General features: G+C 43.5%; 3 protein-coding genes and 1 pseudogene across 3 annotated transcripts; all 4 read left to right on the top strand.

The window, feature by feature from the left end:
• Nucleotides 1-12,783: 12,783 nt before the first annotated feature.
• Nucleotides 12,784-19,776, top strand: LOC144482822 (extracellular calcium-sensing receptor-like). The gene is made up of 5 exons (XM_078201689.1): nt 12,784-13,041; nt 14,251-15,084; nt 15,928-16,155; nt 18,640-18,763; nt 18,863-19,776. Exons 1-5 carry the CDS (start codon nt 12,784-12,786, stop codon nt 19,774-19,776), a joined length of 2,358 nt encoding a protein of 785 aa, XP_078057815.1.
• Nucleotides 19,777-21,106: 1,330 nt separating this feature from the next.
• LOC144485359 (ERO1-like protein beta pseudogene) lies at nt 21,107-21,869 on the top strand (annotated as a pseudogene).
• Nucleotides 21,870-34,116: 12,247 nt separating this feature from the next.
• LOC144482808 (extracellular calcium-sensing receptor-like) lies at nt 34,117-43,148 on the top strand. The gene is made up of 6 exons (XM_078201686.1): nt 34,117-34,253; nt 34,558-34,846; nt 36,890-37,723; nt 37,933-38,160; nt 42,014-42,137; nt 42,235-43,148. Exons 1-6 carry the CDS (start codon nt 34,177-34,179, stop codon nt 43,146-43,148), a joined length of 2,466 nt encoding a protein of 821 aa, XP_078057812.1. The 5' UTR covers nt 34,117-34,176.
• A 14,359-nt stretch (nt 43,149-57,507) lies between these two features.
• Nucleotides 57,508-68,791, top strand: LOC144482805 (extracellular calcium-sensing receptor-like). Its single transcript, XM_078201678.1, has 5 exons — nt 57,508-57,765; nt 61,146-61,976; nt 65,353-65,580; nt 67,670-67,793; nt 67,887-68,791. The coding sequence occupies exons 1-5, from the start codon at nt 57,508-57,510 to the stop codon at nt 68,789-68,791; spliced, it is 2,346 nt and encodes a 781-aa protein (XP_078057804.1).
• Nucleotides 68,792-71,883: the final 3,092 nt, after the last annotated feature.

Here is a 71,883-nt window from a genome sequence, read left to right as displayed (position 1 = left end):
TGTTGAACTTCTTGAATGTTGTTGGAGCTGCATGGTTCCAAAAAAGTAGAGAGCATTCCATCATATCTCTGACTTGGAGATGGTAGACAAGCTTTGGGGAGTCAGAAGGTGGGTTACTCACCACAAACCGTCCAGTCTATGATCTGCTCTTTTTGTCACAGTATTTATTTGCCAGGTCCAATTCAGTTTCTGGTCAATGGTAACTTTCAGAATATTGATAGCACGAGATTCAGCGATGGTAATACCATTGACTGTCAAGATTTTCTCTTGTTGTAGATTATAACCTGTCACTTGCCAGCCCAAGCCTGTATATTATCCAGGTTTTATTGCATATGGACATGGACTGCTTCAGCATTTGATGAGTCATGAATGGTGCTGAAAATTGTGCAATCCTTAATGAACAACCTCATTTCTGATCTGATAGTGGAAGGAGGATCAATGCTGAAGCAGCTGGAGATGGTTGGGCCTGGACACTACCCTGAGCAACCCCTGCAGCAATTTCCTTGGACTGTGATGATTAACTTTCAAGTACCACAACCATTTCCCTTTATGCTTGGTATGACTCCAAGCAGTGGATTGCCCACCTCCATTCCCATTAACTTCAATTGTGCTTAACTTTAAATGCTGCCTTGATGTAAAGGGCAATCACTCTCATCTCATCTCTTAAGTTCAGCTCTTTTGTCCATGTTTGAAACAAGATTGTAATGAGGGCAGGAGCTGGATGGTCCTGGAAGAATCCAAACGGGTATTGCAGAATACATAGACATTCTGCTTCCTTTTATTTAACGCATAGCAGTTCGCACTTATGTTTTAGCATGCGTGCTCGCTTTTCATTTGCACAGGAAATCACCGTGTAATGCTTTCGAAATTGTCTTTAGAGGTGAGATTCTTAATAGATCTTTGTTCTCAATAAAGCTTCATCAGGACATCAGCCCTTTCTTAAACAACGTTGGCTTGATCCTTTTCAGGTTATATTATTGAGATTCAAGTTCACCGGGAGTAGTTTCATCTTTTAGAATGGCCCTTAACTAAACACAAATACCCCTTTTATTCCTCCGCCTGAAATCTCCATTTCACAATTGTGGGGGCCCAAGAAAAAAACAAGTTACTCTTGGTGTCGGGTTGCATATTGTCAGTGTCCAGTTTGATAAGTATATATAAGATGTAACCATTTGCTATTCATCCTCATTTTCCAGCCGACAGAATCCCTTTAGCACTCATTTCACCAACGCTTAGTCTTCTGCGTTCAAGCTATCCAAAGAATATTTTGGATTTGCTACTTCACCCATTTCCCCTGCTCTTCCTGGAACCCGCAAAATGCTATTTCGCCATTCCTCCTATTTGTTCAACCTTAAAACACATTCATCTTGGAAACTCTGTAAATACTTTCGCTCCTAATATTTGTGATCCCTCAGTCTTGCTGAACTTACGAACTCGTCTTGCTCCTCTCACTCAATTCCTTTATTAATTATAGTTTTTCTGTAGTACTTTTTGGCTACGGGATTCATTGCCAAATGAGGTATGCAGTCATTACTCAGAAACTGACACACGGGGTGTGATGGGACATTGCGTAGTGGCAAAGGCATCTTTATACGTTTGAGACATTGCTTTGTTTCCCAGAGGCAAACATTCTTTTCCCAGCGAGGATAACTTTATCGTCGTTTGAAATCCATTGGTCCATTATCTCCCGTTTATAAAGAGGATAAATAGAATTCTCTTCGTGGCATAGCTTCACACAACAATGTTGCCGCTAACGACTGGATTGCTTCTGATGGTGCTTTTCACGTGGAGCACCAACGAGCTAACCTGTAGACTTCGCGGAAAATTCTATCGACCCGGCATTTCTAAGGATGGGGACATCGTGCTCGGCGGAATGTTTAACGTGCACTCGGACAGGTTTGAGCAGATCAATTTATTTACAAAACCACCAGAAGAAACCAAGTGCAGAAGGTTAGTTCAGTCCCGGCGTAACCGTTCTGGGTTTCGACTAAGTTTTAACTTTAAAGCCTTAGGTAACGAAAGACACGTGTGCATCCCGTTACTGGTGACATTGGGACACTGTTAAAACCCAACTTTGAAATTTTATTCAAGATGGCAGTTGGCAACGGCAGTAAATTGCTAATTAATGTAACATTGTTTATTATAGTAAAACGCGTCCTACAGCAAGTGTTTTGCGCCATTCGCTTTGCTACACATTAGTTTAGTTTTAGTTTAGTTTATTTTATTAGTGTCACCAGTAGGCTAACATTAACACTGCGAAAACCCCCAAGTCACCACACTCAGGCACCTGTTCAGGTACACTGAGGGAGAATTTAGCATGGCAATGCACCGAACCGGCACGTCTTTCAGACTGTGGGAGGAAACCGGAGCACGCAGGGGAAACCCACGCAGACACGGGGAGAATGTGCAGACCTCACACAGACAATGACCCAAGCCAGGAATCGAATCCAAGCCCCTGATACTATGAGGCAGCAGTGTCACTGTGCCACCCTAGCACACAGAAATTAGGAGCAGAGTGGGCCATTTGGCCCCACAGGTCTGCCTCACCTATGGATAAGATCGTGGCAGATCTGATTGCGGCCTTAACTTCATGTACCTGGACTCTGTACCAGAGAGCTCTGCAGTCTCTTTCCAGTTAAAAAAATGCTGCTTTGTTATTCTTCCTGTCAAATTGGACCAGTTCACATTTTCCTACATTGTATTACATCTGTCATATTTTACCCACTCATCTAACCTATCTACATGAATTTGTAGACTCTTTGGCTGGACTTTTGCTGCCCCGCCTGCCACTGGGAATTGGAGCGGGTGAAGGGGGGACCATGGAAAGGTCCATCGACCTCGGGCGCGATTTTACAGTATCCGGATGAGCGAGGCCATAAAATCTAGCCCTTTATGCTCTCTTGACAGCTTACTTTCCTACCGATCTTTGTGTCATCAGTAAATTTAGCTATGACACATCTGGCTCCTTCATCCAAGTCATTTTTATAGATTGTAAATCGTTGGAGCCCCAGTACTGATTCCTGTGACATTCCACTGGTTATAGCTTGTTAAGCTGAAACTGACCTATTTATCCCTGCTCTCTCCTCCCTATTAACTAATAAATCCTCTAGGATGCTAAATGTTACCCCTACATCATGAGTTCAGATTTTATGAAATAACCTTTGATGTGGTGCATTATCAAATGCTTTTGGACTACAGGCTGTCCTTTATGCACCTTGTTTGTTCCTTCTAAATCAAACTATAATAAAATAGTCAAACATGAATTCCTTTCACAAAACCCTGTTGATTGTCTGAATCAGTGGGCATTGTGTAAAGGACACCTTGCATACTGGTCATGAAATGTAATAGCAAAACGTTTGTATTTTTTTGTTGAAAGGCCTGGCCAGATTTTTTTTTATTCATTCGTGGGACATGGGCAGCATGTCCCATGTTTGGCTGGCCAGCATTTATTGCCCATCCCCAACTGCCCTTGAGAAGGTGGTAGTGAGCTGCCTTCTTGAATCAATCACTGCAGTCCATGTTCTGTGGGTTGACCCACAATGCCATTAAGAAGGGAATTCCAGGACTTTGACCCAGTGACTGCGAAGGAACAGCGATATATTTCCAAGTCAGAATGGTGAGTAGCTTGGAGGGAACTTGCAGGTGGTGGTGTTCTTATTTATCTGCTCTCCTTGTCCTTCTAGATGGAAGTGGTCATGGGTTTGGAAGGTGCTGTCTAAGGATCTTTGGTGAATTGCTGCAGTGCCTCTTGTAGATAGTACACACTGCTGCTACTGAGTGTCGGTGGTGGAGAGATTGAATGTTTGTAGATCTGGTGCCAATCAATGGGCTGTTTTGTCCTGGATGGTGTCAGGCTTCTTGAGTGTTGTTGGAGCTACACCCATCCAGGCAAGTGGGGAGTATTCCATCACACTCCTGACTTGTGCCTTGTAGATGGCGGATAGGCTCTGGGGAGTCAGGAGGTGAGTTACTCCCCACAGTATTCCAGATGCATAAATTCATCCTTAAGCAGTGAATAATCACGTTATATTTTGAAGGCTGACCATCCAATGCAGTAGTAAAGGAACAGGGCAATGTCGGAGGTGCAGTCTTTTGGATGAGAGATTAAACCCCTGCCGGGGTGGACTTGACAGATTCCATAACACTATTTTTTTCAAGTTTATTTATTAGTCACAAGTAAGGCTTACATTAACACTGCAATGAAGTTACTGTGAAATTCCCGTTATTATTATTTCGAAGAGTAGGGAGTTACCCTGGTGTCCTGGTCAACATTGATCCCTCAATCAACATCACAAATAAATCTAGTAATTAAAACTTCGATGCAAATCTCTCCAAGAGGTTCTGCGGGTGTGAACATTTCAATTCAAAAGTATCTTTCTTGTTCATTTACCATAACAATGCAATCACTTAATTCATATTAGTGTGAATTCATGGCCTGGAGTATATTGAGGGAGGCAGTTTGCATTTATTTTACTATCCTGATCTCAGAGATGGAGGCGAATCTCTGTGGGGATAACACTCGTCCGTCGTAACTTCGGCGCAAGTGCCAAACAAATGTTCAGAAATTGTCACAACTGATGCTGCTGTTTTCGCAGGGCCTTGGTTACTCCTACGGTGAAGTTACAGCAGAATGGCAGCAATGTAATCCTAGTACCAGACAGATCAGACAGAAGCAAGACAGAGGGCAAGGGAAGTCCAGATTAAACTGCATTTATTTCAATGCAAGAGGCCTGACGGGCAGGGCATTGATGGGAATGTGGGACTGAGATATTATAGCAATTACTGAAACATGGCTAAGGGAGGGACAGGACTGGCAGCTAAATATTCCAGGGTACAGATGCTATAGGAAAGATAGAACAGGAGGTAAGAGGAGGGGGAGTTGCAGTTTTGATTACGGAAAGCATCACAGCCGTACTGAGAGGGGATATATCCGAATGTTCAGCCACTGAGTCTATATGGGTAGAACTGAGAAATAAGAAGGGGAAAATCGCTTTGATAGGGTTGTACTATAGGCCCCCAAATAGTCAGTGGGAAATTGAGGAGCAAATATGAAAGGAGATTACAGATAGCTCCAAGAAAAATAGAGTGATAATAGTCAGAGATTTTAATTTTCCCAACATTGACTGGGACAGCCATAGTATTAGAGGGTTGGATGGAGAGAAATTTATTGAGTGTATTCAGGAGGAATTTCTCATTCAGCATGTGGATGGCCCGACTAAAGAGGTGGCAAAACTTGACCTCCTCTTGTGAAATAAGGAAGGGCAGGTGACAGAAGTGTTAGTGAGGGATCACTTTGGGACCAGTGATCATAATTCTATTAGTTTTAAGATAGCTATGGAGAATGATAGGTCTGTCCCAAAAGTTAATATTCTAAATTGGGGCAAGGCCAATTTTGATGGCATCAGGCAGGAACTTTCAAAAGTTAATTGGGGGAGTCTGTGGGAAGGAACAGGGACGTCTGGTAAGTGGCATGCTTTCAAAAGTGTGTTAACCAGGGTTCAGGGTAAACACATTCCTCTTCGAATGAAGGGCAAGGCTGGCAGAAGTAGGGAACCCTGGATGACTCAGGATATTGAGGCCCCCTGGTCAAGAAGAAGAAAGAGGCACATGGCATGCATAGGCAGCTGGGATCAAGTGAATCTCTTGACGAGTATAGGGGATGTAGGAGTACAGTTAAGAGAGAAATCAAGAGGGCAAAAAGGGGAAACGAGATTGTTTTGGCAGATAAGGCAAAGGAGAATCCAAAGAGCTTCTACAAATACATAAAGGGCAAAAGAGTAACAAGGGAGAGAGTAGGGCCTCTTAAGGATCAACAAGGTAATCTATGTGTGGATCCACAAGAGATGGGTGAGATCCTAAATGAATATTTCTCATCAGTATTTACTGTTGAGAAAAGCATGGATGTTAGGGAAGTTGGGGAAATAAATATTGATGTCTTGAGGAGTGTACATATTTCAGAGAAGGAGGTGCTGGAAGTCTTAAAGCGCATCAAGGTAGATAAATTGGAGAGACCTGATGAGGTATATCCCAGGATGTTGTGGGAGGCTAGGGAGGAAATTGTACGTCCCCTAGCCGAGATGTTTGAATCATCGATAGTCACGGGTGAGGTGCCTGAAGATTGGAGAGTGGCAAATGTTGTGCCTTTGTTTAAAAAGGGCTGCAGGGAAAAGCCTGGGAACTACAGGCCAGTGAGCCTCACATCTGTGGTGGGTAAATTGTTGGAAGGTATTTTGAGAGACAGGATCTACAGGCATTTAAAGATGCAAGTACTGATTAGGGACAGTCAGCATGGTTTTGTGAGCCGACAATCATGTCTCACAAATTTAATTGAGTTTTCTGAAGGGGTAACCAAGAAGGTAGATGAGGACAGTGCAGTTGATGTTGTCTACATAGACTTTAGCAAGGCCTTTACAAGGTACTGCATAGTAGGTTGTTGCATAAAGTTAAATCTCATGGGATCCAGGGTGAGGTATCTAAATGGATACAAAATTGGCTTCTTGACAGAAGCCAGAGGGTGGTTGTAGAGAGTTGTTTTACAAACTGGAGGCCTGTGACCACCGGTGTGCTTCAGGGATCAGTGCTGGGTCCACTGCTATTTGTCATTTATATTAATGATTTGGATGAGAATATAGAGGGTATGGTTAGTAAGTTTGCAGGTGACACCAAGCTTGGTGGCATGGTGGACAGTGAGGAAGGTTATCTCCAATTGCAGTGGGATCTTGATCAATTGGGCCAGTGGGCTGACGAATGGCGGATGGAGTTTAATTTAGTCAAATGCGAGGTGATGCATTTTGGTAGATTGAACCAGGCAGGACTTACTCAGTTAATGGTAGGGCATTGGGGAGAGTTACAGAACAAAGAGACCTAGGGGTACATGTTCATAGTTCCTTTAAAGTGGAGTCACATGTGAACAGAGTGGTGAAGAAGGCATTCGGCATGCTTGGTTTCATCGGTCACAACATTGAATACAGGAGTTGGGACGTCTTGTTAAAGTTGTACAAAACATTGTTAAGGCCACACTTGGAATACTGTGTGCAATTGGATGCTGTTGCGGGGGGGGGGGGGGTGGGGGGGACGACGACTTAGCAAGGGTAAGCCATGGTGTACAGGTCACTGGCTCATAGTCTGTCCTTGTTGCTCAGAAGGGAAGGCGGGAGAGGAGTAGAAGATTAGTCATTGGGGACTCCATAGTTAAAGGGACGGATAGGAGATTCTCCGGTTGGTGTGTTGCCTCCCAGGAGCCAGAGTCCATGATGTCTCGGATCGTATTTTCGAAATCCTTAAAGGGGAGGGAGACCAGCCCCAAGTTGTGGTTCACATAGGCACTCAAGACATAGGTAGGAAAAGGGATGGGGATGTAAGGCAGAAATTCAGGGAACAACACAACAACAAAGAACAATACAGCACAGGAACAGGCCCTTCGGCCCTCCAAGCCCGTGCCGCTCCCTGGTCCAAACTAGACCATTCTTTTGTATCCCTCCATTCCCACTCCGTTCATATGGCTGTCTAGATAAGTCTTAAACATTCCCAGTGTGTCCACCTCCACCACCTTGCCTGGCAGTGCATTCCAGGGCCCACCACCCTCTGTGTAAAATATGTCCTTCTGATGTCTGTGTTAAACCTCCCCCTCTTCACCTTGAAACTATGACCCCTCGTGAACGTCACCACCGACCTGGGGAAAAGCTTCCCACCGTTCACCCTATCTATGCCTTTCATAATTTTATACACCTCTATTAAGTCTCCCCTCATCCTCCGTCTTTCCAGGGAGAACAACCCCAGTTTACCCAATCTCTCCTCATAACTGAGCCCCTCCATACCAGGCAACATCATGGTAAACCTCCTCTGTACTCTCTCCAAAGCCTCCAAGTCCTTCTGGTAGTGTGGAGACCAGAATTGGACGCAGTATTCCAAATGCGGCGGAACCAACGTTCTGTACATCTGCAACATCAGACCCCAACTTTTATGCTTTATGCCCCGTCCTATAAAGGCAAGCATGCCATATGCCTTCTTCACCACCATCTCCACCTGTGACGTCACCTTCAAAGATCAGTGGACTTGCACACCCAGGTCCCTCTGCATACCTACACCCTTTATGGTTCTGCCATTTATCGTTTAGCTCCTCCCTACATTATTTCTACCAAAATGCATCACTTCGCATTTATCAGGATTGAACTCCATCTGCCATTTCTTTGCCCAAATTTCCAGCCTATCTATATCCTTCTGTAGCTTCTGACAATGCTCCTCATTATCTGCAAGTCCTGCCAATTTTGTGTCGTCCGCAAACTTACTGATCACCCCAGTTACACCTTCTTCCAGATTGTTTATATAAATCACAAACAGCAGAGGTCCCAATACAGAGCCCTCCGGAACACCACTAGTCACAGGCCTCCAGCCAGAAAAAGACCCTTCCACTACCACCCTCTGTCTTCTGTGACCAAGCCAGTTCTCCACCCATCCACCCACCTCCCCCTTTATCCCATGAGATCCAACCTTTTTCACCAGCCTACCATGAGGGACTTTGTCAAACGCTTTACTAAAGTCCATATAGACGACATCCACGGCCCTTCTCTCGTCAACCATTCTGGTCACTTCTTCAAAAATCTCCACCAGGTTAGTGAGGCATCAGGCCTCTCACAAAACCAAGGGAGTTAGGGTGGAAGCTTAGGGCTAGAACAAACAAAGTTGTTATCTCTAGTTTGTTACCCGTGCCACGTGATAGTGAGGAGAGGAATAGGGAGAGAGAGCAGTTGAACACGTGGTTACAGGGATGGTGCAGGAGGGAGGGTTTCAGATACCTGGACAATTGGCGCTCTTTCTGGGGTAGGTGGGACCTCTACAAACAGGATGGTCGGCACCTGAACCAGAGGGGTACTGATATCTTGGGGGGGAAATTTGCTAATGCTCTTCGGGAGGGTTTAAACTAATTCAGCAGGGGGGTGGGTACCTGAATTGTAGCTCCAATGTACAGGAGGTTGAGAGTAGTGAGGTCATGGATGAGGTTTCAGGGTCGCAGGAGTGTACTGGCAGGCAGGAAGGTGGTTTGAAGTGTGTATACTTCAACACCAGGAGCATCCGGAATAAGGTGGGTGAGCTTGCAGCATGGGTTGGTACCTGGGATTTCGATGTTGTGGCCATCTCAGAGACATGGATAGAGCAGGGACAGGAATGGTTGTTGCAGGTTCCAGGGTTTAGATGTTTCAGTAAGTGCAGGGAAGGTGGTAAAAGAGGGGGAGGTGTGGCATTGTTAGTCAAGGACAGTATTACAGTGGCAGAAAGGACATTTGATGAGGACTCGTCTACTGAGGTAGTTTTGGCTGAGGTTAGAAACAGGAAAGGAGGTCACCCTGTTGGGAGTTTTTTATAGACCTCCGAAAAGTTCCAGAGATGTAGAGGAAAGGATTGCAAAGATGATTCCGGATAGGAGCGAAAGTAACAGGGTAGTTGTTATGGGGGACTTTAACTTTACAAATATTGACTGGAAAAGCGATAGTTCGAGTACTTTAGAGGGGTCAGATTTTGTCCAATGTGTGCAGGAAGGCTTCCTGACACAGTATGTAGATATATCAACAAAAGGCGAGGCCAAATTGGATTTGGTACTGGGTAATGAACCAGGCCAGGTGTTAGATTTGGAGGTAGGTGAGCACTTTGGTGATAGTGACCACAATTCGATTACGTTTATCTTAGCAATGGAAAGGGATAGGTATATTCCGAAGGGGAAGAGATATAGCTGAGGGAAAGAAAATTCTGATGCGATCAGGCGAGATTGAGGTGGCATAGGTTGGGAAAGGAAACTGCAGGGGATGGGCACAATTGTAATGTGGAGCTTGTTCAAGGAACAGCTACTACACGTCCTCGATAAATATGTACCTGTCAGGCAGGGAGGAAGCAGTCGTGTGAGGGAACCGTGGTTTACTAAAGAGGTTGAATCTCTTGTGAAGAGGAAGAAGGAGACTTATGTTAAGATGAGATGTGAAGGCTCAGTTAGGGCTCTTGAGAGTTACAAGTTAGCCAGGAAGGACCTAAAGAAAGAGTTAAGAAGAGCCAGGAGGGGACATTGGTCTTTGGCAGGTAGGATCAAGGAAAACCCTAAAGCTTTCTATAGGTATGTCAGGAGTAAAAGAATGACTAGGGTAAGATTAGGGCCAGTCAAGGACAGTAGTGGGAAGTTGTGCGTGGAATCTGAAGAGATAGGGGAGGCACTAAATGAATATTTTTCATCGGTATTCACACAGGAGAGGGACAGTGTTGTCGAGGGGAATACTGAGATGCAGGCTATTGGACTGGACGGGATTGAGGTTCATAAGGAGGAGGTGTTAGCAATTCTGGAAAGGGTAAAAATAGATAAGTCCCCTGGGCCAGATGGGATTTGTCCTAGGATTCTCTGGGAGGCTAGAAAGGAGATTGCAGAGCCTTTGGCTTTGATCTTTGTGTCGTCATTGTCTACAGGAACTTTGCCAGAAGACTGGAGGATAGCAAATGTTGTCCCCTTGTTCAAGAAGGGGAGTAGGGACAACCCCGGTAATTATAGACCGGGGACCCTTACTTCTGTTGTGGGCAAAGTTTTGGAAAGGATTATAAGAGATAGGATTTATAATCATCTAGAAAGGAATAATTTGATTAGGGATAGTCAGCACGGTTTTGTGAAGGGTAGGTTGTGCCTCACAAAGCTTATTGAGTTCTTTGAGAAGGTGACCAAAGAGGTGGATGAGGGTAAAGCGGTTGATGTGGTGTATATGGATTTCAGCAAAGCGTTTGATAAGGTTCCCCATGGTAAGCTTTTGCATAAAATATGGACACATGGGAATGAGGGTGATTTAGTGGTTTGGACCAGGAATTGGCTAGCTGTAAGAAAACAGAGGGTGGTGGTTGATGGGAAATATTCATCCTGGAGTTCAGTTACTAGTGGTGTACCGCAAGGATCTGTTTTGGGGCCACTGCTGTTTGTCATTTTTATAAATGACCTGGATGAGGGTGTGGAAGGATGGATTAGTAAATTTGCGGATGACACTAAAGTCGGTGGAATTGTAGACAGTGCGGAGGGAAGTGGCAGGTTACAGAGGGACATAGATAAGCTGCAGAGCTGGGCTGAGAGGTGGCAAATGGAGTTTAATGTGGAAAAGTGTGAGGTGATTCACTTTGGAAGGAGTAACAGGAATACAGAATACTGGGCTAATGGTAAGATACTTGGTAGTGTGGATGAACAGAGGGATCTGGGTGTCCATGTGCATCGATCCCTGAAAGTTGGCACCCAGGTTGATAGGATTGTTAAGAAGGCATACGATGTGTTAGCTTTTATTGGTAGAGGGATTGAGTTTCAGAGCCATGAGGTCATGCTGCAACCTTTACAAAACTCTGGTGCGGCGGCACTTGGAGTATTGCGTACAGTTCTGGTCGCTGCGTTATAGGAAAGATGTGGAAGCGTTGGAAAGAGTGCAGAGGAGATTTACCAGGATGTTGCCTGGTATGGTGGGAAGGTCGTATGAGGAAAGGCTGAGGGACTTGAGGTTGTTTTCGTTAGAGAGAAGGTTAAGAGGTGACTTAATAGAGGCATACAAGATGATCAGAGGATTAGATAGGGTGGACAGTGAGAGCCTTTTTCCTCGGATGATGATGGCTAATACGAGGGGACAGAGCTTTAAATTGAGGGGTGAGAGATATAGGACAGATGTTAGAGATAGGTTCTTTACTCAGAGAGCAGTAAGGGCGTGGAATGCCTTGCCTGCAGCAGTAGTGGACTCGTCAACATTAAGGGCATTCAAATGGTTATTGGATAAAGATATGGATGATATTGGAATCGTGTAGATTAGAGGGGCTTTAGATTGGTTTCACTGGTTGGCGCAACATCGAGGGCCGAAGGGCCTGTACTGTACTGTAATGTTCTATGTTCTATGTTCTAATTCTGGTCACGCTATTATAGAAAGGATATTATTAAACTAGAAAGAGTGCAGAAAAGATTTACTAGGATGCTACTGGGACTTGATGGATTGAGTTATAAGGAGAAGCTGAATAGACTGGGACATTTTTCTCTGGAGCGTAGGAGGCTGAGGGGTGATCTTGTAGAGGTCTATAAAATAATGAGGGGCATTGACAAGGTAGATAGTCAATATCTTTTCCCAAATGTAGAGGAGTCTAAAACTAGTGGGCATAGGTTTAAGGTGAGAGGGGAGAGATACAAAAGTGTCCAGAGGGGCAGTTTTTTCACACAGAGGGTGGTGAGTGTCTGTAACAAGGTACCAGAGGTAGTAGTAGAGGCGGGTACAATTTTATCTTTTAAAAATTGTTACATAGGTACGATGGGTATAGAGGGATATGGGCCAAATGCGGGCAATTGGGATTAGTTTAGGATTTTAAAAAAGAAAGGGCGGCATGGACAAGTTGGGCCGAAGGGCCTGTTTCCATGCTGTAAACCTCTATGACTCGATAATGTATCCCGGCAGGAAGCAACATATTTCCCGCAATCGGTGATTCGTATGGGATAAAGTGAGCAACCAAAAACAACAACAGCAAACTTCTTTTGACTTTTGTTAATTATTTAAACATCCTAAATGGTATCTTTTGTGAGAATTGCTTTAATTGATTAGTAAAATAAAACGACACAGCAACTCAATGTTTTATGAGTCCGCGACCCTTACCGACGTAATGGCTGTAAAAATAAACACTGCATGTACTTCCTTTGCTGATATTGCAAGGAGCTTTGCACAGGATACCTGAACAATCTTCTCTCAATGCTAACTATGTTTGTTCTTCAGTTTTGATTCGAGGGCGTTTCGCCTTGTGCAGACAATGATTTTTTCAATAGAGGAAATAAACAAGAACCAGACACTCCTCCCGAACATCACATTGGGCTACAGGATTCACGATGACTGCGCATCCCCCAAGATTGCAACAGAAATCGCTCTGGCCCTGGTTAATGGGCAGGAAGAAACGTTTGCGGGTCATAACTGCAAGAGGGCACTTAACATCCCAGGCATTGTTGGTGGCGATGGTTCCTCAGAGTCTATAGCAGTGGCAAGAACAATCAGTCCTTTTAAAATACCAATGGTGAGATTCAGCTACATTACTCAGCCATTACCATATATCTGAACAAAACAATAAATTGCTGGATATATATTAAGTGGATATTTAGGTGACAGCCTAATGGAGTGGTGGCACTCTGCTCTGAGTGGGTAGTTTGAGGTTTCAAGTTCGCAGAATCTAGACTGGCAGTTCAGACGGGGCGAGGGAAATGATGCACATCTAGAAGTGTCATCTTTTAGATAATATGTTAAAAAAATCTATTCTCTTTGAAGTGGATCTAATGAAAGCCGGGGCACTATTGGTAGAAGGACACCACGGTTGCGTTTTGGCCAAATTTGTCATTCAATTGACATCAACAAATAAAGTAAATTATCTGGTCATTGCGAGTTTGGGAGACTTTGCTGGGCCAATTTTAAAGTTTATTTATTAGTGTCACAAGTAAGGTTTGCATTAACACTGCAATGAATTTACTGTGAAAATCCCCCAGTCGCCACACTCTGGCGCCTGTTTGCGTACACTGAGGGAGTACTTGGCATGGCCAATGCACCCTAACCAGCATGTCTTTTGGTCTGTGGCAGAAAGCCGGAGCACTCGGAGGAAACCCACGCAGACAAGGGGAGAACGTGCAGATTCAACACAGACAGTGACCCAAGCTGGGAATCGAACCCAAGTTCCCTGACACTGTGAGGTAGCAGTGCTAACCACTGTGTCACAAATTGGTTCCCAGTTCGTTTATTTTAAACAGTGACGATCATGGATATGGGAGGAGTGGAGAAAAATAGATTAGCGCGCGTTTAGTGGTAGTTATTGTCGTGCAGACTGGATGGGCCGAAGGGCCTTTTTACTCTGTATGACTCTATGCCTCTGTGACTATGAAACAATTAACTGGCTGTAAAGTGCATTGGATTTTCCCTTGAAGGGTGATAGAGAGGGATGCAAGTTCAGTCTTCTGTTATTCCCGTTTCTTTATGTCACTTCCTTCAGGTTAACGAAGGGAAACTTGTTCTGTCACTAAATCTCGCAATTGGGTCCTGATTGAGCAAGCGCCATTAATCACGGCACTAATCTTGAATATGAGCACATGTTTGCAATTTACATGAGGCATGTATTTATAATTGATCAATAACTATTATTCGTGATCCTAATAATTCGAATATTGGAAAGTGCGGAAGTTGCTTATTTAAAGCTCACACCAGTGATGTTTCATTTGTTTACATGTATGTTTGATTGCAGGTTAGTTACTTTTCCACGTGCGGTTGTCTCAGTAATAGAAAGGAATATCCGACATTTTATAGAACAATACCAAGTGATTATCATCAGTCCAGGGCTTTGGTGCAACTTGTGAAGAAGTTTGGGTGGACTTGGATTGGAACCATTAGCAGCAGCAATGACTATGGCAACTCGGGAATGAAAGCCTTTATAGAAGCTGCCGTGAATTTGGGCATTTGCATTGCCTTCTCCGAATCGTTTTACAGAACCGATCCCGCAGAAAAGATTTCGAAAATCGTGCAGGTGATAAAAGCTTCTTCCACAAAAGTCGTGGTGGCTTTTGCCGGATCGGGGGACATGCGCGTATTATTTCACGAGATTTTAAGGCAAGATCTCACTGGAATACAGTGGATTGGAAGCGAAGCTTGGATTACCACAGATATTATTGCCCCAGATAAAAGTCCAAGGTTTCTGACCGGGGCAATCGGGACTACTGTGCGTGTGGTAGAAGTTCCAGGACTGCAGGACTTCCTGCTCAGGCTCCACCTTTCTATGTTTCCTGGTGACAGTTTAGTAAGGGAGTTTTGGGAAGTGACCTTCAGATGCTCCCCAACTTTAGGTAACACTACACAGCATGCGGCTTCTTCTTCCGGACTCCCTCAATGCACCGGAAATGAATCTTTGTTTGAAGTACATGACGTCTATACTGACCAAACCCTGGACGGCAGTTCCTACAATGTATATAAAGCAGTTTATACTTTCGCACACGCACTTCATAGAATGTTTTCCTGTGAAACTGGCAAAGGGCCATTCAAAAATAATACATGTGCACATGTTTCAAACTTCCAATCGTGGCAGGTAGGGAATATATTTGAACATTGTTCTGAAGAAAGTGTGCAGAACCGAAACGTTAACCTTGTTTCTCTCTCCACAGATGCTACCCGGCCTGCTGAGTATTCCCAGCATTCCTCTTTTAATTTCAGGTGTCGAGCATCTGCAGTATTTTGTTTATGTAGGAGGCAATATTTCTTACTAAATTTCAGTAGTGAAATATTAGCCGTTCAAAGTAAACAATGAATCGATAAAGCCTTGTTATACACAGTATTGTTACAGCACAGAAGGCCATTCAGCCCATCGTGTCTGCACCAACTCTCCAAAAATGAGCATCATGACTTACTACCATTTTCCTGCCCTTTCCCCGTACCCTGCACATTGTTTCTATTCAAGTAATCATCTAATGCTGCATGCTTCCAGTGAACCTGCCTCCACCACACTTCCAGGCAGTGCACTCCAGACCCAAGGCACTCGCTGTTTATTCTCACATCATATTTGCTTATTTTGCAAATCACTAAATCTGTGCCCTCTCATTCTTCATCCTATTATTAGCAGGAACAGCTTCTCCCATCTACTCTGTTCTGCCCCCTCATAATTTTTAACTAACCTCCTCCTCGACTTCTCTCCAAGGACAACAGTCCCAACCTCGCCAAACTATCCTCAGAATTGAAGTCCCTCATCCCTGGAACAATTCTTGTAAACCTCTTTTGCACTCTCTCCAATGCGCTCACAGTGGTGCCCAGAACTCAAGTTCTGCATAACTTGGTCGTTTTGGAAACATTGCTCAAACGGTGTCATCTTAAATTTTAATGACCATCTTTACATCTGTTAAGTGCCTAACAAAATCTGTCCTGTTGTTTTCTAAAGCTTCTGCATTACATAAACTCCCTACATTTCACAACGACAATTGGCGAGAAGGTGTATTTTGATGATAACGGCAATCCGGCTGCCGCATATGACTTTGTAAACTGGCAAAAGAATGCAACTGGCGGCATTGAAGTTAAGATAGTTGGACATTATGATGGGTCTGCACCTCCGGGGGAGGAACTGGTTTTGAATCCGAAGCATATTATCTGGAGTGGTGATAGCCAGGAGGTACGTCTGCCAATTCGAAATGACTGTAGGATTACTGCATGTTATTGTTATTAATGCAGAATTATTGTACTCGTCAACATAATCCCAGCGGAGTAATTACTAAAATCAGGTAGCATCTACTGGAAATAAACTGGATTTAAACAACTGCGTAGATTTACGTCATTGGGTTATTGTCACTAGAGCCAGGGTAATGCTCTGGGGACCCGGGTTCGAAACCCATCATGGCAGATGGTGTAATTTGAATTCAGTCAAAATTTGGCCCATTGGGTCTCCAGCGACAACATTCCCACCTAGGCCCTATCCCCATATATTTACCCTGCTAATCCCTCTAACCTACGCATCCCGGGACACTAAGGGGCAATTTAGCATGGGAAATGCACCTAACCCGCACATCTTTGGACTGTGGGTGTAAACTCCACTCAGATAGTGACCCAAGCCGGGTCCATGGAGCTGTGCGGCAGCAGTGCTAACCAGTGTGCCACCGTGCTGCCTACAAAGCATTGTTTGACAAAATCCGACAGTGGATACTTGAAATATTACGAATCGTGATGTTAAAGATGAATTTGTAACATGGTGGAAAGCGGGGTTGAAGAATAAAAAAGAACAAAGAGCCAGAACAATCCAGAAGGAAAATGCTGCCAATGCTTGGAATCTGAAATTAAACCAGAAAGTGCTGGAAAAGCCCAGCAGAGCTGACAACATTTGTGGACGGCGAAACCGGGTTTCAGGTATCGACTTTTCCTCAAAAACTGTTTTGACCAACTGTAATGGGAGCAACAGTAGTCTTCCGTATTTATTTCCTTTATCCTATGTAGCATTTTATCACTGTGGTAAACCACTGTTAGCTTATTGCCTGTGTGTGTCACATGCCTGGACACGTCCCTGCGGGCCCTGCCCAGGACTCCTCCCGGTCCAGGTATAAAGGTGACTGCTCCCCATCCCCTGCCTCAGTCTGGACCAGTTCATCGGCATGGGTGTGCTCCAAGTCTTTTGCTAATAAAAGCCTATTTGTTCTTGCATACAAACTAGTATTTGCTTGATTGATGGTGCATCAATCACAAAACCCCCCTCGCATGCAGACAAACAATTCATTCATCCGACGTCCACAGGCTAGTTCAAGGAAATGTAAACTTCATGGTTAATGTTTAACACAGTTGAGACATTCTATGGACAATGCTGCATCCTCGGAATGTTGAAATTCGATAAGCCTCTTCGTTGCCAGTCCTGCAGATTGCAGCAGAATGTTACCCCCAGGAATCAGAGGAAAGGCGAGACATCGTTTCCGAGGCAGATATTTCTCGGTGAATTTGGTTTATGCGTTTGCTCTCATTTAGATTTTATAAATTGGGGCATATTCAGCCGACCCAGAAAAACACGAACTCCGTTCGCAACCTTTGTGGGGAAAACTTACATAACTGTTTCAAATCACTTACAAATGCATTATTTTCGGCAAGCTTGTTTTAAAATGTCGCAATCCTTTTACCTTGCTTATTTTAGACAACGACAGAAAAATCGCAATCGTTCAATGAATTTTTGGTGACGCATTCATTTCTGCCAAATTATTTTCCTATTTTACGTGATGTATCTCGCACCTTCTACATTATTAATAAAGTAAGACAGCACTTTGTCAATAAAACATAGTACGTGAACGACCCTTAAAATGAACTGAACTTAAATTTTAGGAACAGTAGAACAAAGGAAATAGGAGCAAGGGTAGGCCATTCGGTCCCTCGAGTCTATTCCGCCATTCAAGAAAATCATGGTTCATCTCCTATCTCAAAACCATTTTCTTGCACCCCCTATCCCTTGATATCTTTAATATCCAATATTCCATCTATGTCTGTCTTCAAAATAGTCAATAACTCAGCATCTGCGGTAAAGAATTCCAAAGATTCACCACCCTCTGAGTGAAGAAATTCCTCCTCATCTCAGTCCTAAATCGATCAGAGGCAGACATTCAATCAGAGGTTGTCTCCCCTGGTTTTAGACCCCCCTAACCAGAGGAAACATCCTTCCTGCAGCTAGCCTGTGGAGCCTTTAAGAATTGTGTATGCTTCAATGCGATCATCTCTCATTTTTCTCAACTGTCGACAGACACTATTGACCCAGTCTCCTCAATCCCTCCTCAAAAGGCAATCCCTCCATCCCGAGAATCAATCTGGCAAACCGTCATTGCGCTCCCTCCATAGCAAGCATATCCTTCTTGAGGGAATGAGAGCAATACTCTAGGTGTGGTCTCACCAAGACTCAATACAATTGCAGCAAGACACTTTTGCTCCTGCACTCAAATCCTCCGGCAATGATGATAGAGAAGCCTCTTTGAATGCTCCTCACAACTTGCATTACCCCTAGTTTGTTTCATCATCAACTTGATGATAAAGTTTCAATTTTACCGATGGGGACCTAGATATTGAGTGTAAGGATGCAATCACATGTATCTCTCAATATCACATGGTAGATAATCTGTTGTTTCCTTCCTTGAAGATTCCCCGTGCATTGTGCTCCGAAAGTTGTTCCCCTGGAACAAGAAAAAAGGCGAGAAAAGGGCAACCAATTTGTTGCTTTGACTGCACTGACTGTGCGGATGGGGAGATCAGTAACATTGCAGGTCAGTCGAAATACGGATATTATTTTATTGAGTTTTGCCTAAGCGTCTTCAGAGATATCAAAACATGAACTTCTTAATTAATTGGTCCTTTCTTTTTAGACTCCACAGACTGCATCAAATGTCACCTCATGTACTGGTCCAATGACCGGAAAGATCAATGCGTTCCAAAGGAAATAGAGTATCTGGCTTTTAGAGAAATCCTGGGAATTGTCCTGGTGATGTTCGCATTGATTGGAGTGTGCATGGCTATAAATATAGCTGCTATTTTCTTCAGATACCGCGAAACACCTCTAGTCAAAGCGAACAATTCCGAGCTGAGTTTCCTCCTTCTTTTAGCATTGATTTGCTGTTTTTTATGCTCAATTACATTCATTGGCGAGCCGTCTGATTGGTCCTGTATGCTACGACACACGACGTTCGGTGTTACATTCGTCCTTTGTATCTCCTGCGTTTTAGTTAAAACCATCCTTGTGCTGATGGCATTTAACGCCACCCATCCCAGCAGCAACAGGATGAAGTGGTTCGGTCAAAAACAGCAGCGTCTAAGTGTTTTCTTCCTAACATTCATTCAGGGTTTAATATGTGCCCTTTGGTTAACCATCTCACCGCCATTCCCCACCAGGAACACAAGTCATTACAGGGAAATTATTATTTTAGAATGCGACGCGGGCTCTTCTGCAGCCTTCTATTCTGTATCAGGTTATATCGCCTTGTTATCCTGCTTGTGTTTTGTCTTGGCATTTCTCGCCCGGAAGCTGCCAAATAATTTCAACGAGGCTAAATGTCTAACATTTAGCATGCTGATCTTTTGCGCGGTTTGGATAACTTTTATTCCGGCTTACACGAGTTCTCCTGGGAAGTACACCGTGGCGGTAGAAGTGTTTGCGATTCTGGCCTCCAGCTTCGGTCTGCTACTTTGCATTTATGTCCCGAAATGTTATATTATCATGATCACTCCTGAAAAAAATACAAAAAAGTATCTAATGAGTAAAGCGATTGAAAAGCAACTTTAAAAATCGATATAAAAATGTTGGCGCGCATTTCGCTGGCAGGTTTTCCATTTCGTAAACTGTCTGCAGTAATTAGCTCAAATCCTACAGATCGGTTCATTTATTAAGCTCAATTTTACTCTTATTTAAGTTTATTTTAATATTCCTTTACTGTATTTTGCGGGAAGTATCACATGCACTCTATGGAATTAAGATTTAACGCATAATTATTAAACATATCATGCACAAAATTAATTTGTGGTTCCTTAATTCAACTCTGCATTAATCTATTCCACTTCTAAGCATTTGACATGATCGCATGGTTACATGGCACTGCGTCTCAAGCGCGCAAGATCTGAAGTTCAGTACTTTGCGGAGAGTAAACGTTAGTCTTTGCTGTAGTGAATTTTAAATCGAACTTCACCGCCCCGGTCTAGAGAGGCTAAAATAATTGAGGTTTAAATGATGATGCTTGATTATTTAATTCTGATTTCATATCTGTATTCATTCACACATGTGAGAGGGATATTTCAGAGAGCAGATAATGTGAAGAGTCGCTTGAATAATTGAAAACACTTAACTTTTAGACTTGAACTTAAAATAAATCTTCCTTTCCCAAATCCTAGAGCCCGTTGTACTCCATCGTCCAAAGTTAAAATTGCCCTCATGCGTCTGTACAGATTTCTGTGCTTGATTTGGGCTCGTGCACACAAACTAGGAATTGCTGTTGGCAACAATACTGCAAATTATTATCAACGCATTGGCGTGTCATATCTCTGTCTCTGGCTCAAGTTATCCAGTTTGTTTGAAACATTTAGCTCTTCCGTTAAAATTGCGGAAGATCACTTTCATATCAAGGCGCGTGACAATAATTCCTACCCTGTAATGGAATAAATAGTAACATAGAAAATATGGTCGCGATTCACTTTGTTTTTGATGTTATATTTTTGGGACTGTAATAGTAACTAATAGTAGTAGTAATAGCAATAGTAATTTGGGGGCGGCACGGTAGCACAGTGGTTAGCACTGCTGCTTCACAGCTCCAGGGACCTGGGTTCGATTCCCGGCTTGGGTCACTGTCTGCGTGGAGTTTGCACATTCTCCTCGTGTCTGCGTGGGTTTCCTCCGGGTGCTCCGGTTTCCTCCCACAGTCCAAAGATGCGTGGGTTAGGTTGATTGGCCAAGCTAAAATTGCCCTTAGTGTCCTGGGATGCGTAGGTTTCAGGGATTAGTGGGTGGATATGGGGGTAGGGCCTGGGTGGGATTGTGGTCGGTGCAGAGTTAATGGGCCGAATGGCCTCTTTCTTTGCTGTAGGGATTCTAAGATTCTAACTTCAAAGATGCAGTTTTATGAATCTACGAAGAAAACTGCCCCAAGCATCCTTTTGTATATCGTCCTTTGAATTCACTAGCACCGAGCAGCGGAAACGCAGATAGCTAGTCTTTCAACAAATGTTTGGAAGGTCTGTGCCTTGAAAAAAGGTAGTATTTAACGGTTTGATTTCTGGACTCTATGCTGCCATCAATCTACAGCTCAGAATAAATGACCTCCTTGACTATGGGTGGGGAAGAAATAGATGGGGATCAAATTTAGATGAATTCCAATCTCGGTTTCATTCGACTGAAACAAAAGAAGAGGGCCGAAGATGATTGAATAACTTTTATATTTTACAAGTGATTCGTTAGAACTTTGTCCAAGTTAGCGCTGTATTTTGAATACTGGGTTGTCGACTTGTACACTGAAGAAACAATTAGCAAAAAGCAGCTGCTGGAGATTCCTCAAGGAAGCCAAGTCATTTCCTGTGCATTTTTTGCTGAGAAATCCATGTTTGCAGGCAACATGAAAGAGGCTAAAACACTCAGGAAGGAGTTTAGGTTCAATTTTAAGAATTTCCCTCTTATAATGGACTGTAGTGGATGTGATTATGGGGGGGGACTTCAGACTCGAGTTTGGCTGGATCTGAAGATTTTATTTTCTGAGCGAGAAATCAGGAATCTTCCCGAGCAGTCTGTTTGCCAAACTTTCAGCTATTAGACAGGAAATTGTCGCCTTTGCGACTGCCTGCGGCAGGCTTTCAACAAGGTTATAACAGTTACAGTATCTCCAAATGCTGTGAGAAGACAAGACGTCCTGTAGAAACAATGAAGATGGGTGCTAGGTAGAGATTTTTAAAAAACATTGTCCCAGTTCTTGGCACTCAACAAAACTTTAGATCCTGCAGGGATCGAGGTGCTGCTTTACGGTTTTGCATTGGCTTGAACTGCGTTGAGTTGAAAGGTAAAGGGATGAATTTCGTTTGATAATATCGAAAAACATTTTAACATTTCATTTGATAGACTTCCCTTGTGAGTCTGATACAATGAAGTGCTCTGAATGTTCTTGATGAATCTCTTACAAAAATGACGTGGAAATGCCGGCGTGGGACTGGGGTGGAGATAATGTGGTATCTCACAACACCAGGATAACATCCAACAGGTTTATTTGGAATCACGAGCTTTCAGAGCGCTGCTCCTTCATCAGGTGAGTTAAGAGGATGACTAATTTAAATAGCCCCGATTTCTCCTCTTACCACCCATCCCGAAACAGTAAGGTATTTCTGATTTTGAATTTCCCCGTTATAAGCGGTGGTGCATCCCCAACCTCTCGGGTTTGGTGTGATACAATTGCTATTAACAACTTCGTAGCAAACTCGACATTGGGCAAACTCAAGAGGAGTAGTTTATTCACACGCAGTCAACACGAGACGAGGTAGCCTCAGTTTTTACTCATACATTAAAAGGGAAGAATTGAAAAAAATGGTGGCTTTACATGACAAAGGCTACTGGATAAATAATTATTGTTTCACGTGTGTCCAGAGTCCAGAAACGACGTCCAATGATCTCTTTTTTCACAGAACCGTCATAGGTACTGGGATAGGCCATTTAGCCCGCCGAGACTGCTCCGCCATTTAATACGATCACGGCTGATCGGAAACTTCAATGCCTTTTACCCACACTATCCCCATAACTATTTACGTTATTGTCAATCAGAAATCTTTAAATCTCTGCTTAAACATAGTCAATGACCGAGCTTCCACAGCCTTGTGGGGTAGTGAATTCCAAAGATTCACAACCCTCTGTGTAAAGAAAATCCCGCTTCTCTCCGTCCTAAGTGACAACCCCATTACTTTGAAGTTGTGTCCCCTGGTTCTAGACTCCCTAACCAAAGGGAACGGCTTACCTGCACCTACCCCGTGTATTCCTTTAAGTATTTTGTAGGTTTCAATGAGGTCATATTTCATTCTTTGAAACGGTGGGGTATAAGGCCCAGTCTCTTCATAGGGCAGTCTTGTCATTCCTGAAACAAATCTGGTGGACATTTGTTGCACTCCTTCCTTCCTATTTGTTCTCTCTGATGGAAGGGGACCAAAACTGCACACAGTACTCCAGGTGCAGTCTAACCAATGAAGTTATATGCAATGAAGTTCTATGCAAATGAAGCAAAACCTCGCTACCCCTGTACTCAAATCCTCTTGTGGTAAAGGCTAATATTCCATTCGCCTTCCTAATAGTTTTCTGCACCTGCATGCTAGCCTTCAGTGACTTATGGACAAGGATACCCAGGCCATTTGTACATCTACAATTTCTAATATCTTGCCATTTAAGAAATACTCTCCGCATTTGTTCCTTCTACCAAAGTGAACTACCTCACATTTTTCCACATTTTCCATAGGCCAATGTTCTTGCCCATTCACTAAGTTTGCCGAAATCATGCTGTAGTTGCTTTACAGCTTCCTCCCCACTTTGACTTGGACAAAAGATATTATTGGTCTAGATTCTTGAGATTGGTAATTTTCAACCATTAACAATTTCAAAAGAAGTGTCAGGGTCCTTTTTCCTAGCAGTTTAGTCATCCATGCAGGTTAGCCATGCCTGGCTTACGAATTGTGAATAACCTTTACATGATTCCAATAGAAATTGTACTTCTGCAGGTCACCAGATTCTTAGCGTATCTCCAAATGGAACAAAGATGCAGCTCTTTTTATTGAACTCATCACATATTTGGATTTCTTTGATTTTACTGGCCACCAACCTTACCCTTTAGGAAATGTATAAACCTGGAGTTATAGGCTGCGCTGGACTAATCTACTAAAATGCAAGTGTGAATTATATTTTGAACCACAATGGTACGAGAGAACTTCGTCATAATTGCTTCCTTCTGCGCTGTATCATTCTGTTAATATGTGATTGCATGAACAAAAAACGTTTCTATGGGAGGCTTCCCCACAGCAGAACTTGAGGGCCCATTCAACGCCTCTATTTCTAATATCCCAATCATCACTTTCTCATCCCTTGAGCAAATTTTAAGATGTAGAAATTATGTCTCGTTTTCTGCTATCCTGCTATTCAGGAAATCCCCCAATTTGTGATTTTCTAACGTGTAAAATGTTATTATTCGATGTACCACGAAATCACGCGTCTTGTGATGACTACAATAACTTGTCTCATCTTGATTAGTTAATCCATTTCTTTTGCCATGGTTTTAATTGGCCAGAATATTGAACGTATTACTTAGCATTTCTGGCATTGAGAAAATTCAGAAAGTAACGAAAGACTCTTGGGTAGGCTTTGATTGGCAGCTAAAAGGTTATCTGCATTGACGGGCTTAATTTATGCAGAGAGGGAAGAAAAGCTGGAATTGTTGCTGTTTATGCAGAGGGAAATAAGCGAAGGTTTAATAGAGATGATGAAAGCTTTTGTTTAACTTTTGAGCCAGGGCATAAGGAGAAGCGGTTTTCACTTACAAGGGGACAATAAGCAGGAGGGACAATTTCAAAGTAATTGCCAAAATAAAGAGTGAGCATGAACAAATAAATATGTAGTGATTCTGGAATGCACTACCTAAAAGGATGGTAGAAGAAGATTTAGCATACTAACCTAGGTCCATCGACCTTCAGCTGACTCATCAGTTACCTTCCCTCCAGCATAAGTCAGAACCAGGGATGATCCTTATGATTGCACAATGTTCATTTGCTATTGCTAAGGTACCGAATCATTTCTCTGCCAATTTGAAGCATGACTTGGACAATATTCAGGCTTGGGCTGATAAATGTCAGTAACATTTGTGCCACACAATTGCCAGACAACGATCACCTCCGAGAAGACAGAATCTAACCTCCTCCCCTTGACGTGCATTTATTTATTAGTCTTACATTAACACTGCAATGAAGTTACTGTTAAAATCCCCTAATCGCCACACTCCGGCACCTGTTCGCGTACACTGAGAGAGAATTTAGCATAGCCAATTCACTTAACCAGCACGTCTTTTCGGACTGTGGGAGGAAACCGGAGCACTCAGTGGAAACTCATGCAGACATGGGGAGAACGTGCAAACTCCACACAGACAGTGATCCAAGCTGGGAATCAAACCGGGTCCCTGGCACTGTGAGGTAGCAATGCTAACCACTGTGCCACCATGCTGCCCTTTTCAATGGCATTACCATCGTTGAAACCCCCAATCTCAACTTCCTAATGGTCACCATGGCCAGAAACTGAACTGGACAAGCCATCTAAATACTGTATATTCTGCAGCCCCCTGACTCTCCAGTGCCTGTCCACCATCAACAAGACACATGTGGAGAATGTGATAGAATACTTTCCACTTGCCTGGATGAGTGTAGCTCCAAAACACTCAAGAAGCTCGACATCATCTAAGGCAGAGCAGTTCTCTGCCGATTGAGAGACGGCACTCAATCCACTTACTTAAACATTCACTCTCTCCACCACCGACACACAGTGACAGCAGTATGCAGTCTATTCTTTATTAATTACTTAAAAAAAATATTTATTTATTACTTTCACAAGTAGGCTTACATTAACACTGCAATGAAGTTACTGTGAAAGTCGCTTGGTTGCCACACTTTGGCGTCTGTTCGAGTACACTGAGGGAGAATTTAGCATGGCCAATACACCTAACTAGCATGTCCTTTGGCCTGTGGGAAGAAACCAAAGCACCCGGAGGAAACCCACACAGACACAGGGAGAATGTACAAACTCCGCACAGACAGTGACCCAAGCTGGGAATCGAACCCAGGTCCCTGGTGCTGTGAGGCAGCAGTGCTAACCCTTGTGCCACCGTGCCACCTCATGCCATATTAGATGCACTGCAGCAACTCAGGGACAGGACTGGACACTCCAGGTGCCGGGATTCAGATGTTTCAGGAAGAACAGGGAGGGAGGCAAGAGAGGGGGTGGAGTGACACTGCTGATCAAGGATAGTGTCATAGCTGTAGAGAAGGTGTATGCTGTGGAGGGATTGTCCACCGAGTCTCTGTGGGTGGAAGTTCAGAGTGGGAAGGGACCGGTCACTTTGCTGGGCGTTTTCTATAGGCCGCCCAATAGTAACAGGGAGGTGGTGGAGCAGATAGGGAAACAGATCCTGGAGAGTTGCAGTAATAGCAGAGTTGTTGTGATGGGAGACTTTAATTTCCCAAACATAGATTGGAATATCCCTCGGGTAAGGGGATTGGATGGGGAAGAGTTCGTTAGCTGTGTTCAGGAGGGTTTCCTGACACAGCATGTGGACAAGCCTACAAGAGGAGAGGCTGCACTTGATCTGATACTGACCAATGAACCTGGACAGGTGTCAGATCTCTCAGTGGGAGAGCATCTTGGGGATAGCGATCATAACTCTATCTCCTTTAGGCTTGCATTGGAAAAAGAGAGGATCAGGCAAGCTAGGAAAGTGTTTATATGGAGTAAGGGGAAATAGGAAGACATTAACAGCAAGTTAGAGGAGTAAATTGGAAGGAGGTATTCTCGGGGAAATGTACTGAAGAGAGGTGGCAGTTTTTCAAGGAATGTCTGCCTAGAGTTCTACAGGTCAACGTTCCGAGCAGACAGGGAGGTGTTGGTCGGTTAAAGGAACCGTGGTGCACGAAAGCTGTGCGGGGCATAGTCGAGAAGAAAAGGAAAGCGTACAAAAGGCTCAGAGAGCTTGGCGAAGATAGGGATTTAGAAGAGTATACGGCTTGTAGGAAGGGACTAAAGAAGGAAATTAGGAGAGCCAGAAGGGGTCACGAGAAGGCCCTGGCAGGTAGGATTAAGGAGAACCCTAAGGCGTTCTATAAATATGTGAAGAGCAAAAGGATGAGACGTGATGGAATAGGGCCTATAAAAGGTGAAGGCGGGAAAGTCTGTACGGAACCAGTAGAAATGGCAGAGGTGCTCAATGAGTATTTTGCCTCGGTTTTCACAGAGGAGCAGGACCTGGGTGGATGTACTGCGGGCGTGCAGTGGACTGAAAGGATTGAGTATGTGAACTTTAAGAAAGAGGTTGTGCTGGAATCTTTGATTGGCATCAAGATAGGTAAGTCGCCGGGTCCGGATGGGATGTACCCCAGGTTACTGTGGGAGGCGAGGGAGGAGCTTGCAGAGCCTCTGGCGATGATCTTTGCGTCGTCGATGGAGATGGGAGAGGTGCCGGAGGATTGGAGGATTGCGGATGTGGTTCTTATTTTCAAGAAGGGGAATAGGGATAGCCCAGGTAATTACCGACTGGTGAGTCTAACCTCAGTGGTTGGTAAACTGATGGAGAAGATCCTGAGGGACAGGATATATGAGCATTTGGAGAGGTTTAGTATGCTCAAGAATACTCAGCATGGCTTTGTCAAGGGCAGATCGTGCCTTACGAGCCTGGTGGAGTTCTTCAAAAATGTGACTAAACACATTGACGAAGGGATGGCGGTAGATGTGGTTTATATGGATTTTAGCAAGGCGTTCAATGAGGTCCCCCATGCAAGGCTTCTAGAAAAAGTGAGAGTGCATGGGATCCAAGGGGCTGCTGCCTGGTGGATCCAGAACTGGCTTGCCCAAAGGAGGCAAGAGAGTGCGTATAGATGGGTCTTTTTCTAAATGGAGGTTGGTCACCAGTGCTGTGCCCCAGGGATCTGTTCTGGGACCCTTGCTGTTTGTCATTTTCATAAATGACCTGGATGAGGAAGTGGAGGGATGGATTGGTAAGTTTGCCGATGACACGAAGGTTGGTGGGGAGTCTGGAGGGATGTCAGAAGTTACAGAGGGACATAGATAGGATGCAAGACTGGGCGGAGAAGTGGCAGATGGACTTCAACCCAGATAAATGCATCGTGGTCCATTTTGGTAGGACAAATGGAATGAAGGAGTACAATATAAAGGGAAAGACTCTTGGTAGGGCAGAGGATCAGAAGGACCTTGGGGTCCGGGTCCATAGGACTCTAAAATCGGCCCCGCAGGTGGAGGAGGTGGTTAAGAAGGCATATGGTGTGCTGGCCTTTATCAATCGAGGGATTGAGTTTAGGAGTCCGGGGATAATGATGCAGCTATATAAGACCCTCGTCAGACCCCACTTGGAGTGCAATGCTCAGTTCTGGTCGCCTCACTATAGGAAGGATGTGGAAATTATTGAAAGGGTGCAGAGGAGATTTACAAGGATGTTGCCTGGATTGAGTGGCATGCCTTATGAGGATAGGCTGAGGGAAATCGGTCTTTTCTCCTTGGAGAGACGAAGGATGAGAGGAGATCTAATAGAGGTGTATAAGATGTTGAGAGGCATAGATCGGGTGGACTTTCAGAGGCTTTTTCCCAGGGTGGAAATGTCTGCTACGAGAGGACACAGTTTAAGGTGCTGGGGGGTAGGTACAGGGGAGATGTTAGGGGTAAGTTTTTCACACAGAGGGTGGTGGGCGAGTGGAATCGACTGCTGTCAGTGGTGGTGGAGGCGAACTCAATAGGGTCGTTTAAGAGACTCCTGGAGAGTGCATGGGATCCAAGGGGCTGCTGCCTGGTGGATCCAGAACTGGCTTGCCCAAAGGAGGCAAGAGAGTGCGTATAGATGGGTCTTTTATGGAGCTTAATAGGGTGGAGGGTTATAGGTAGGTCTAGAAGGTAGGGATGTGTTCGGCACAACTTGTGGGCCGAAGGGCCTGTTTGTGCTGTGGTTTTTCTATGTTTCTATGTTTCTATGTAACGGCCTACTCTTAATGAAAACCTGTGCAGCACCACGCCCTCCTCATCACCAACACAACCCTCCATCTGCCTACCCGTAACAAGACCTCCTGGATGCACCCTCGCTCTAAGCACTGGCATCTTATCGACTATGTCATTGTCAGGAGAAAAGACAGGCAGGATGTCAGAGTGACCAAGGCCATGCGTGGTGCTGACTGCTGGACAGATCACAGGCTCATTGTCTCCAAAATGAGGCTCCGCATCAGACCCAAGAGGCGACCACAAGGAAGCAAGGTTACGAAAAGAATCAATGTGGCCAAGCTAAAGAACTCCAGCATAGCTTCAGCACTGGCTGAAGACTTAGAAACCAAACTTGCTGACCTACACCTCGCAGGCAGTGCTGAGGACGACTGTAACACTTCAGGGATGCTGTCCATTCATCTGCACTGAAGATGCTGGGGCCCTCTACCCGCAAGCAGCATGACTGGTTCGATGAGAACGACGAGGAGATACAGGCTCTACTTGTTGAAAAGCACCGTCTTCATCGTGCCTGTCAGAACGACCCATCATCAGCTGCCAAGAAAAACACCTTTACCAGTGCTCCCAGGACAGTCCAGAATAAATTGCATAAAATGCAGGATGCCTGGCTGAGTGCCAAGGCAGATGAAATACAGGAATAGCTGACATAAATGACTTGAAACGGTTCTATGAAGCGCTCAACACTCTCTACGAACCTCAATCTCTCGGGAGTTCCCCCCTCCTGAGTACAGATGGTACAACTCTCATTATAGAGAGGGCTCAGATCCTGCAGAGATGGGCTGAACACTTTGAAGCCGTCCTCAACCGACCATCATCTATTTACGATGAGGCGATAGGCAGGATTCCCCAGGTCGATATCAACAGCGCCATGGATGACCCACTGGTCGTAGCCAAAGTCACGAAAGCTGTTAGCCAGCTATCTAGTGGCAAAGCCCCAGGGATAGACGCCATACCCGCAGAGATCTACAAAGCTGCTGGTCCTGTACTTATCGAGAAGCTCACCGAGTTGTTCCAGTCCTTTTGGAAGCAAGGATCCATTCCTCAGGAACTTAAAGACGCTTCCATCGTACACCTCTACAAGAGGAAGGGCAATCGGCAAGTATGCAACAACCATCGAGGAATCTCGCTGCTCTCTATCACAGCAAAAACCCTCGCAAGAGTCCTACTAAATCATCTGGTCACTCATCTGGAGCTGGGCCTGCTTCCAGAGTCTTCCGCAAAGGTCACGGGACTATTGACATGATTTTTGCCGTGCGCCAACTTCAGGAGAAGTGTCAGGAGCAGAATCGCGAGCTCTACACAATCTTTGTTGACCTCGCGAAAGCCTTCGACACTGTCAGCCGACAAGGCCTGTGGAGGATCATGTCAAAGTTCGGCTGCCCCCCCAAATTCATTCAGATGGTACGCCAGTTCCATGATGGCCAGAGTATTGGACGGCGGAGAATCCTCTGAGGCATTCCCAGTCACCAATGGTATCAAACAGGGCTGTGTGCTCGCACCCACACTGTTCAGCATGATGTTTACTGCCATGCTGAATGATGCCTTCCAGGACAGTATTGCTGGAATCAGCCTTCAATACAAAGTGGATGAGAAGCTCTTCAACCTGAGGAGACTTCAAGCTATTACCAAAGTGAAGGAGACTGTTCTGAGAGACTTGCTCTTTGCCGATGACTGCGCCCTGTATACTGGCTCAGAGCCAGAGATGCAAGTCGGTATGGACAAATTTTCCACGGCTTGTGACAACTTTGGACTCACCATCAGCATTAAAAAGACCGAAGTCATGCACCAGCCTGCTCCTCTGGCACCGTACACAGAACCCAGAATCACAATCAAAGGGCAGAAACTACATGCAGTAGACCAGTTCACTTATCTTGGCAGTACTCTCTCCCGAGCAGTGACTATTGATGCAGAAGTTAATAGCAAAGGCAAGTTCTGCTTTCGGTAGACTGCGTTCCATTGTATGGGAGCGTCGAGGAATCAGCCCAGCAACAAAACTGAAGGTCTACAGCGCCGTGGTACTCACTACCCTCCTGTATGCCTGTGAAACGTGGACTGTGTATCGAAGGCACGCAAGACAGCTCAATCATTTCCACATGACTTGCCTTCGCAGAATATTACGCATCAGATGGCAAGACAAAGTACCAGACACTGAAGTTCTCTCTGGAGCAAGTCTACCATCAGTCCACACACTGCTGATGAGAGGAATGACACGGTGGGCAGGTCATGTCATCCGTATGCTGAACGAGCGCATACCCAAGCAGCTCCTTTTTGGGGAACTCTCTGCTGGAAGACGCTCGCATGGAGGGCAGAAGAAACGTTATAAAGACACCCGCAAGGCCTCCCTGAATTCGTTTGACATAGACACGACCACCTGGAAAACGCTGGCACAAAACCGCCCTACCTGGCGCTGCCTCATCCACAAGGACTGTCAAGCTTATGAAGCAAGGTGCAATGCACAGCTTAAGCGCGAGCTGCGCAAGTCCAGAGCCACCAGCGCAACAACTACAGCGCCTACACAAGTTTGCCCAATATGTGCCAGGACATTCCGTGCCCGAATTGGCCTGATCAGTCATCTTCAGACACACCGCATCCAGCCTCATAATGACTAATGGTGTCGAGGTCCTCATCGACGACGATGGACGAACAACAACATAATGTTAGCCAATACGAAATGTGTTGTATATTTTAGTATGAATGTATGAAATGTTTGAGGGTCAAGGAAGCAAATGGTTTTAGCGCCTTCAGCAGCACTGGCACCATGGTATGCTTGGACTCTTGGCATGTTTAAATTCACATGATTGATTCATTCAATGACTCTATGAGTCTTATTGTAACTCGATGCTCATACCTACAACCAACTGTATCACCAGCCATTCATCAACTTTGCGGTAATTTACGCTCACTTCTTATCAACGGATATACGGTGACCAAGGACAATAAGAATATATTGTGATTACTGCCATGTCTGGTTATTAGCAGCTTGCATCGTTTAGAGAATCATTTTGTGATCGAGCAACCGTCATTACATTTGAGAAAACGAAATCATGTGACTTTTTAGGTTGGCTTTTACTTTTTTTCAAATATTTGTGGCACTGCTACAATACAGTCACACTTCCCATTTTGGCCAATATTGTACATGGGTCTCCCTCTTCTGAAATGGTCACTTTGCATTCATCAGATCACTCCACAAAAAGCCAACCGTTGACCCCCAAAGGCCTAGCAAATTGCAGCTCACTCACAGTTTGCATTTCCTCTCCAAGTACCTTGGAAATGCTGTCACCTCTCAAAGGCATGCCCAACTTTCCAGGAGCTCCATAGTTGAATCCCTCGATTTGATTTCCGTCCCTGTCACATTACTGAGACAGCTCTTACCAAAGTCACAAATAGCATACGATGTGACTGTGACAACACCATCCTCCTACAATGTTTCTTCACTGCTGCACAGTAATCCAGTACAAACCTGGACTAACAGAAAAGTTTTACAAGTAAATATTGGGAAGACTGTAGCTATTGTAGTCCTTTGTGGTGACAACCTCCGCTTCCTAGTGATTGATTTCATCCCCCTCCACAGCAATTGTCTGAGTCTGATCTTACCGTTTGTAATACTTGTGATTTATTCGACGCCAAGATGAGCTTCTGACTACATATCTGCACCGTCAGCAAGGTCGCCTATTTCCATCTCCGCAACATGGGCTGATTCTGCCCTGCTCCAGCCTACGCACTGCAAAACCCTAACTCTGACTGTTCCAATGCACGTCTGGCCTATCTCCCACAGTCCGCACTCTTTAAACTTCAGTTTATGAAAAACTCTGTGGCCCATATCCCTACTCATACCAAATCGCGGTCACGCACCACAACCGTGCTCGCTGATCTACATTGGCTTGCGGTCAAGCCACACCTCGATTGTAAAACTCTCCGAGATATTTGCCATCATGTCATTCATATAATTCTGGCCTCTTGAGCATCACCAATTTGAACTGCTCCACCATTGGGACTGGCATTTCCAATGCTCTCCACCACAATCGCTTGGAAACTCTCCCCTAAACTTTCTGCCTTTCTTTGCTCCTCTGAGATGCACCATAAAAACTGCCTCTTTTGCAAATCGGGTTTCCATCTGCCTCAATTTCGCTTTGTGTGGCTCGATGCAAGATTTTCCTTTATAATATTCCCATGAAATGTCTTGAGCCGCTTTATTACGCTCAGCCCGCGATATTAATGCAATTTTTTATTTGCTTTGGGTTGATGTATTGTCACATGTACGGGTACACAGTGAAAAGCATTGTTTCTCGCGCTATTCAGACACCGCATACCGTTCATAGAGTACACAGGGAAGGAAGAGGAAAGGAGAGGGTTTAGGTGTCACAGTCATAGCTGGAGTGCAGAGCAAGATCAGCTTAATATAAAGTTCAAAAGTCTGATGGCAACAGGGAAGAGTCCTGAGGGTCGCCAAATCTGTAAGAGATTGAAGTAGAAAATTATTAGAAAGTTTAAAATAATTAGAGTACAGTTTTAAAAGCGCAGAACGAGAGTAACAGAGAGAAATAGGGGTACTCTGGGGACAACTCGCAAGAAGTCGCCTTGCTCCGGCGCGTTTTGTTGTGGGTGTATAATATGTTTCCATGACCTTTTGATTGAATGTTTAACGGTTTTGACAGAAATTCTGCTTGAGTTTGACGATAATTTTATGACTGTAGATATTCGGTGATTGGGAAGCCTGATGAATTGTTTGGATATAGAAAAGTATTATTGAACATTGGGTAGTTCCAATCGCTGCTCTATAATAGGGGGAAAAAACCTCTGATAGGAGGCACTGGGGTAAATGTGCCCAATTTCACACACATGGGTTCAACATGAGTGAAAAATGTCATTATAAGTTGTGTGGGTTTAAGATTCTACACACAACAAAATAAAAAAGACGCCCGCGTTAAAGTAAAGTTTTTTAAGTTTATTTACTAATCACAAATAGGCCTACATTAACACTGCAATGAAATCACTGTGAAAATGACATCAATTATGTTTTTTTTACACTGGAAAACAGTCATTTGGGATCAAGAATGTCTCTCTCTCTGCCAGGAGAGCATTACAGCAATAATCGCATGGGCTGAGGAAACTATTTAGTTTCCTCAGGCAGATATCTTTTTAATTTCCTTTTGGGAGATTAAATACTCGCGCTGATCCTGATTCAATGCATTGAACCCGAAATTACCCATCGAGCTCTGTTTATATATATCATGCCTGGAGGACAGAATATTCCAACAGATGACGGAGGAACATTTGAAAATGAGTGTCACCGTGAAAGATTTCTGCTGGGGCTTGGTGTTGGTCTTTCCTATTTTCTCGACTAGCGAACAAGTGTGTAAGCTTCGGGGAAGGTTCGGCCTGAGCGACACAACTGAGGAGGGTGAAGTCGTCCTAGGCGGAATGTTTAACGTGCACTCGGACAGGCTCGAAAGAGCTCATTCCTATACACATTTACCCCAGGAAACACAATGCAAAAGGTGAGTTCAAGTAGCATCAAGAAATGTTACTTCGAACATCTATTCCTCATTTCAGTATTATATTTGTTGACTAAATATTGCAGATTCACGCTGCTAATGGGAGGCATCATTAGATCTAGCTCAGTATTAGAAGCAAGAATGCTTTTATTTTTTGTACATTATCTTATCATCCATTGTCTACATTATAACATTATCTTTATTCTGGATATTTATTGACACGTTCTTAAAAGATCATATGTACTGGAACTAAGTTACGCGAGGAACGTTACATATTTCACAATCTGAAGTTACTTGCTTATCCCAGGTTTGATTTCAGAGCTTTTCGCCTTGTGCAGACTATGATTTTTGCCATCGAAGAAATAAACAGGAATCATGGCCTGCTTCCCAACATTTCGCTAGGCTACAGAATTTATGATGACTGTTCTTCGCCCACAATTGCAACGAAAGCTGCCTTGGCTCTTATCAATGGCAAGAGCCAATCTGTTAACGAGAAATGTGGAGGAAGTCCAATAATTTCAGCTCTAATTGGCGGTGGTTCATCTTCAGAATCAATAGCAGTAACAAGATTAATTGGTCCTTTCAGGATCCCATTGGTAAGGGTGCTATTTATGACAATAGAGTATTTTGGCATTTTATCTACAAGCCAAGAGTATGCTTTAGTTAAATCCTGAAGTGAAATATATGTACAACTGCATCAAATTATATAGACTTTACAGCACATGAATAGGTCATTTGCCGCAACTCGTCTATGGCGGTGTTTATGAGCTTGTGAGCTTTCTCCGCCATACTTTGCCTAACTGCGTCAATATAGCCTTCTATGCCTCCCCCCTCATGTGCTTATCTAGCTCCCTCTTAAATGCACTTAGTAACACTATAGACTTCGTCTAAATGACAAAGTTTATAATTTGTAATGCTTAATTTGGATTTCTTGTTCACCAATTTATGAAATCGAAAGGACATTGAATGTTAATAGGTCGTCGCTGGAGCCGGAGGTTCATTTGATTTGATTTATCATTGTCACATGTATTAGTATACAGTGAGAAGTATTGTTTCTTGCGCGCTATACAGAGAAAGCGTACCCAGAGAGAGAAAGGAGAGAGTGTAGAATGTAGTGATATGGTCACAGCTAGGGTGTAGAGAAAGATCAACTTAATGCGAGGTAGGTCCATTCAAAAGCCTGATGGGAACAGGGAAGAAGCTGTACTTGAGTCGGTTGGTACATGCCCTCAGGCTTTTGTATCTTTTTGCCGACGGAGGAAGGTGGAAGAGAGAATGTCCGGGGTCCTTAAAATGTTGACTGCTTTTCCGAGGCAGCGGCAAGTATAGACAGAGTCAATGGATGGGAGGCTGGTTTGAGTTATGGACTGGGCTTCGATCACGACCCGTTGTGCTTGCAGTGGTAATCTCGACGGAACTAATTTGAGACTGCAGACCTGACTCCTCCGAAACACATCCACAACGTAGCAATGCTAAACTCAGCGCGAACTGATCTAAAGTTGATACTGCCCAACAGGCATAATTGTACCATGCCTGCTAATTGAAACTCAAGACCTTTAATTGGTGCTGTTGAGTATAATTTTCTAAAGTTGTCTATTATACACTTTACAAATCAACTATTTGATTGACCTTATAAAAGGTAACACTGGAAAGGTAACATATTGTATGAAACCAGTTGCAACGAGGAACAATTAAACAACAATAGTGTATTGTGCTAACTCACCACATGACAGGGTAAGACATGGGGCATAACATATTGTCCTAGCTGTTAGCGTAAACATGGAAGGAAAAGCTCTCCCCTGCTGTTCGTCAATACCTTAACATTTCCTTTAAAGGAACAGTGTGAAAGGGAGAGTTTGCAGATCATGGTTAGGATGGTTAATGCTAATTCAGACCACGGTTTCCAATATTTATATTTATTAGTGTCACAAGTAGGCGTATATTAACACTGCAATGAAGTTACTGTGAAAATCCCCCAGTAGTCACACTCCGGCGCCTGTTCGGGTACATTGAGGGAGGATTTAGCATGGCCAATGCACCTAACCAGCATGCCTTTTGAACTGTGGGAGGAAACCGGAGCATCCGGAAGAAACCCATGTAGACATGAGGAGAACGTGCAGACTCTGCACAGACAGTGACCCAAGCCAGGTGAACCCGGGTCCCTGGGACTGTGAGGCAGCAGTGCTAACCACTGTAATATTGGACAAGGATGGCAATTGAAATGCATGAGCGATAATGCAGCGTGCATTATCACTCATGCCCACCAGATGTGCGCTTTTTCTAAACTACATGTGCGCAATCTGGTTGACATTAATAATGTTTTCCTTGTCGTGCACATTTTATATTCTATACACGGGGAAGACGGTTCCCCAGGAAAGGTCTGAATTAAACCCTTTTCCGAACCCCTCGAATTAGTTTTTAAATATCAGCGTCATAGCAGCGATGCTATGAGCCTAACAAAGGAAACATGTGACCACCCAGGGTAATCGCCAAATGTACATAGCTGCAGAAACCCGAATCTATAAGATGGGACATTTTGTAAGGACTTTTCACGGGTGCCTCTGTTATTGTGAATGAAATATGTGTTGAAAGAGCCACTACAGTCCTTATAATGCAATGCCTGTTTAACTGTTCTGCAGGTTAGTTACTTCTCCACCTGTGCCTGTCTCAGCAACAAAGAAGAATTCCCAACGTTTTATAGAACGATACCAAGTGACTATCATCAATCCAAGTTTTTAGCTCAAATTGTTAAGAAGTTCGGATGGACCTGGATTGGAACAATTAGAATCAACAACGATTATGGAAATTTTGGAATGCAGGCCTTCATAGAAACTGTCGAGAAGTTGGGAGTCTGCATCGCCTTCTCCGAATCGTTTTATAGGACTGACCCCAAGGAGAAAATACTTAAAATTGTCGAGGTCATTAAGAACTCGAGCACAAAAGTTATAGTTGCCTTTACAGCCACGCGGGAAATGCGAATTCTGTTAAAGGAACTTTTAAAGCAAAACGTCACAGACATTCAGTGGATTGGAAGCGAAGCGTGGGTGACATCAGATATTCTGGCTCCGGCAGAGAACGCTAGGATTCTGGTGGGAACAATAGGGCCTGCAATCCGTCGCTCAGAAATACCAGGACTGAGAGACTTTCTGCTTAAAGTTAACCCTTTCCTGGCTCCTGATAACGTCATAGTGAAAAAGTTTTGGGAAACGGCATTCCGGTGTAGTTGGAATTCAAGAAACGCAACGGGCCTGGCGCAAAGTCGGGCGGAAACGCCGCGATGTACGGGGAAGGAACGTTTGGAAGAGCTACATAATGCATATTCTGATCTACAGATGGATGGGTCCACCTACAATGTATATAAAGCAGTATATGCTTTAGCCCACGCGTTTCACAATATGTTTGGATGTGAACATGGTAAAGGACCATTTGTAAATAACACTTGCGTGAATCTTTCCAATTTCCAACCATGGCAGGTAAGAAGGCTAATCGATTCCATTCAGAAAAAAATATGTTTACATGAACGTAAAAAGCTCTATTGGGAATAATGAAATAACTCGGGATTCATATAGAATTACTCTTCATTATGTAACTCACGATATCTCTTGAGCTATGTTTTAGAATCTATACATCGATGTTGGTATTTCTATTTGAATGTCCAACTGTCCTTTCTATTCTGCACAAGGTATTATATTATATGCAATCAGTAAATTTCAGAACAATAAGCGGCGACAACGTTTATTTCGATGAGAATGGAGACCCAGTCGGTACATACGATTTAGTAAACTGGCAAATTAATTCCGAGGGACTTGCACAAATTCAGACCATTGGCTATTACGACGGATCCGCGCCCCCCGGACAAGAAGTTGTGTTGGATGGAAGATCTATAGTCTGGCGCGGAGGCCAAAATAAGGTATGCTTAAGAAGCCTCCTTTCTACGCTGGACGGATTTATCAGATTCATTTTGTAACTCCCGCGAACGTTTACTGTACTGATACGTTATTGTATTCTCGTCCTCCAAACCCTTTAACACAGACGTGCGGCAATTCTTTGGTTACACCAAGTGTAACTTCTAGCACCTCGTTCAGAACAGGTTTGTAGACGGTGACGGGGTAAAATGGCGAAAGAGGGGCGTGGTGCCTCGCCGTTATCGCAATCCTTCGCTCACTGAATTCCGCCGGAATGAATTGCATTTAACGGCTCTTGTTCTGCCGTTTGTTTCTGAAAATGTTCAGAGTTACTAATGGAATGTTACAGAAAATTAACAGACAGAAGACCCTTTCGTCTCGTTGATTCGCTTCATCAAATGCTATAGGCTAGACCGCTCCTATCCTATTAGAATCCACCATTCCGTTCCCTAGTTTAGCAGTTGTTTGAAGGTTGCTATACTTGGAGGTTGGATAATCATTTGAAATATAGTGTTCATGCCATAGAGTCATAGAATTTCATAACACAGCACAGACAAGAGGCCCTTTGGCCCATCGTGTCTGTGCTGGCCATCAAACATCTATTTATTCTAATCCCATTTTCCAGCACTTAGTCCGTAGCCTTATACGCTATGGTGTTTCAAGTGCTCATTTCAATGTTTGTTAAATGTTCAGAGGTTTCCAGCCTCCAACATCTTTCCAGGCAGTGAGTTCCAGATTCCCACCACCCTCTGAGTAAAATGGTTTCCCCTCAAATCCCCTCTAAATTTCCTGCCTCTTACTTTTAATCCATGCCCCTTGGTTTTTGACCCCTTTGCTATGGGGAATAGCTTCTTCCTATCTATGTCCTGCATAATGTTGTTCACCTCAATCAGGCCTGCCCTCAGCCTTCTTTGCTCTAAGGAGATAAACCCAGCCTAAGCAGCCTCTCTTCACAGCTGAGAATTAACTACGTAGGCAAAAACATTGTTTTCTAACTTCTTTTTCTCTCCCTTCGGTGATAATCCTGACCGTTTATCCTCTGTTACCGATTCACTAATCAGTGGAAAAAGTAACTATTTTCTCTCTCAATAGCTTACATATTGAAGTACTTTTCCTTGTATGTCACGTTTCAATTCCCCAGGATGCGCCAAAGCACTTTACAGCCAATGAATTGTAACGACCCAAGGATACAATGTTGTTTCATGGATAAGTATTGGTCAGGGCACAGGGTTAATTTCCCTACTGTTATTCAATAGAGTGCTCCTGTGGATAGTTCAATGAAATCCGCCACAACACCTTTTGTACTGGTTGGAGGTCAATCATCTCTGTTCCAGCCTTCCAGACCATCACTGCAGGAGTCCCTCATGGTAATGTCCAACACCAGTCCATATTAAGCTGTTTCTTCAATGACCATCCTTCTATCATAAGGTCAGAAGTGGGGTGTTAGCTAATGATTGCACAATGTTCAACGCCACCCACGGCTCCTCAGATAGTTAAACCTTCCCTGTCCAAATGCAAAAAGACTTTGATAATGTCCAGGCTGACAAGTGGCAAATAATAATCTGCCACACAAGTGCCAGGCAATGATTTTCTCCAAAAAGAGACAATCTAACCAACATTCCTGGACATTCAACTGCATTATCATTGCCTGGATGAGGCGTTGCAACAATATTCAAGAAACATGACACCATCCAGGATAAAAAATCCTGCTTGATTGACACCCCTTCCAAAAACATTCACTCTCTCCTTCACCAAATAACAGTGACAGTAGTATGTACAATCTACAAGGTGCACTACAAGAATTCAGCAAATCTCCTTTGACCGCACCTTCCAAACGCACATCCACTATCAACTAGAAGGACAAGGTCAGTAGACACATGGGGATACCACCACTTGGAAGTTCCTCTCCAAGTCATTCATCACCCTGACTTGGAAATATATCGCCGTTGGGTCAAAATCCTGGAACTCGATCCCTACCAACACTGTGGGTGTACCGACACCATAGGAGCTGCAGGGGCTCAACAAGGCAGCTCACCACCAGCTTCACAACGGCAATTAGGGATAGACAATGAACAATGGCATAGCCCATATGAATTTAAAAGATCTACCTGAGAGGACAGGTGGGCTGCACTCACCCAGCCAGGTGGAACATTTTTCATGACAGTGTTATTGTACCTTGGAAAGGCTTTGGGAAGTCAGGAAGTGAGTCACTCACCACCAGATACTCAGCCTCTGACTTTATTATGTAGCCACAATATTTGTGTGACCATTCAAGTTAGGTTCTGGTCAATGGTGATCTTCAGGATGCTGATTCGACAATGGCAATGATACTGAATGATAATGATAGGTGTAAGACCCTGGTTAGAATTGGTTGCTGCCTGCCATTTGTGAGGTACGAACGTTACTTGCCATTTATAAGCCCAAGCCTGAATGTTGTCCAGGTCTTGCTGCATGTGGACATGGTCTATTTCATCATCTGAGGGGTAGTGGATAGAAGTGTTCGCTGTGCAATCATCATCAAAGATCCCCATTTCTGAACTTGTGATGGAGAGAAGGCCACTGGTGAAACAGGCAATCTTCAATGATTCTGGGGCATTGCCCCGAGGAACTCCTGCAGCAATGTAACAAGTTATCACCCTTTATCATCAGCTCCGTTATCCTAATATATCCATCTTTTGGCCTCGTTGTGAACCTTTGACTAATGTTCACTGCTGAGAAGTCCCTTGGGATAATTTATCCCGTTAAAGGCAACATGTAAATGCAATTTAGTTCCAGTTGTCACTGCTTTTGCTTTCCTCCCCATGCTGAGAGAAGTGTCCCAGTCAGAAGTCAACCGGATCTTGAGTGCTGGCAATGAGTCAATTTACGTTTCAGCATTTAAAAACAGGTACCACTGTCCAGCATTTACACGCCATGTTTGATTTTAAAAATTCTTTCAAATGTAAATTGGCAGCCAACCTTCCATCGCCTGTTTCTCGTCTGGCTATCTATGTTGAACAAGGTCCAGACTCAAACATAACAATATGTTTAGTTTATAGGATCTTTTTCTAAGTAATTTAAATACAATATCCAAGTATGTTTCCCCACTCCCTCTCCATCTCCCTCCCTCTCTATGATGTGGAGATGTCGGTGCTGGACTGGGGTGGGCACAGTAATAAGTCTCACAACACTAGGTTAAAATCCAACAGGTTTCTGTGGAATCACGAGCTTTCAGAACACTGCTCCTTCATCAGGTTAGTGGAGGTTGGTTCACAACCTCGGCATATATAGGCAAAGACACAATTGCAAGATCATTACAGATTAGAATGTGGAGAATGGTTGGAATGCGAATCTTTACAGGTAATAAAGTCTTTACAGATACAGTGTGCACGGAGAAAGGGCTAATCACACCTTAAAGAAGTGTGAATTGTCTCAAGCCAGGACAGTTACTAGGACAGTTAATAGTTTCTGTTGTAACTGCGTTTGCCTTCATCCCCATGCTGAGAGAGGTGTCCCAGTCAGAAGTCTTACATCTAACTGCCCTGGCCTGAGACAATTCACACCTCTTTGACCTTTGATTATCCGGCTCTCCATGCACACTGTTCATACCTGTAAAGCCTTGATTACCTGTGAAGACTCACATTCTAACCATTCTTCGCATTCGAATCTGTAATTATCTTGCAACTGTGCCTTGCCTACATATGCCTTGTTTGTGAACTAACTTCCACTCACCTGATGAAGGAGCAGTTCTCCGAAAGCTCATGATTCCAAATAAACCCGTTGGACTTTAACCTGGTGTTGTGAGACTTCTTACTGTCTTTCTCTCTCTCTCTCTAGATATGTCTATGCTATAATATGTTATTTTTTCCTAATGTCCAGGTTCCTCTTGCAATTTGTTCTGAAAGTTGTCCACTTGGTACAAGGAAGTTTGTTAGGAAAGGGCAGCCCATTTGCTGCTTTGATTGCACTTCATGCTCTGAGGGGGAAATTAGTAATACCACAGGTGCGTATAAACATGAATGATACTTGGCTGCACTAATAACAAAGAAATTGGCAAATTATTCAATCTTCAACTGTACATTTGAATTCCTTTCCCTTAGATTCGATTGACTGTGTCAAGTGCCCCGAGGAATATTGGCCAAATATGTGGAGAGATAAGTGTGTCCCAAAAGGAATTGAGTTTCTGTCTTATACTGAGATCGTGGGAATAGCATTAACAACACTTGCATTGTTTGGGATCTGCATAGCTGTGGCAATAACAATCGTTTTCTTAAAGTACAAAGACACTCCTATCGTGAAGGCAAACAACTCTGAGCTAAGCTTCCTCCTGCTTTTTGCAATAGCGCTTTGCTTCTTGTGTTCCCTTACGTTTATTGGGCAGCCATCACTTTGGTCATGTATGTTACGTCGCACCGTATTCGGTATTTCCTTTGTTCTATGTATTTCGTGCATTTTGGTTAAAACAATTATCGTGCTCATGGTTTTTAAGACAAGAATTCCAAATAATAGCATCATGAAACGTTTTGGTCCCACACAGCAGCGTCTGAGTGTTTTTGTTTTAACATTCATTCAAGGTTTAATAAGTGCCCTGTGGCTACTTATTGCACCCCCGTTTCCCATAAAAAACACCAGATATTATAAAGACATAATTATTTTGGAATGCGATGTTGGGTCTGTGACCGCCTTTTATTTAGTTTCTGTTTACATTGGTATTCTTTCTTGCCTCTGCTTTGTGCTTGCGTTTTTAGCACGAAAACTCCCTGATAATTTCAATGAAGCTAAATTTATAACTTTTAGCATGCTTACGTTCTGTGCGGTTTGGATCGCTTTCATCCCGGCTTACGCAAGCTCTCCCGGAAAATATACGGTCGCCTCGGAAGTTTTTGCTATTTTGACATCTAATTTTGGATTGCTGCTTTGCATCTTTGTTCCGAAATGTTACGTTGTCTTGCTGAAACCGGAAAACAACACAAAAAAGTTTTTGATGGGGAAGGAACCTTCAAAGAAACTGTAACCAAGTCCACTGTTGGGACTGGTGCGATTATTCCATTTGTATTTGTGAGATCAGAAAATAATCATTCTGAGTATAAACGGTGGAAAGTTTAATTAATCGTTCTGATAATAGTTATTGAAATAGAGAACATAGAAGAGGCCAAGTTGTTGAAATACTGACTTTTTTAATTAACCCATCATATAAACCTTTGTTTATTAAAGGTCATGAACTTTGCCTGAAGAGTGTAATTTCAATTCCTTACACACGACATGGTTGGCTATTATGCAATTAAATTTAACAGTATTTACTCATATTTTTACGACCCACATGCATGCTGAAAAAGGTGAATAAAATATACCAATCAATGGATAACAGGCAGCGATTTTTTTATTCATTCAAGGGATGTGGCTGTCACTGGTTAGGCCAACATTTATTACCCATCCCTAATTGCCCTTCAGAAGTAGGATATCAGTAGCAGCTGATATCCTACACTGCTGCAGTCCACGTGGTGTGCGTAAACCCACAGTGCTGTTAGGGAGGGAGTTATAGGATTTTGGCCCCGCGACAGAGAAGGAACGGCGATATATTTCCAACTCAGGACGGTGAGTGGTTTGGAGGGGAACCTCCATATAGTGGTGTTCCCAGATATCTGCTGCTATTGCCCTTCTAGATGGTCGTGGCCGTGCGTTTGGAAATTGCTGCCAAAGAAACCTTAGTGAGTTTCTGCACTGCATCTTGTAGGTCATACCCACGGCTGCTACTTTCAATCTAAAATCTCAAAACAACTTGTAATCCTGAGGTAAACTGCATCCTCCTGCATTTAAGGGGCAATTTAGCATCGCCAATCCACCTAACCTGTACACCTTTGGGGTGTGGGAGGAAACCGGAGCACCTGAAGGAAACTCATGCAGTCACAGAGAGAACGTGCAAACTCCACACAGTCACCCAAAGCTGGAATCAAACCTGGGTCCCTGGTGCTGTGAGACAGCAGTGCTGACCACTGTGCCACCCTGTGCCACTGTACTGTGTTGCTCGGAAATAAGTTTTAGGATTTTGGCTGAGTGATTGTGAAGGCAGAGCAGTATACTACCAAGTCAGAATAGTGCGTGATTCTGAAGAGTAAATGCAGGTTATGCACAAACTGCCCTTATCCATGTTGGAGGAGAGGTTTGTAGTTTTGGAAGCTGCTGTCAAAGGAGGTTTAGCCAATTGCTGGTAATTCTAGTAATGTACATGTTCCAGGTACTTGTGAACTCGCTGGTGCCTCAGCAGTGTGGATGAACGACTGAATCCCTTCCCACACACTGAAAAATATGAAATTTTTCTAAATGTAAATTTAACGAAAATACCCGGCAGAACTACTTTTTCCTTACTTGAAACACAGCTTTAAACGGTCCAGTTGTTTCTAGACTCGGTTCCATGAGCAATGCCTTCACAATGGGGTAGGCAGGATGCGGTGGATCACTTTAAATATCTTTGGTTTCTCGCTGGCTAACTTTATCTCGGCTCTGTCTGCGACTTCAATGAACAGCACCCTGTTCTATTTCCAGTTCCTGCTTGTTCCTTTGATTTCAATCTTCATGGAATGTCTCCTTTCATTTTATCGTTTTCATTATGAGCTGTACTTTCATTTCTGGTGTGACTTTTGGAAAGTCTGCTTTTTTGCATATTGCTTGTCCTGGTTCTACTTCTGGCGAAGCTAAGAGAATGGTTCTGTCTCTAGCTTCCTGGCTCCACCTGGATTCCACCTGTAGATTCCACCAGGATCTACATGCATTTAGAGATGCAAGGACTGATGAGGGACAGTCAGCATGGCTTTGTGAGTGGCAAATCATGTCTCACAAATTTGATTGAGTTTTTTGAAGGGGTAACCAAAACGATAGATGAGGGCAGTGCAGTTGATGTTGTCCATATGGACTTTAGCAAGGCCTTTGGCAAGGTAACGCATGGTAGATTGTTGCATAAGGTTAAATCTCACGGGATCCAGGGTGAGGTATCAAAATGGATACAAAATTGGCTTATTCACAGAAGCCAAAGGGTGGTCGTAGAGGGTTGTTTTTCAAACTGGAGGCCTGTGACCAGCAGTTTGCCTCAGGGATCAGTGCTGGGTCCACTGTTATTTGTCATTTATATTAATGATTTGGATGAGAATATAGGACGCATGGTTAGTATGCTTGCAGATGATACCAAGATTGGTGGCATAGTGGACAATGAAGAAAGTTATCTCCGATGGCAATGGGATCTTGATCAATTGGGCCAGTGGGCTGACGAATGGCAGATGGAGTTTAAGTTAGGCAAATGCGAGGTGACACATTTGGTAGTCTGAACCAGGGCAGGACTTACTCAGTCAATGGTAGGATGTTGGGGAGAGTTACAGAACAAAGAGATCTCGGGGTACATGTTCATAGCTCCTTGAAAGTGGAGTCACAGGTGGACAGAGTGGTGAAGAAGGCATTCGGCATGCTTAGCTTCATTGGTCAGAACATTGAATACAGGAGTTGAGACGTCTTGTTGAAGTTGTACAAGACATTGGTAAGGCCACACTTGGAATACTGTGTGCAATTCTGGTCACCCTATTATAGAAAGGATATTATTAAACTAGAAAGAGTGCAGAAAAGATTTACTAGGATGCTACCAGGACTTGATGGTTTGAGTTATCAGGAGAGGCTGGATAGACTAGGAGTTTTTTCTCTGGGGCATACGAGGCTGAGGGGTGACCTTATAGAGGTCTATAAAATAATGAGGGGCACAGATCAGCTCGATAGTCAATATATTTTCCCAAAGGTAGGGGAGTCTAAAACTAGAGGGCATGGGTTTAAGGTGAGAGGGGAGAGATACAAAAGCGCCCAGAGGGGCAATTGTTTCACACAGTGGGTGGTGAGTGTCTGGAACAAGCTGCCAGAGGTAGTAGTAGAGGCGGGTGCAATTTTGTCTTTTAAAAAGCATTTAGATAGTTACATGGATAAAATGGGTATAGAGGGATATGGGCCAAATGCGGGCAATTGGGATTAGCTTAGGGGTTGAAAAAAATGGTGGCATGGAAAAGTTGGGCCGAAGAGCCTGTTTCCATGCTGTAAACCTCTATGACTCTATGACTCTATGACACCTGCTAATAATTCAGCTGTAACACAATCACAAGCTCTATCTCTCCTAAAGTGGTCCATGGTTGCTAAGCAACATCTCATTCTTTCCCCAAGCTTGTGTTTACTTTTCCTTTCATAAACTCTCCTCAGTACAATAGAAACACAGTTTGAATGGAATCCCCCCCTTCCGCCCCCCCCCCTCCCCTGCCATATATGGAAACACCTTTGTCTTAAATGAATCTAACTAGAGCTTTACCACACAAAACAGAAAATGCTGGGAAAAGTCAGCAGGTCTGACAGCATCTGTGGAGAGAAAATACAGCCAACGTTTCGAGTCAGGATGAAGCCTCCTACACAGAAACGCTAAAGTAAACCCATTTTAATCTACACCCTATTTCTAACATCCAGCAGTACAAATATAGATCACTCAAAACTACTTTTGTTTCCTGACACATGGAACTTCATGCAATCCAAAGTCGATGACAAGGACTCCCAAGACAACTGGCTCCTGCCTTACACTACTGTGCCATCATCTCTACTGGGCCTATCCTCCCAGTGGGACAGAACATACCTATGGATGGTGATGTCAGGGGACACTGTCTGTAAGGTATGATTCTGTCAGCATTATTATATCAGGCTGTTGCTTGACTAGATTGTGAGACAGCTCTCCCAATTTTGGCACAAGTCACTAGATGTTAATAAGGATGTGTTTGCATGGTCGACATTACTGGATTTGTTGTTGTTGTTTCCAGTGCCTAGGTCGATGCTGAGTAGTCTGTTTGGTTTCATTCCTTTTTATAGACTTTGTAGTGCTTGGATACAACTGAATGGCTTGCTGGATGACATTTAAGAGTCAACTCCATTACTGTGGGTCAGGAGTCACAGGTAGGACAGACGAGGTAAGGATGGCAGATTTCCTTCCCTCGAGGGGATTACTGATCCAGACCTGTTTCTTTTTTGGTCTCTCAACAGTAGTTTCATGATCATCACTGGACTTTTAATACAGATTTCTTCTTGCATTTAGTTTAAATTCCACCAACTATCATGGTCCCCAGAATATTACTATGGGTCTCTGGATTACTAATCCACTGGCAGTAACACTACGGCACTGTCTCTCCTATTCCATTATTGCTTTGCTAGATGATAAATATGGTAATCATTTCATATTGTAGAACCACAGAATCCATAGAATCCCTACAGTGTAGAAGGAGGCCATTTGGGCCATTGAGTCTGCACTGATTCTCCAAAGACCATCTTCCCCAGGACCATTAACAGGACCGCCACCCTCGCCCGACCTATCCACATAGCCCCATGCATTTACCATCGCTAATTCATCTAATCCACACATATTTGGATATTAAGGGGCAATTTAGCATGGCCAATCCACCTGGCAAGTATTGCGCAGATGGAATACATATTTTCACTTGGTTAGGATGATTTGAGTCAAAATGATCATTATGTCATTGGAACAACAGTGCAGCACGCAGAGACACCCCGTCAGTCTTCAGGCTGATCAGAGAGAGCTTCCACCCGCTTCCCACCCTGCCCTGCCAGGGTACAGAATGCCTTTCATCCCATCTGCCCAGTACCTGGCAGCCAGCGTGAACTTGCGCCCTGGGACTGGTAGCAGCTGGAAGGATGATTCCCGGAATGAATGCACCCAACCAGCGAAATATTTAGGCTTGGGACAATTGCCCTTGCGGAAAGCAGATGCAATCACGACTTGCCGAATGGCTTTCTTCTGTGCAGTCACCAGTTGATGTGTGTGAGGCCAGAATTGTACCCTCCCAAAGGGCAGGTTCTTGTGGGGTGGGGGGTGGGGGCGTTAAATTGATGGGATAACATTCGCCCCAGGATCCCACCTGCCCCTGTTACTGGACCAGGCAAGACCTTAGACAGGAAGCCAGTCTTTGAAATAATTGAAGTCTTTCCCGCCCAGCCTCAATTTTTAGGATTGAACTTCGGTGGGCAACAGGTGTTGCATGGCAGGCGGAAAAGTTCAAAAGTTTGCCTTCATCAAAAGCTCCCCGCTGATGTTTCGTGCCACCCCTTGAGTTCCGGTGGCCTGTGGACCTCCCTGCCAATGCCCCCGAACGCTTTTCCGAGCCCGATTACCCCTTTTGCTCCCTTCCCTGGGCCCTGTTGAACCTAGCTGCGCTTCCAGTTCTCGGACTTCCACTTCTGTCCACTGCAATACTATTGCTGCTGGCGATCTGCCAACCAGTCAGATTGGTAAGGCCTCAGCCCCAGTGAGAGGTGGAATCCGGTCTCCAACACTTAACGTTCATTCGAGGAGAAAATGGCTGCTGGACACGTGGATCTGGTGGGGATGTGTTCTCCGATGACTCATTGCATGTTGGGAAGCGAGACCCCACCACTGAAATCATTCAGGCCCAAGTCTCACTCTCCAGTCTTTCCTCTGTAACCTTGTAATCTTTTTCCTCAGATAATTTTCCAACTCCCATTTGAAAGCCATGATTGAATCTGCTGCTTACCATAATTTCCAGCTGTGCAGACCGGATCCTAACCACTGGCTGCTCAAAAACAAATCTTCAAAGTTTTGTTGATCACTTTGAATTGGCGCCCTCTGTTTTTTCATCCACCCAACAAAGGAAACTGTTGCTCCCTATCCATTAATTCCAGCCCCCCCCCCTCATCATTTGAACACCTCGATCAGATGTCCACTAAATCCTCTCCTCAAAGAGAACAATTCCAGGTGCTTCAATCTGTCCCGAAAACTAAAGTTCTTCATCCCTGTACGCATCTCCTTATTCCCTTCTGTCTACACTCTGATGCCTTCACATCTTTCCAAAGATATAGTGCCAAAAACTGGACAAAATACTACAGTTGTACAGACTTATCATAATTTCTTAGCTTGTGTACTCTACGGGCCAATTTAAAACACCTGTGATGCTGTATGATATATTAATCACTTTCTGAACCTGCTTTACCTGATTTGTGCTCATTCAACCCCAGCTCCTTCTGCTCCAGGACCACTTTTAGAATTCTACCCTTTATCTTATATGGCCTTTCATCATTGTTTCTTCCAAACATCTATACGCTCTCAATTTTCTACATTAAATTACATCTGGCAGTTGTTGGCCAATTCCACCAACCCAACAATATCCTTTCAATGTTATGGTTTTCTCCACGCAATCCAAGTTTGTGTCATCCACAACATTTGCAATTATGCCCGGTTCACATAAATTTAGGTGTTAAGTATGAATAAAATGAAAAGTAAAGATCTGGATAAAAAAGAAGCTGATAGGGATTTAGCTGCACTGAGGGCTTGTGAGATGCAGATTAGTCTAGTAGCAGGGTGAAATAGATACTCGATTGAGAAACGTGGAGGCTAGTAGTCTAGAGATCAAGACCATAGCCATGCTTAATTGCAAGCCAGATCTCTCTCCCAGCATCAAGCTGCTATGCAGAAAAGAAAGCAATGGAAATTTGTCAAATGAAGCCCCATAAGTTGTACTCTAATCCAGAAGACGTGGCCCCAAAAGAAAACTACAGTTCCAGTGTGGTAATTATTTTCTGTATTTGGATCACAGCATGAAATCCTATGGGATGCTGTTTTGGGAAAGATGCATTCTCAGTGTTTAGGAAAGTCAATATATTTGAACTTGGGGTGGTAATTTAATTATGCTGTCTGCATAGCCATTATTCTGGTTAATCGTGAATGTTGTTCTTTACTGTTGGCTTTCTTTTCCGTGTTTTAAAGTTTTGTTATTTAAATAATTTGCAACAAGACTGATTGCTTTCCTCACTGGGTTTCATTGCTTTTTTTCACATTTTCTCCAAATCACAAAGATAAATAGTTGAGAACTGGCATTCCGAATTTTCCTTCCAAGATTTGGGATGCCCTTGCATTGAACATCAGCAGGGTTCATAACAAATTTGGGGGCTCTTTAATGGGATAGTTAAAGCATAATTCCTTGAGTGTATGAGAATTTAGGAGTATGGCAATGTAGGTGTCTTAGAAATATTGCCTATTGCAGGTGTTCAGTTTATCTAAGGTAATAGTATAGCTGGATTACAAGTGATAGCGATGCCTACTGTAGCTGAACAACATATAGAAAGTCAAGTTACAAAACAATTGCAAATTGACAATCCTCATTGTGTGGTAACGAGATCACAGGCACATAAACTGAAACAGGAGGAGGAGGAGAAGTCTAGAATAAGGTCTAGATAAGAGTCTAGATAAGGGAAGTGAGACATAGTTAGCTGACACTATCTTTGGTGAGACGGAAGAAGATTAAAGGGAAGGAGATAAGGAAACTGACATTTTTAGTTCATTAAATTGATAGATATGCAGCAAGGAGATGAAAAGGTAAAATAAATTTGTCAAACAGCATATTCAGCATCGGAAGCTCAATCTATTTCTGAAAGCTATTGCATTAAGGATAACATACTAATGAGAAAATGGAGGGCTGCTCATGTTACTTCAGATGAAAAATGGTCAGAGGTTCATCAGGTTGTACTGCGGCTAGAGCATAGGAAAGAGATTCTAAGAGTAGGTCATGAAATTTCATTAGGGAGACATTTCGGAATAAGGAATACTCAAGTGAAGATATAGAAATATTTTTATTGGTCTGGGCTAAACAAAGATTTAACTACACAAAGATGTAACAAAAATGTCATACGTATCATGTAATAGGGAAACCGTAAACTGTAATAAAGCAGGCGCCTTTAATCCGTGTTCCAGCTTTTGAAGTATATTTCACAAGAGCTTTAATAGATTGTATCAGACGACTTCCTAAAACAAGGATTGGAAATCAATACTTACTAACAATTATGGATGTGTCTAGCAGTTTTCATGAAGCCACAACTTTAAGAAATATTACTGAGTTGTAGAAGAATTAATCAAGTTCTTTACGAAAACTACAATCGGATCATGAGTCAAAATTTGTGTCAGGATTATTTAGAGTAGTCATGAATAGACTGGAGATAAAGCAATATAACACATCAACATATCATCCAGAGTCACACAAAGCAATAAAGAGATGGTATCAATTTTTGAAAATAATGATGAAAACGTATAGTCAGAGTTAGCCACATGATTGGGACGAAGGTATTCCATTTTCGTATTTGACATTAGGGATGCACCAAATGATTCTACGAAATTTAGTCTTTTGAATTAGCAGCCACATTACGTGGTGGGATATGAAGATTGGTCAATCATCTCAGACATTATACACTAATGGGACAATCCTGAAGTACATATATGTTTCATCTGACTTCAGACCTGTGTAACTATTGATAACATTGGGATATGCTACATCTGGCAAATGAGAAACTGAAACCCTTACTCTGAAGAAAGAAAAGGAAAGATTTTGCGACATCGCTGGGAGAGAATATCATTGCTGATGCACCATCAAAAGAATTGATGTAGGTGTTATCTGTAAACACTTGGGTATATTTCATGTTAATGCATGCTTTTTGAAGCTTGTAATTTTAGGTAAGGTAGAACTGGGAAGAAATAATTGAAAGTATGACGTTTTGTTTCTAAACAATGGGGGGAGGGAGGGCGGGGGCGGGCGGGGGCATTAGAAAGCTGGAATGAAATGAAAAGTAATGAACTGGATAAAAAATACTGGAATTAAAGAACTGATATGGATTTAGCTGCACTGAGGAGTTATGAGTCGCAGAGTAGCCTAGTAGCAGGGTGAATCAAATGCTTTGTGAAGCTAAATGGAGTCCAGTAGTCTAGAGACATAGATTATAGCCATATCCAATTGCAAATCCGAGCTCTCTCGCAGAATCAAGGTGTTGTCTAGAAAGGAAAGCAGCAGCAGTATGTATGTGTGTGACCCCATAAATTCTACCCTAAACTAGAATAAAGGTCCCTAAAAGAAAGCTACAGTTCCTGTGTGGTAATCATTTTGCTCGATTTGGTGCAGTGTGTTAAAACCAATCGCATGTATTTTTGGAGAAGGTGCATTCTCATAGTTTAGGAAAGTAGATAGATTTGGATTGGGGGTATTTTAAATATACAGTCTGGATAACATTTATTGCATTTAACTATAAGTGTTATTCTTTACTATTGCCTTTCTTGTTGTATCTTTTAAAGTTTAATAAACGTTTTGTTATTTGAGTAACTTACAACAAGGCAGCAACTTTCCTGGGTTTCATTTATTTGTTCACATTTTTTCTAAATTCCGAAACTAAAAAGTGAAGGTTTTGTATCTGAATGTTTGGAGCATTCGAAACGAAGTGGATGAATTAGTTGCATGTAAAGGACTATGATGAAGTTGGCATTATGGAGACATGGCTCCAAGGTGACCAAGGATTGGAACTAAGCCTTGGTGTTATTCAGTGTTTAGGAAGAACAGACAGAAAGGAACAGGAAAAGGAAAAGAGTTACATTGCTGATCAAAGATGATATTGATACGATACTGAGGAAATATATTAGCATAGGTGATGTGGAATCTGTATGGTCGAGTTAAGAAAGAAGAAGGGGCAAAAACTTTGGTGGGGTTGGTATACAGAGCACCAGACTGTAGTGGTAATGTTGGGAAAGCATCAGACAGGAAATCAGAGATGCATGTGTGAAAGCAATATCTGTGATTATGGGTGACTTTCATTTGCATCCAGATTGGGAGTCAATTTAGTCACAGTAAAATAGAGGAGGAATTTCTGGAGTGCATACAGGATGGTTTTCTGGAACAATACGTTGTGGAACCAACAAGGGAGCCTGTCATCTTGGACTAGGTGCTGTGCAATGAGGAAGGATTAGTTGGCAATCTAGTTGTGAGAGAACCCTTGGGGATGAGTGACCATAATGTGGTAGAATTCTTTGTCAAGGTGGCTAGCGATGTAGTTGATTCTCAAACCAGGTCCTGAAGGTCAATAAAGGTAACTATGATGGGGTATGAGGCATGAATTGACCGTGATGGACTGGAAAACATAATTGAAAGGAAAGACAGTGGATAGTCAAGGGCAGGCATTTAAAGAACTCCAGAGGTTGTTAATTCCTGGTTCACACGAGAGTGATCAGGGAATTGTGGCCAAACCATAACTTATAAGGGAAATTAGAGATAGTATCAGATTCAACGAAGAAACATGCAAATTGCCAAGAAAAAGCAATGGGCCTGAGGATTGGGAGCAGTTTAAAATTCAGCAAGGGAGGACCAAGGGATTGACTCAGAAGGGAAAAATAAAGTATGAAAGTAAGCTAGTGGGGGACATAAAACTGACTGTAAAAGTTTCTATAGGTATGTAAAGAGAAAAAACAAAAACGAATGTAGGCCCTTTACAGTCAGAAATGTGAGAATTCGTAATGGGGAATAAAGAAAAGTAATTAAATTCATACTTTGCTTCAATCTTCACAAAGAATAACGTGCAGAATTTCTGAGAGCTTCAAGTTTTAGTGAGGAGCTGAACGAAATCAGAATTAGTAGAGAAATGGTTTTGGGAAAATTGATGCAATTGAAGGTGGATAGATCTCCAGGTCCTGATAATCTTCATCCCAGCATACTTAAGGAAGTGGCCCTCGAAATAGTAGATCCATTGGTGGTTATTTTTCAAAGTTATTTGGACTCTGGAATAGTTCTACAGATTGGAGGGTAGCTAATGTAAGCCCACTATTCAAAAAGGGAGGTAGAGAGAAAACAAGGAAGTATAGACCTGTGCGCCTAACATTGGTACTGGAGAAGCTGCTAGACTCCATTATCAAGGATTTCATAACTCAGCATTTGGAAAGCAGTGGTATAATCAGACAAAGTCAGCATGGATTTACAAAAGGGAACTCATACTTGATGAATCTATTGAATGTTTTGAGGATGTAACTAGTAGAGTTGACCGAAGAGAACCAATGGATATGGTTTATTTAGACTTCCAGAAAGCTTTTGAAAAGGTCTCACATAATAGACGACTATGTAAAGTTAAAGCAGATGGGATTGTGGGTAATATCTTGAGATGGATAGAAAGCTGGTTAGCAGATCAGAAGCAAAGAGCTGACATAAATGGGTCTTTTTCTGATTCGCAGCCAGTGACTAGTGGGGTTCCGCAGGCATCTGTTCCAGGACCGCAACAGTTCACATCATATATTAATTACTTGGAAGATGGAACTGAATGTATTATCTCCAAATTTGCAGATGATACAAAGTTGGGTGAGAGGGTGAGCAGTGAGGAAGTTGCAGAGGTGCTTCAGCGAGATCTGGACAGGCTGGACATGCATGACAGATGCAGTACAATGTGGATAAATGTGAGGTTATCCACTTTGATAGCAATAACAGGAAGATAGATTATTACTTGAATGGGTGTAAATTGGGAGAGGTGGATGCTCAGCGAGACCTTGGTGTCCTTGTGCATCAGTCACTAAAAGTAAGCATGCAGGTGCAGCCAGTAAAGAAGGCAAATAGTATGTTGGTCTTCATAGCGAGAGGATTTGAATATAGGGATAGGGAGGTTTTGCTGCAATTGTATCGGAAGTTGGTGAGGCCACACCTGGAGTATTGTGTGCAATTTTAGTGTCCTTATCTGAAGAAGGATGTCCTTGCTATAGAGGGAGTACAGCGAAGGTTTACCAGGATGAGTCCTGGATGGCAGGTCTGTCACATGAGGAGAGGGTTAGGATTATATTCACTGGAGTTTAGAAAGTTAGAGTGGATCTCATAGAAACGTATAAAATTCTAACAGTGTTAGACAGGGTAGATTCAGAAAGAATGTTCCCAATGGTGGAGGAGTCCAGAACTAGGATTCACAGTCTGAGGATAAGGAGTAAACCTTTTAGAACTGAGGTGAGGAGAAGTTTCTTCACCCAGAGAGTGGTGAATGTATGGAATTCATTACCACGGAGTGCAGTTGAGGCCAAAACGTTATCTGATTTCAAGAAAAAAAATAAACATAGCTCTCGGGACTAAAGCGATCAAGGGATATGGGAGGGACGGGGATCAGGATATTGGATTCAATGACCAGTCACGATCAAGATGAATGGTGGAGCAGGCACGGCCTATTCTTGCTTCTAGTTTCTATGTTTCTATGATTCTGAGAACTGCCAATCCGAATTTCCCTTCTGGGGTTTGGGTTGCCGTCGCCTTGAACATTATTGGGGTTTATAACATCGGTTATTTATATTTGCACTTTTAAATTGATTATTTTCAGGGAAAGCAAGGTGTGCTATTCTGCAACCCGATTATATGCCTTCTTCCAATCCAAAAATACTCGATGCAAAGTGCTCTCTGTTTTCTCTCGGTCATTTCCATCTAGGCTGTGCTGTTTCTTTCATTCCATGGGCGAGAACTTTGCTGACTAGCAGATTATGTGGCACTTTATGAAATACACCACATCCGCTGCAGAAACCCAATCAAACCTCTCTGCAAACGTGCAAACTCCATATAGATAATCACCCAAGGTATTGAATCCAAGTCCCTGGCGCTGTGAGGCAGCAGTGCTAGCTACTTTGCCAGCATGCCGCTTGTGTTGAAGTGTTTCAATGTAGAAAAGTGGCTATTCGTGCGCAGTAAGATACACAGACAAAAATGGCGGGATAATGGCGAGGCATGCTGTTCGTGTGGAGTAAATTTGAGCCAGGACAGAACGGGGGGAGGTGGGGGGGGGGGGGGGGGTGGGGGGGTGGGGGGAGGTGGTGGGGAAGGAGGGAGGGGAGGGGAAGGGGGGGGGGGGGACATCCTTTTCTTTCTCAAATTGTATCAGGATATCTGCCGCGTCCACTTGTGAAGATTGGCAAAGCCAGGCTTTATATTTTTTCCTGATCTACAGATAATGAACCAACATATGTCAGAGATTACCACATATAAACTCGCAACTAACAGCTTGGATGTAACATACTCTGTAACTACTTCACGTGTGTTATTGTTCCCGTCGAGTCGAAACTAAACAATACAACATTTCTCATCATATATCACCAAAGCTCCGTGATGATTTGCATTCTATTTCAGGTGGTTTACCCTAAGACAGAAGATTGCAAAGTTTAAATTAATTAAATGAGTGTGCCAACAGGCACATTTAAATGTCAACTGTTTTAAATTATCCACTTTTGATATGGGCGATTGGGTTCTCGATAAAATCCTCTGAAGTCTACAAATTTAACAGGAACAAATGACACACATAGAACTCACCAGGGGAAATATATACGCAGGCTTAAACTTTGATGTTACAATTGAAGTCGTTGGCATCGTGCCAAAATTCACAGTTGTATTTTTCCTTCCTCAGGCAAAAATGGAAAATTAATGATGCATTATTCTCTGGAGGGATTTTATCCACACTTATTGTTTACATTCCTTTTGTACTCAATGCAACCTATTACCCAGAAATCTCGCCGGCAAACCGAAAAGTGTATAAAGTCCCACCACCATTCCCGATATGAAGACTTCCATGCTGAGGGGAGCTGAACGTTATTCTTTATAAAACAACATTGTGATGCATCATATTTCCCTTTGCTTCATATTTGTTGCTGCTGTAACAGCAACTAACAATCCAAACTGCCAACTTCAAGGAAACTTTGACTTGCCAGGGATCAGTAAAGCCGGAGATGTCATACTTGGCGGAATGTTCCATGTTCACGCACATCGGCTTGAAAGTATTGACCGCTTCGAACACTCTCCAGAGCAACGACGATGCAAACGGTTAGTTCACCTCTCTTGGGACTGTGCTTGTTGATTAATGGAGAAACGGATATTGTTTTCAACGGCGCTGTTCAAAATCATACACCTTTAGATTGCGTTTGAACTGGATGAAATTGGTATTATTCGTTTTTGTCGGTTAGAAGATGGCACTGTCGCTGGCTAGGCCAGCATTTCCTGCCCATTGCCAATCGCCCTTGAGACGGTGCTGTCGACCCGTCTTCTTGAACCGCTGCAGTGCGGCTGGTGCAAGCACAGCCGCAGTGATGTCCCAGAGGGAGTTCCAGGGTTTTGAGACTGTGAGGGTGGTGCGTGACTTGAAGGGGAACTTGGAGGTTATGACGTTCTCATATGCCTGCTCTTCTAGATGGTACAGGTCGCGGTTTTGGAAAGTACTGTCAGAGGAGGCTTAGTGAGGTTCTGCTGTTCTTCCTGTAGATGGTGCATTCTCTGCTTTAGCGCGCACTTCGTACATTAACGTATACTCTACAGTATTCGCATGTGACTAAACTTACCACGGTATATAATCTGACTGCCAACACGTCTGTTCCTTTTTGTAATCTGCTTCAATTAAACTCATCAATAATGTGGTTACTGCGTAGATTACTCCTAACATTTGGCAAATATCAAGAGCTCCTGCACATGCCTACCAACTTAAACTTTGTATGCTGTAGTTTTGATTTCAGATCTTATCGCCTCGTGCAGACTATGATCTTTACCATCGAAGAAATAAATAGAAGTGGTACCCTACTTCCGAATACTACAGTTGGCTACAAAATTCTCGATGACTGTGCTTCATCCACAACCGCTACACAGGCAGCTCTGACACTTGTTAATGGAAGGCAAGAAATGATTTCTGCCAATGATTGTAAAGGTCTTCCCAACGTCCTGGCCATAATTGGGGGCGGTGGATCCTCCCAATCGATTGCACTATCGAGGACAATCGGTCGGTTTAAAATGCCTTTGGTAAGGGAGGCGTTTACTAGGTCAACTTAATATTGTTACAGCAATGTCTAATTGGATTATATTCATTCCGTGTTAGAACTCGGAAACAGGCCACGTGTATTGTAATGTTGCATGCGTTGAATGCCTTAAATAGGAAAATAGTTTTATATTTTATTGTTCTCCACTATATATTGCTTTTATGAAGTAATGCAACCAAACACGCAAGCTAATTGTTATTTATTTTAATTGCAATTCCAATGCAATTAGGTTCAAGGAGATACTCATTAAACCGGCAATGTTTCGTATCATAATTAGATGTACATTATATAACGTAGGTCTACGTAATGGAACAGAGAGTATAGAAGGTGGCAGGAATCTAACCTTAGGCAGAGCAAAAAAGGTGATAGGTATGAGAAGGGAGGTGGTCAATGCAGGAGTGAGAGTGTTGTACCTAAATGCGCGCAGTACACGGACCAAGGTAAATGTGCTTGTTGCGCATATTGAAATTGGCCGGTACGATGTTCTGGGCATCACGGAGACGTGGCTGCAAGGGGATCAGGGCTGGGATCTAAATATCCAAGGATATTTGTCCTATCGGAAGGACGGGCAGATGGGCAAAGGGGGCGGGGTTGCATTGTTAGTAAGGAATGAAGTTAAATCGATAGCAAGAAGTGAGATAGGATCAGAAGGCATAGAATCTCTGTGGGTACAGTTAAGGAATCGCAAAGGTAAAACGAATCTCACGGGAGTTATGTACAGGCACCCTAGCAGTAGTCAGGATGTGGAGCAGAAAATAAATCAGGAGATAGAAAAGGCATATAAAAAGGCAGTATTACAATAATCATGGGGGAGTTCAATGTGCAGGTGGACTGGTAAAATCAGGTATGTAGTGGATCCCAAGGAAAGGAATCTGTGGAATTACTAAGAGATGGTTTTTTGGAGTAACTTATGACAGAGCCTACTAGGGTGCAGGCAATTCTGGATTTGGTGATGTGCAATGAGGCAGACCTGATTAGCGAACTGAAGGTGAAGGAACCCTGAGGGAGGAGTGACCACAATCTGATAGAATTTACACTGCAGTTTGAGAGGTAGAAGCTGGAATCAGATATAACGGCATTGCAATTAAATAAAGTAATTAGAAAAACATGAGGCAGGAGCTGGCCAGAGTTGATTGGAAAGGGAGCCTAGCAGGGAAGACAGTGGAACAACAATGGCAAGAGCTTTTGGGGGTTATTCGGGAGGCACAACAGAAATTCATCCCAAGGAGGAGGAAACATGCTGAGGGGAGGACGAGACATCCTTGGCTGATGAGGGAAGTCAAGGACAGCATAAAAGCAAAAGAAGAAGCAACAAAGTGGTGAGGATTAGTTGGTAGCAGAGTATGGGGAAACCTTTAAAAGCGAGCAGAGGACAACTAAAAAAGCAATAAGGGGGGAGAAGATGAAATATGAGTGTAAGCTAGCTTGTAATATAAAAGAAGATAGGAAGAGTTTTTTTTCAATATATAAAAGGCAACAGAGAGGCAAAAATAGACATTGGACAACTGGAAAATGAGGCTGGAGAAGTAATAATAGGAAACAAGGAAATGGCAGAGGAACTGGATAGTTACTTTGTATCAGTCTTCATAGTGGAAAGCACCATTGAGATGCCAGAGCTCCAGGTGAATCAGAGGGCACAGGTGAATGTAGTGGCCGTCACAAAGGAGAAGGTTCTGGGGAAACTGAAAGGTCTGAAGGTGGATAAATCACCTGGACCGGATGGACTACACCCCAGGGTTCTAAAAGAGATAGCTGAGGAAATTGTGGCGGCATTGGTGGTGATCTTTCTGGAATCACTGGAGGCAGGGAGGGTCCCAGAGGACTGGAAAGTAGCTAAAGTAACACCACTGTTTAATAAGGAAGGGTGGCAGCAGACAGGAAACTACAGGCCAATTAGCCTCACTTCAGTCATTGGCAAGATTTGAGAGTCCATTATTAAAGATGAGATTGCGGAGTGCTTGGATGATTGGATGAGTGCATGATAAAATAGGACTGAGGTAGCACGGCTTCACCAAGGGGAGGTCATGTCTGAAAAATCTGTTAGAGTTCTTTTAGGAGGTAGCAAGGAAGTTAGATAAAGGAGAACCAGTGGACGTGATCTATTTAGATTTCCAGAAGACCTTTGGCAAGGTGCTGCATAGCAGACTGTTAAATAAGTTAAGAGTCCATGGTGTTAAGGGTAAAATCCTGGCATGGATAGAGCTTGTCTGACTGGCAGAAGGCAGAGAGTGGGGATAAAGGGGTCTTTTTCCGGATTCCAGCCGGTGACTAGTGGTGTGCCTCAGGGGTCGGTGCTGGAACTTTTCACAATATATATTAACGATTTGGAAGAAGGAACTGAAGGCACTGTTGCTAAGTTTGCAGATGATACAAAGATATGTAGAGGGACAGGTGGTATTGAGGAAGCAGGGGACTGCAGAAGGGCTTGGACAGGCTTGGAGAGTGGGCAAAGAAGTGGCAGATAGAATACAATGTGGAAACGTGTGAGATTATGCACTTTGGAAGGAGGAATTGAGGCATAGATTATTTTCTAAATGGGGAAATGCTGAGGAAATCAGAAGCACAAAGGGAATTGGGAGTCCTTGTTCAAGATTCTCTTAAGATTAACGTGCAGGTTCAGTTGGCAGTTAGGAATGCCAATGCACTGTTAGCATTCATGTCGAGAGGGCTAGAATGCAAGAGCAGGGATGTACTTCTCAGGCTGTAGAAGGCTCTGGTCAGACCGCATTTGGAGTATTGCGAGCAGTTTTGGGTCCCATATCTAAGGAAGGATGTGCTGGCCTTGGAAAGGGTCCAGAGGAGGTTCACAAGAATGATCCCTGGACTGAAGAGCTTGTCATATGAGGAACGGTTGAGGACTTGAGGTCTGTACTCATTGATGTTTCGAAGGATGAGGGTGGACCTTATTGAAACTTACAGGATACTGCGAGGTCTGGATAGATTGGACTTGGAGAGGATGTTTCCACTAGTCGGAAAAATTAGAACCAGTTGGCATAACCTCAGATGAAAGGGACAATCCTTTAAAACAGAGATGAGGAGGAAGTTCTTCAGCCAGAGAGTGTTGAATCTGTGGAACCCTTTGCCGCAGAAGGCTTTGGAGGCCAGGTCATTGAGTGTCTTTAAGACAGCGATAGATAGGTTCTTGATTAAGAAGGGGATCAGTGGTTATGGGGGAAAGGCAGGAGTATGGAGATGAGAAAACTATCAGCCATGATTGTATGGCGGAGTAAACTCGATGGACCGAGTGGCCTAATTCTGCTCCTATGTCTCATCGTCTTATGTAGCATTGCATTATTTCACCTTTATTCTCTTTGACTTTTACTTATATTATGTATGCCTTATTTGCGATTGACACCCCAACAGATCAGTTACTTTTCCACGTGTGCGTGTCTCAGTAATAGACAGGAACACCCCGCCTTTTATAGGACAATACCAAGTGATTACTACCAGTCCAAACTTTTGGCCCAACTTATTAAAAAGTTTGGGTGGACATGGATCGGAACGGTTCGAAGTAATAATGACTATGGTATCTTTGGAATGGAAGCTTTTCTGGAAGACATTCAGAAATTGGGAATTTGTGTGGCTTTCTCGGTATCGTTTTCTCGAACCGACCCGAAGGAGAAAGTGACAGAGATTGTTCAGGTTATCAAAAGGTCAACGACAAAAGTAGTTGTCGCGTTTTCAGCCGGAAGGGAAATGCGGATTTTGTTAAGAGAAATCGTACGTCAAAATGTCAGCGGCATACAGTGGATAGGAAGTGAGGCTTGGGTCACAGGAGAACCACTTGCTCCAGAAGAAAGTACTGAATTCCTTACCGGGACAATAGGACCCGCCATCCACACGGCGGAAGTGATAGGATTACGAGAATTTCTTCTTCAGGTTCACCCATCCACTGTATCCGACAACACTTTTGCGACGGAATTTTGGGAAACAACATTCAAGTGCACTCTACTGCCTGAAAGTGAATTGAAATCAAATGCTGATCCCGAAAATCCTCAATGTTCAGGTGATGAATCGTTACACGGAGTAAACAATGCATATTCTGATTTCACCATGGATGGGAGTTCCTATAACGTTTATAAAGCAGTCTATGTGTTCGCCCATGCAGTGCATGATATGCTTGCTTGTGAAGAAGGAAAAGGGCCGTTTACAAATGGCACCTGCGCGCACATTTCTACGTACGAACCGTGGCAGGTAGGAGAAGCAAATAGAAAACTTGCCCGTGTTAAAAAGGAAAAGTCCGTTAATTGATAGATGCACTCCTTACTAGGCCGATCAGGAGCTTTCCATAAACTTCTCCGATGCCGCGAATTATTTCTGAAGAACAAGCGATTTAGGAGCAGAAGATGCCATTCGGCCCATCCAGTCTGCTCAACCATTCAATGAAATCATGACTTATATGATGGGCGGCACGGTAGCACAATGGTTAGCACTGCTGCTTCACAGCTCCAGGGACCAGGGTTCGATTCCCGGCATGGGTCCCTGTCTGTGTGGAGTTTGCACATTCTCCTTGTGTCTGCGTGGGTTTCCTCTGGGTGCTCCGGTCTCCTCCCACAGTCCAAAGATGTGCGGGTTAGATTGATTGGCCATACTAAAATTGCCCCTTAGTGTCCTGAGATGCGTAGGTTAGAGGGATTAGCAGGTAAATATGTAGGGATATGGGGGTAGGGCCTGGGTGGGATTGCAGTCGGTGCAGACTCGATGGGCCAAATGGCCTCTTTCTGCACTGTAGGGCTTCTATGATGATCCTTAGATCCGCCTTATCCCCATAACTCTTGATGACCTTATTCCACTGCTTTACTGCCCACTGAGAAAATAAATTCATCCTCATCCCTTACCTTATATGGGCGGTTCCTTGCACTGAAGATTATACCCTCTGGTCTTAGACTTTCCCACAAGGGGAAACAACCTATTTATCCATTCCAAAGCCCAATTCAGATAATCAGTCTTCAGCAATGTCCACAAGAGGAAATTACCTCTCTGGATTATCGAGCAGTTTCATCCACCCTAAATATGTTATTGTTTTGTTTGTGGCAGGGGAGTCTCAGATCTTTGTGACTATCGCAATGACTTAACGTTTGCACCAGATGACCCCAAATATCCCGGACAGTGCAGCCCTTAAGGGGCTATTCCTGAACCCAAGGCTATTATACCTGCAATACGTGTTTCCGGTTTGAACTAGTGGCCTTATATTTTCGAGGCATGAATTACACCAAATCAGTCAAATTAAAAGTTAAGTAGAGGTGGAAGTAAATAACATTTTTGCATTTGAGGGGAATGTAAATAAGCAGCCCAAGGGAGAAAATAATAAAAGAATTTGCTCATCAGGTTAGTTCAAATAGGGCGGGAGGATGCTCATCTCGAACATAGGCCAGCAACGGCCATAGAGTCATAGAGTCATAGAGGTTTACAGCATGGAAACAGGCCCTTCGGCCCAACTTGTCCATGCCGCCATTTTTTAAAAACCCCTAAGCTAATCCCAATTGCCCGCAGTTGGCGTATATCCCTCCTTACCCATTGTACCCATGTAACTGTCTAAATGCTTTTTAAAGACAAAATGGTACCCTCCTCTACTACTACCTCTGGCAGCTTTTTCCAGACACTCACCACTCTCTGTGCGAAAAAATGCCCCTCTGGACACTTTTGTATCTCTCCCCTCTCACCTTAAACCTATGCTGTCCAGTCTTAGACTCCCCTACCTTTGGGAAAAATATTGACTATCTAGCTGATCTGTGACCCTCATTATTTTATAGATCTCTATAAGATCACCCCTCAGCCTCCTATGCTCCGGAGATAAAAGTCCCAGTCTATCCAGCCTCTCCTTATAAGTCAATCCATCAAGTCCAGGTAGCATCCTAGTAAATCTTTTCTGCACTCTTTCTAGTTTAATAATATCCTTTCTATAGTAGGGTGACCAGAATTGCACACAGTATTCCAATGTGGCCATACCGATGTCTTGTACAACTTCAACAAGACATCCCAACTCCTGTATTCAATGTTCTGACCAATGAAGCCAAGCATGCCGAATGCCTTCTTCACCACTCTGTCCACCTGTGACTCCACTTTCAAGGAGCTATGAACATGTACCCCTAGATCTCCTTGTTCTGTAACTCTCCCAACGCCACACCATTAACTGAGTAAGTCCTGCCCTGGTTCAATCTACCAAAATGCATCACCTCGCATTTGTCTAAATTAAACTCCATCTGCCATTCGTCAGCCCACTGGCCCAATTAATCAAGATCCCGTTGCAATTGGAAGTAACTTTCTTCACTCCACTATGCCACCAATCTTAGTGTCATCTGCAAATTTACTAACCATGCGTCCTATATTCTCATCCAAATCATTAATTTAAATGACAAATAGCAGTGGTCCCAGCACAAATCCCTGAGGCATACCGCTGGTCACAGGCCTCCAGTTTGAAAAACAACTCTCTACAACAACCCTCTGGCTTCCGTCAAGAAGCCAATTGTGTATCCATTTAGATACCTCACCGTGGATCCTGTGAGATTTAACCTTATGCAACAACCTACCATGCGGTACCTTGTCAAAGGCCTTGTTAAAGTCCATGTAGACAACATCAACTGCATTGCCCTCATCTCCCTTCTTGGGTACCCCTTCAAAAATCTCAATCAAATTTGTGAGACATGATTTTCTACTCACAAAGCCATGCTGACTGTCCCTAATCAGTCCTTGTGTTTCTAAATGCCTGTAGATACTGTCTCTCAAAATACCTTCCAACAATTTGCCCACCACACATGTGAGGCTCACTGGCCTTTAGTTCCCAGGCTATTCCCTGCAACCCTTTTTAAACAAAGGCACAACATTTGCCACTCTCCAATCTTCAGGCACCTCACCTGTGGCTGTCGATGATTCAAATATCTCGGCTAGGGGACCCGCAATATCCTCCCTCGCCTCCCACAATGTCCTGGGATGCACTTCATCAGGTCCGAGGGATTTATCTACCTTGATGCGCTTTAAGACTTCCAGCACCTCCTTCTCTGTAATATGTACACTCCTCAAGACATCACTATTTATTTCCCCAAGTTCCCTAACATCCATGCTTTTCTCAACAGTAAATACTGATGAGAAATATTCATTTAGGATCTCACCCATCTCTTGTGGATCCGCAAATAGATGCCCTTGTTGACCCTTAAGAGGTCCTACACTCTCCATTGTTACTCTTTTGTCCTTTATGTAATTCTAGAAGGTCAGTTGGGCCCAATTGCCTGATATGGAGAGATAACTTTCAGTTCATTCTATGAAAAATGCGGATACATCAGAAAAATATATTTATAAGGAGGAATGCCTTTCTAGATGGCAATCTTTCTTTCCAAATCTACTGGCTTTTCTTAACCATTATTTAATTACTTGTCAAATCAACAGAATTAATGTCAGTCGATTGATGCATGGAGATTGATGGCCCTAATCGAGTTTATCATTTCTCTTTATTTTATTTTAGTACAATTCATTGAATGGCTTTGAAATCTGATCTGGATAGACCTGACACGGATATTTTGATAAATGTGTGTCTCATTCTCAACTAACCCACCCAGGTGTTTCTGTTTTGCAGCTGCTTCATTATATGCAATCAGTTAACTTTACAACTACATCTGGTGAAAATGTCTACTTTGAGTCCAGTGGGGATCCAGTGGCTATATATGACTTGATGAATTGGCAAGTCAATAAAAATGGTTTGCCAGAGATTGTGAATATTGGCTATTACGATGCCTCAGCGTCTTCTGGACAGCCAATCGTTCTGAATGAAGAAGCTATTGTGTGGAATGGCGGAAAAAGCAAGGTGTGTCTGTTGTCGAATCAAGCAAATAGATGTCATTGCAAGAGGCCATTCGGTCCACTGTGCCTCTACCGACTTTGTCCAAGCGCTATTGTGCTGCACCCAAACCCCCGGCATTTAATTCCTAACCCTGTAAGTTTCTCATGCTCAATAACATCAACTCGGTTTTTAAACTATTTATGGAACTTGAAAAAGGAGTAAGTCATTAATCACCTCAAGTGTATCCCCCATGTTCAATTAGACCATGGATGATCTGCGACCTAACTCCACTTACCCGCCTTTGCCCCATATCCATTGAACCATAGAATCCCGACAGCGGAGAAAGAGGCCAATCTGTCCATCCTAGGGTCACCCCACCCACCCACCCCCGTAACCCACGCATTAACCATGGCTAACCCACCTAATCTACACATATGAATCACTAAGGGGCAATTTAGCATGACCAACCCGTTTAATCTGCACATGTTTGGATTGCGGGAGGAAACCGGAGAACCTGCAAACTCGGAAACTCCACACAGTCACCGAAGGCCGGAATCGAACCCGGGTCCCTGGCGCTGTGAAGAGTGCTAATCACGTTAGTTCTGCTCTCTCGCCACAGATGCTTTTAGACCTGCTGAGATTTTCCAGCATTTTCTGCTTTTGACTAACAATTCCAATGTGTCTACTGCTGTTCTGAAATAAATAATTAACTGTGTTGTACATCATTGATCAGAACTGTTAATGTACTATTAATTCAGGTAAGCATTTTCTGTAATCCGTTATAGCTGTGTGAAGATAAATATAAATACAAATCGCTTGCATTTCAAATCCTTTGTTAAACAAGAATGCTTGTGATAAACTGTCAAAAAGATTGATGATGTTCCGTGAACCACTACTTTTTACTACAATCCTCTCTGCTGGCATGGATAGAGGATTGGTTGACAGCAGAAGGCAGAGAGTGGGGATAAAGGGGTCTTTCTCAGGATGGCAGCCGGTGACTAGTGGTGTGTCTCAGGGGTCAGTGCTGGGACCACAACGTTTCATAACGATTTCGAGGAATGAACTAAAGACACTGTTGCCAAGTTTGCAGATGATGCAAAGATATGTAGAGAGACAGGTAGTATTGAAGAACCAGGGCGTCTGCAGAATGACTTGGACAGGTTAGGAGAATGGGCAAAGAAGTGGCAGATGGAATACAATGTGGAAAAGCATGAGGTTATGCACTTTGGAAGGAGGAATGGAGGCATAAACTATTTTCTAAATGGGAAAATGCTTCAGAAATCAGAAATACAAAGGGACTTGGGAGTCATTGTTCAAGATTCTCTTACGGTTGACGTGCAGGTTCAGTAGGAAGGCAAATGCAATGTTAGCATTCATGTCGAGAGGGCTAGAATACAAGAGGAGGAATGTACTTCTGAGGCTCTCTTAGGCTCTGGTCAGACACATTTGGAGTATTGTGAGCAGTTTTGGGCTCCATATCTAAGGACAGTTGTGCTGGCCTTGGAAATGTCCAGAGGAGGTTCACAAGAATGATCCCTGGAATGAAGAGCTTGTCCTATGAGGAACGGTTGAGGACTCTGGGACTGTACTCATTGGAGTTTAGAAGGATGAGAGCGGACCTTATTGAAACTTACAGGATACTGTGAGGCCCCGATAGAGTGGACGTGGAGAGGTTGTTTCCATTAGTAGGAAAATGCAGAACCAGAGGGCACAACCTCAGGCTAAAGGGACGATCCTTTAAAACAGAGATGAGGAGGAATTTCTTCAGCCAGCGAGTGGTGAGTCTGTGTAATTCTTTGCCGCAGAAGGCTGAGGAGGCCAGATCATTGAGTGTCTTTAAGACAGCGATAGATCGGTTCTTGATTAATAAGGGGACGAGGGGCTTGGGGAAAAGGCAGGAGAACGGGGATGAGAAGAATATCAGCCATGATTGAATGGCGGAGCAGAGTCGATTGGTCGAGGAGCCTAATTCTGCTCCTATGTCTTAAGGTCTTATGATCTTGTGGTCTTTCCCTGTACCGATTCTTGATTTTAGAATATATTAATGCTGTTTCGCATTAGATGCAGTGTTGCACGTATCGTAAAATGAACGTTGTTATCACATTTTCTTCAGGTTCCACGTGCAATTTGCTCCGAAAGCTGTCTGCCAGGGACGCATAAAGTGTACCGAAAGGGGCAACCCGTCTGTTGCTTTGACTGTACCCAATGCGCTGATGGTGAGATCAGTAACACCACAGGTATGCGAAACCCAGGTTTCAAGGTGATTTTTTTCAAGTGTCTCGTTCGGATGTCACACATCATTTAATTGCGTTTACTACTATTTATCCTAGATGCTTTGGACTGCGTTAAGTGTCCACCGGGATACTGGCCCAATTCGAACAGAGATAAATGCTTCCCGAAAGAAATTGAGTTTCTCTCTTTTGATGAAACGCTGGGAATCGTATTAGTGGCACTCGCGTTAGGTGGTATCTGTGGAAATATAGCAATAGTTGGCGTTTTCCTTCAGTTTAAGGATACACCCATTGTGAAGGCTAACAATTCCGAGCTGAGCTTCCTTCTTCTCTTCGCATTAACTCTTTGTTTCCTGTGCTCTCTTACTTTTATTGGCGAACCTTCAGTTTGGTCCTGTATGTTACAACGTGTATCATTCGGCATCACTTTTGTCTTATGCATTTCTTGTGTTTTGACAAAGACTATTCTTGTACTGATGGCCTTTAAAGCAACACTTCCGAACAACAACGTGATGAAATGGTTTGGACCTACACAGCAACGTTTTGGCGTCTTTGGTCTGACATTTATTCAAGGCTTCATATGTATTATCTGGCTAAGCATAGCGCCACCATTTCCAATGAAAAACACAAGCTATTACAGGGAGATTATTATTTTGGAATGCCATGTGGGGTCCACGATAGCTTTTTATTGTGTGTCAGGTTATATTGCAGTCCTGTCATGTGTTTGCTTTATTCTTGCATTTCTAGCCCGGAAACTGCCCGATAATTTCAACGAGGCCCAATGTATAACCTTTAGCATGCTTGTCTTCTGTGTTGTTTGGATAGCATTCATTCCAGCCTACGTGAGTTCTCCTGGGAAATACACTGTAGCTGTAGAAGTATTTGCTATTTTGGCATCCAGTTTTGCTTTGCTTCTCTGCATTTTCGTCCCTAAATGTACCATAATACTGCTTAAACCAGAAACTAATACGAGAAAACATGTAATGTCCAAAATGACTTCATGAATCTGTAAATTTGAAGATTCCAATGTTACTCAAGCATATTCTGTTGCTTGCAATTTCACGCTAATAGCATTGTAATAAACCTAGCGGGTACAGACAATTTTATTTCAATTTGGCATGGTTTTGCGTTGCTTCTGTCAGTGACATAGAATGTTAATGTTATAGAGAGAAATAATTTTGTATAGTTGCAGCAAAATGCCGTTCAAACAAATTTTAATAGAAAACATCTGTTTTGCGCTTTCCGTTACAATGTGTAGCAACAATGAGTTAGAACATTGAACATAGAACATAGAAAAAATACAGCACAAACAGGCCCTTCGGCCCACAAGTTGCGCCGGTCATGTCCCTACCTACCTAGGCTTATGTATAGGCTTACCGACAACCCTCAATCCTATTAAGTCCCATGTACTCATCCAGAAGTCTCTTAAAAGACCCTATCTTGTTTGCCTCCACCACCACTGACGGCAGCCGATTCCACTCACCCACCATCCTCTGAGTGCAAAATTTACCCCTGACATCTCGTCTGTACCTACTCCCCAGCACCTTAAACCTGTGTCCTCTCGTAGCAGCCATTTTAGCCCTGGGAAAAAGCCTCCGAGAATCCACCCGATCTATACCTCTCAACATCTTGTACACCTCTATCAGGTCACCTCTCATCCTTCGTCTCTCTAAGGAGAAAAGACCCAGCTCGCTCAACCTATCCTCATAAGGCATGCCAACCAATCCAGGCAACATCCTTGTAAATCTTCTCTGCGCTCTTTCAATCATTTTCACATCCCTCCTGCAATGAGGCGACCAGAACTGAGCACAGTATTCCAAGTGGGGTCTGACAAGGGTCTTATAAAGCTGCATCATTATCTCCCGACTCCTAAACTCAATCCCTCGATTGATGAAGGCCAGCACACCATACGCCTCCTTAACCACCTCCTCTACCTGCGAGGCCGATTTAAGAGTCCTATGGACCCGGACCCCAAGTTATTGCAATGTGCTTCAAAATGTTTACTTAAAGAAATGGAATATAATTGGCATTAGAAATTTTAAAGCTGTAGGGTTTACATAAAGAATGTTCCTGTAAATGAACTTGCCCTGCACCTTTGTTGAAGAGACTAAACCTACACAGTACCCAGTTTAATCCCAGCCTTGGCGAAGTAGCTGCAGCGACCCTACAAGCTTCACGATCTCGATGGAAAGAAGAACCTTTTCTCCGCTATATTATTCTATGACTTTGTGACGAGCAACCCACATACTTGATATGCATAAGTGATGCAGATTCTAAGCACTACAGAATCGCAAAAGGTTACAGTACTTGAGGAGGTCATTCGACCCAGCGTATCTGTGCTGGCTCTCTGAATGGGGCAATTCGCCCAGTTACAATAGCTCTCATTCACCCAGTAGACCTGCACATCCTTCCTGTTGCGATAATAACCAATGGATGTTCCGTAATCTCTTGAAGAATTGTGTTTGAAAGTCCTGAGAAGCCATGTTTGGAATTGTATGCGATTATCTCAAATATGCACATAATATGCTGCACAGAAATAGGCCAAGTAGACTGCTGGTTCGCGAATATCTTCAACTTCGACTAATGAAGAAGGATGCATGATGTCTGTAATGAGGATTCAAATCCAAGATGATTATCATACAAAACAAACGTAAAATGACAATAATGTATAGTTTCTGTGAGGATGGCGAGTTAGGTTTAAAGTTTTTGAAGTTTATTTATTAGTGGCACAAGTAGGCTTATATTAAAACTGCAATGAAGGTACTGTGAAACCCCGCTCGTCTCCACCCTCCGGGTACACTGAGGGAGAATTTTGGCCCAGCCAAACCAGCACATCTTTTAGACTGTAGGATGAAACCGGAGCACCCGAAGGAAATCCATGCAAACACAGGGCGAATGTGCAAACCCCACACAGACAGTGACCCAAGCCGGGAATCGGACCCGGGACCCTGGCTCTGTGAGGCAGCCGCAGTGACCCTGCAAGTTTCATGATCTTGATGGGCCACCATGCTGCCCCCTTTTATCTTATTCGCTTGAGTCCATTTCAAAAGTAAAGTTCATTTATTAGACACAAGTAAAGCTTACATTAACACTGCAATGAAGTTACTGTGAAATTCCCCTAGTCGCCACAGTCCGGCGCCTGTTCGGGTGAATGCACCTAACCAGCACAGCTTTCAGAATGTGGGAGGAAACCGGAGCAAACCCGCACAAACACGGGGAGAACGTGCAAACTCCACACAGATAGTGACCAAGCCGAAGAATCGAACTCGGGTCCCTGGCGCTGTGAAGTAGCAGTGCTAACCACTGTGCTGTTGTGCTGCTGTGTTGTTGGCCATGTCGTGTTACCCTTTTTAATAACTCCAGACAATGAGTTCAGACGCCAATAACTTTCACTTTGAATACTGTAAAGTATTGCAAAGTTGCAAGGAACATTATCAAGCAAAGCTTGACCCTGAGTTACAGACAACGATGTCAGGATAGGTGAGCTACATTTTGGTTACAGAGATAAGTTCTCATGAATGTTTCAAAGGGGGAGAAAGAGGTGAAGAGTTAGAGAGGTTTGCGGTAGAAGTTCCAGAGTTTAGGGTCTCGGCAGTTACCTGCCAATGTTTTGTTTTTTTTCATTCGTGGGACATGGGCGCCGCTGGCTGGCCAGCGTTGATTGCCCATCCTTAGTTGCCCTTGAGAAGGTACTGGTGAGCTGCCTTCTTGAATTGCTGCAGTCCACGTTCTCTGGATTGACCCACAATGCCATTAGGAAGAGAATTCCAGGATCTTGACCCAGCGACTGCAAAGGAATGGTGATTTATTTCCAAATCAGGATGGCGAGTGGCTTGGAGGGGAACTTGCAGGTGGTGATGTTCCCATGTATCTGTTGCCCTTGTCCATCTAGATGGAAGGGGTCATGAGTTTGAAAGGTGCTGTCTAAGGATCTTTGGTGAATTGCTGCAGTGCATCTTGTAGATAGTACACACTGCTGATTTGATTTTTGACTTGATTTATTATTGTCACATGTATTAACATACAGTGAAAAGTATTGTTTCTTGCGCGCTATACAGATAAGACATACCGTTCATAGAGAAGGAAACGAGAGAGT

This window comes from Mustelus asterias, chromosome 3, assembly GCF_964213995.1.
Source record: "Mustelus asterias chromosome 3, sMusAst1.hap1.1, whole genome shotgun sequence".
NCBI classification, from domain to species: Eukaryota; Metazoa; Chordata; class Chondrichthyes; order Carcharhiniformes; family Triakidae; genus Mustelus; species Mustelus asterias.
Note: the sequence above shows the minus strand (reverse complement) of the source record. Positions and strands in the feature narration are given on the sequence as shown.

Coding starts and splice junctions, on each gene's coding strand:
- LOC144482822 (XM_078201689.1), top strand. CDS start 12,784: ATGATTTTTTCAATAGAGGAAATAAACAAGAACCAGACACTCCTCCCG. Junction 15,085..15,927: donor CAAACTTCCAATCGTGGCAG/GTAGGGAATATA, acceptor TGTTTTCTAAAG/CTTCTGCATTACATAAACTC. Junction 16,156..18,639: donor GGAGTGGTGATAGCCAGGAG/GTACGTCTGCCA, acceptor CCTTCCTTGAAG/ATTCCCCGTGCATTGTGCTC.
- LOC144482808 (XM_078201686.1), top strand. CDS start 34,177: ATGTTTAACGTGCACTCGGACAGGCTCGAAAGAGCTCATTCCTATACA. Junction 37,724..37,932: donor CCAATTTCCAACCATGGCAG/GTAAGAAGGCTA, acceptor ATTCTGCACAAG/GTATTATATTATATGCAATC. Junction 42,138..42,234: donor GGAAATTAGTAATACCACAG/GTGCGTATAAAC, acceptor CCTTTCCCTTAG/ATTCGATTGACTGTGTCAAG.
- LOC144482805 (XM_078201678.1), top strand. CDS start 57,508: ATGATCTTTACCATCGAAGAAATAAATAGAAGTGGTACCCTACTTCCG. Junction 57,766..61,145: donor GTCGGTTTAAAATGCCTTTG/GTAAGGGAGGCG, acceptor ACACCCCAACAG/ATCAGTTACTTTTCCACGTG. Junction 61,977..65,352: donor CTACGTACGAACCGTGGCAG/GTAGGAGAAGCA, acceptor TCTGTTTTGCAG/CTGCTTCATTATATGCAATC.